Consider the following 71,054-nt stretch of genomic DNA (forward strand, 5'->3'; position numbering starts at 1 on the left):
CAGGGGTACAGCAAAGTGATTTATACATATACATATATCTGTTCTTTTCGAGCCTATTTTCCCACTTAGGTCATTACAGAATATTGAGTAGAGGTCCCTGTACTATTCAGTAGGTCCTTGTTTTATCCATTTTACATATAGTAATGTGTGTATGTCAATCCCATGCTCCTAATTTATCCCCCACCACATTTCCCCCTTGGTAACCATAGGTTTATCTTCAAAATCTGTGAGTCTATTTCTGTTTTATAAATAAGTTCATTTGTATTCCTTTTTTTTTTAGAGTCCACATATAAGTGCTATCATATGGGTATTTTTCTTTCTCAGTCTGACTTTTTTCACTTAATAAGACCATCTCTAGGTCTACCCATGTTGCTGCAAATGACATTATTTCATTCTTTTTTATGGCCAATATCCCATTGTATATATGTACCAAGGAATCACGTTTCTATAGATGGAACTGCAGGCACCCTGACAGGGAAGGGGGCTGGGGTGGGGTGGGGGGAGCATCTCTCTGCTCTCCTGTTTAGTTGCATCCTGCCCCTTCCCCGCTCCCCGTAGGGTCTCTGCCTAGGCTTTCAGAGCCCGTACCCAGACTTCGGTCTCTATGTGATTGTTCATCTGCTACAGGAGCCCAGATTAAAGTCCTGTTACTATCACCCCTACCCCTGCTGAACCAAAATGCCAAAAAATCCCCAAACCCTCCAAGCCTCATTCTGGCAAAGTAGACATCTCGAGGCACTCCCCCCGGCCTGCTGTAGCTTGTCTGATGCTGGTCTGCAGCTTGCCTGGCTCTGATACACCAGGATATGCCTGACTTGGTCCCCCACTGCCTTTCCTGTAACGGCCGTTGGCAGGGCTCTGGTTTGATTAAAATGTAGAAAACTGGTTCGACCTTGGCCACGCTAGCATTATTTTCCAAATCCCGAATCAGCTCTCATCGCTTGATAAACACGAGCGTGTTTAGGATCAGAATACAGGACACCTGGCCGCTCGTCCCTCCCACTCTCCTCCACCAGCCCCCAGCATCCTCTCCAGCACCCTTTCTCGTCCTCCTCTCTCACCCTCATGGTGCCTGGTCTCCGCTAGACATCAACATAACAGATGCCACCGACTGCGCCCTGTGACGTGCCAGGGATCTCGCGTGCTTTGTCTCTCTCTAATCCATATGTGACCTCAGACGTGAAAGCTCAGCATCATTGAAAAACTTGACTGAGGTCACATCCCTCATGCCCGGTACAGCTGATTCAAGCGTCTGCCTTTCCCTACATGGCTCAGCCCTGGGCCCTGACTTATGAGTCCTCTGCGGGGGGTTACCAAATCCTACGGAGCATTTACGATTAAGAGCAAACTCCAGAACACTAAAACACTTCCCAGTGTCGGGGTGGGCGGGGAGGCATGGAGTTTCTAGCACAGGCAGCCCCGTGGAGTCAGAGCATCAACTCAGCAACCCCACCTGTATCCCCCAGCCCAACCAGAGATCTCTGGAACTGAACAGACCTTAGTAATCAAGGATTCACTTTATGAAGAAGTGAAATGATTTCCCCCTGGGGCGATGGAGCTAGGAGTGGCTCACTCCAGGCTGGGGCACTGCAGGTGTGCAGGTGGGGCCTGCCTACCTCTGCTAACCTGTCCTCACCCCAGCCCCAGGTGATCAAGCCCGCAGGGCGGCTGGCCCTGCCAGGCCCGCTGTTTCAATCTCCTGTGTCCAGAGGGGCAGAGTGACTGCTGGAGATTCCGGAAGAACCCTATCCACTCCGTGTGTCTTTGTTTAGAATTGTAAAAGCCTCTCTCCCCCACTGGGGCTTAGAGCTAACGGATCCTCAGGGTCCCTTTAAGGAGGTTGAGACTAGGGTTTGAAAGGAAGATAGTTCTTTGGGTTCCCCTCCAACATCCAACTCCCAAATTCCTGTGATTCGTTGATGACATCAGGACCATGAATAATTGGCCTGGCCCCGAGCCAGGATGGGCTGGGCTGCTTCCATGGGGGAAATTCCTCCCCCCCTTTATGAAAAGAGGCCCGCCCCAGCTTGGCTCCTGCGGGGGCCTGGTGTCCACTGGGCATCCTCCTGCCGCAGCGAAGCCCGCCCACCCGGGGCCAGCGACCCCACCCCCTGCCTTGAAATTTAAAGGAGGCCGGAGCCCTGCAGGGAGAGCCAGCCACGGTCCTGCAGAGCCTAGCGCCGAAGACAACGCCTCTGGAGGAGGGAGAAGGCTCGGGCGCACGGTAGGTTGGACTCTGTGCCTCTCTGTCTCTGGCTCCTCTTCTCTCTCTTAAAAGTCTTTCTGAGCCACTGAAGGAACGTCGGCACCGAGGGGGCTGACTCCGTCACTCAGGCCAAAAGTGGGGTTCGCTAGAATCCATGTCTGGAGGGAGGTTTCTTTTTGAATGTGCATCCTACAGGGATGGGCTGAAGCGTTCGAGGGGGCAGCAGCGGTCAGGGCAAGAGAGAGGGCACTAGGGTTGTGTCTCCTGAAGCAGAAATCTCTGCTCGCACAGGGGAAAGTGAAAAGGGTGATCCATACCCGCTCTGAGTAGACGGTGGGCCCGGCTCATCACTCACGGGCAAGAGACGGGAGACAGGCTGATGGGGTCAGAGCCCAGAGGGTCCCGGGGGCATGAGCCCACAGGGAAACTGAGGCGGGGCTGGGCAGAGAGCGACTTGCCCACGGAGGATTCACCGGGTGGGAAGTGCTGGGTGAGAGGAAGGGGGAAACCGTCAGAGCGAAGCCTCCGGTCTCCCTCCAAGGCCGGGTTTTGTCCTCTGGCTTTTTGCCCAGGATGCGAGGGGAGGGCTCTTTGAGGACTTTTCCAATTACAGAGGGAAATAGCTCAGAGTCTTCTCTTCCCCAAGCTCTCTACAGGAACTGTATTGGGCATTCTAGGCTTTCACTGTTATTATGTTGATTTTCTTAACCTCCCAGAGAGGGAGGGAGGGAGGGAAGTAAGGCACTCTCAGGTAACTGATGACACGCTCAAGCCCAAAGCCGTGTGGTGGCGGTGACTGATGTGGACAGCAGTGGTGGCCTCCCGCAGCTGGTGCATGACAGAGAAAACATTATGTGTGTGTGCGTGTGCATGTGTATGCAAGCCCATGAAGAAATTCTGAAATACAGCTGCTAAGTGGAGTTTCCTCAGAAGGGCTTCCTAGCAAGTCTTGCCTGGGGGGCAGAAGACGTCCCAGGATCTGGGCACTGACTGCTCCAGAATCAATAGATGACAGTCAGAGGAGCTGCCGGCTAAGTGCGTCCTGTGAGAGCAAAGCCAGACCTGGCGCCAGCAGAGACGGCGCAAATAACTGAAATAGGAAGAGCTCCATCCTACCCATCAACTGATTGCACCTAAAACGTTCTCAGAGACACCAGCCTGCAATCGCCGGCTCTTGTCATGGGCAAGCGAGAGCTTGCTCTCCGCCCGAATGGCCCAGGCTCTTTGCGGACGCTCAGTTTATTTTATAAACCATTAGATCAGATTCTCCCAGTGAGGCTGCTCTCTGTGGCTTCTGCACTGGCCTGGGACAGTTCCTGCTTCTGGAGGAACAGAAATGGTCCCATGATGAGTTTTCGCTTGCGGGGGCAGGACTCGGGGACCTGGGGACCAAGCGTGTTGGTGAGCAGAGCTGGTGATCAGTAGATTTCAAACGATTGTAAAGAGCGACCCAGCCAGATCCCTGGCGGTGTGATGTGAAGCTGTCATCACCACGAAAGGCTTTTTGTGAGTGAGTGGCCAGGACCACAGGCCATCTGGGAAGTCCCTGCCCAGGGGGGCCTGTCTCTATTTCACCTCCAGGTCTTCTGGTCCCGCCTGGGGTTTTGCAGCAGCGTGAGGGGCCTTGGGCTAGACCGTCGTTTGAGAGGAGCACAGTTGGCTTTAAACTTCCAAAGCTTCCAGAGGGAGGGTAGGCTGTCTTGGATCAGAGGCCGAGGGGACAGCATGGCTCATGGAATGAATAGCAGGCTTGCTGTGTGTGCTAAGTCACTTCAGTCGTGTCTGGCTCTTTGGAACCCCACTGACTGTAGCCTGCCAGGCTCCTCTGTCCATGGGAGTCTCTAGGCAAGAATACTGGCATGGTTTGCCATGCCCTCCTCCAGGGGATCTTCCCCACCCAGGGATCGAACCAGCATCTCTTATGTCTCCTGTGTTGGCAGGTAGGTTCTTTACCGTTAGCGCCACCTGGGAAGCCCAATAGTAGGCTTAGTTCCAGTCAAAACTCAAAATCCATATGCTTCTCTGAATATTGAATATATGGGTGAGGGAGGAGGGAACATTTGTGTCTTGAGTTGAAGTGTTCAGTTTCAAAGACTCCTGGGCATGTGCAGTCTCAGAATAAAATCTGTATTCCCTATGAGTGACTTTCTGCCTTGTTCTGATAAGATGGTCAGAGTGGATGGTGAATGACCGGAATACTCTGTTCATTCCTTCTTTGGCCTGTTCTCTGTGCACAGAGAAAAACTGTGTCCCTAGTTTCAGGCGGTAAAACTCATCCTAGCCAACCAGCTCACAAAACCAAGGGCTGGGTCTCCAGTGGAGCCAGATTAAAAGGTGAGGAGGATCCAGACTCACAGAAAGCTCAAGCTAGGAAGAATCTTCTGAACCATCTGCCCTAGTCCAGCCCTCAAGTCCAGGCACATGGTCTCCTGCTATTCGCCTAAGCGTCTACTTACATATTAAGGAGAGCACACTTTCTCAGTCATACTTGTGCATTTTACATTCCACTTTCCCACCTGAGAAAAAGACTTCTATAGAAGGGCATAGAGGGATAGATGAACAGACCTCTTGATCGCCTGAAAGTTGAAACTTAGGACAAAGGGAAAAGGAACTGGGTGCTGGGCCCACAGCAGGCATTTTATAAACAGTTTTGAAGGTACAAGCCAGGCAAGTTCTGGTTTTGATCATGATTCTCCAGAAAATGATAGCAGCAGTTCTTCCTGGGGAACTGGTACAACTGGGGGGTCTTTAGCAGCTGCCCACACCATCCATGCCAACAGCCATGATCTGGAGGGTGAGTCTTGGCCACAAGTCCAGCTGAGCTGCACAGGACACTACACGGTACTCCACAGTGGCTTGGAGAGGTTTGTTTGGGACTTGACCTCTAAGACCTGATTCCACTTGGAGACACTGAAAGCCTACTTCAGTATCAGACTAAACCCAGATACTGGGAAGCCCTGGCATTGAGATCCTTTTTTGCTTATTGAAAGTAAAAATGAAGTCGCTCTTTTGAAGTCACAACACAAAAGAATTGTGTCCAACTCTTTTCAACCCCATGGACTGTAGCCTGCTAGGCTCCTCCATCCATGGGATTTTCCAGGCAAGAATACTGGATGGGTTGCCATTTCCTTCTCCAGGGGATCTTCTGGACCCAGGGATCAAACCCGGGTCTCCCTCATTGTAGGCAGACGCCTTACTGTCTGAGCCACCAGGGAAGTCTTATTCTGCTTATTACATGGCCATAAATATTGCTTTAACTGCAGTTCAGTTCAGTTCAGTTGCTTAGTCTTGTCCAACTCTTTGCGACCCCAGGAACCATAGCACGCCAGGCCTCCCTGTCTATCACCAACTCCTGGAGTCCACCCAAACCCATGTCCATCGAGTCGGTATGCCATCCAGCCATCTCATCTTCTGTCATCCCCTTCTCCTCCTGCCCTCAATCTTTCCCAGCATCAGGGTCTTTTCAAATGAGTCAGCTGTTTGCATCAGGTGGCCAAAGTATTGGAGTTTCAGCTAGACATTAGGGAATCCAAGGTGACCTTCTCCTCCGAGGCGCCTACATCCTTAGAACTCTTGGGCTTTTCAAGCCACACTTCCTTCTAGGGACGGCCTCCTAGGGGCGCCCTCCTCGAAGGGAGAGCCTGGGGTGTGTGATTCGCACTCCTTTGCACAAGGAAAGCGTTTGTGCTGAAAGTTAAGCGGCTCTGGCTGCTAGCTGCTGTGGGACCCCAAACAATGGTCCCATTTTAGGGTTTTGTCAGTGACACCCCTCCAGAGCTTGGCTCGCTCCCCCTTTGGTTTGATAAACAGACTGCATAGCATCCATTCCAGAAAGCTGACCAACCCCTACCTTGTCAGGAGTGAGCTCCATCCCCTCCTTCACATCCCGGTAGGACCCCTTCTTCCTCTGCCCACACACCTCCACCTCCGCACAGCACAGAGCTGGTGGCACCGAGCTAGGGTTGGCTAGCTATTTGTCTGTTCCCTCCCGAGGCTACGAGGTTTTTATAATTGTATTTATTTATTTTATTTTTGGTTGCGCTGGGTCTTGGTTGCCTCACGTGGGCTTTCTCTAGTTGCAGTGAGCAAGAGCTCCTCCTGGTTGCAGGGCATGGGTTTCTCACTGTGGTGGCTTCTCTTGTTGTGGAGCACGGACTCCAGGGCACGCAGGCACCAGCGGTTGCAGCTCACGGGCTCCAGAGCACGGGCTCCAGAGCACGGGCTCAGTAGTCGTGCCGCAGGGGCTTAGTTGCTCTGGGGCTTGTGGGATCTTAGTTTCTGGACCAGGGATCAAACTTCACGTCCCCTGCGTTGGCAGGTGGATTCTTATCCACTGGGCCGCCAGGGAAGTCCTAGGCTCCGAGATGTTGAGGATGGAGCTTCTGTGTCTTTATACCGCAGATTCGTGCCTGGGGCATTGTTGGCACTCTTGCTTGGTGGTGCTACAGAGTAAGTCATCGCCTATGAATTCAGGAAGGAGTAGACCAGAGAGCCGGAGCTTCCAGTGGCGGCGGATGGGTTGAGAGATCTGATGGATACCAGGAGGACTGCCCCCAAGCCCTCTGGTTAGAGATCTTTGCAGGGGCAGTTCCTTAAAGGTGTGGGGAGAGGGCTTGGTAGGAAGCGAAACCCAGCAACCGACTAGGAATAATCTGAAACAGAAAGCCCACCAGCCTCTGGCCTTTGCTGGCTACTCACAGGTCGTCCTATTGACAGGAAAGAGGAACTTGCTTTATTTGGCAGCAAGAGCCTAGGCCTGCCACACGAGCTGGGGGGAAAGAGGGGGCTTTGGCTTTATTTTCTGAGAAGCTCTGGTTTCCTCCTTTTTCTTGCCTCATGTCTCTGGATCTTAAACAAACACGTGGTCCGCATCAAACAGCCCTTATCAGCATGGAGGGCCTGACCTTCCAGCTGCCTTGGCCGCGAAGCCCAGCTTCCTCTGAGAGTTCTGAATAGCCCTGGAGTGTGTGGCGTAAATAGGCCTGGGAAAGGCAAACAAAAAAAAAGATTGAAAATAAGATAAAAGACACTACCCTGTGATCCAGGAAGTACAGGCTCCTGTTAATACTGATCCGTGCGTACAGATGAAGGGCAGGAAACTTGGTTTCAGTCATCTAGAATCTGGGTATAGGTCATTGCAAGATGTTCAGATGATCTAGGCAGCGGGATTTGGTATTAACACTTGAACTCTATGGTGACCCCATAGAACTTGGCTTCCTTTCGAGTCCATGTTCTGGGGAGAGGCTTTAAACTTTGGCTCTCCTTCTAAGGGCACTCCTAGCAGTAAGTACAGTTAACTGCGCTGTGCACCAGCTGTTCAAAGGGGCTTTACCTGCTTCTTTCCTAATTGCCAGCACTGTCCAGCTGGTGGAAAGGACTGGACCGCTGGAAAACCGGGAACACACACAGCCGGTAAGGGGAGGTTGGAGGGACTACGCTCCTTGCGTTCCCATTGCCACCCTTCTCCATCAACAACTCTGAGCACATTCAGAACCGTCATCCAGCATCAGGACCCAGTAAGAGTCGTGGAAAGAGCGACTGGGAGGTTTTCTATAGAGCTGGTTGTCCTGAGGCCCAACGCCTCCCTTTAGACGTGTCGCGTGAGAGCGGGTTCATTACACTTTTTTTGAAGTCCGATTCTCTCATCCATAAACAAAAGATAATATTGACTTAAATGATTTAGCGGATGCCTGACAAGCGTTAGCACTCCAGGACCTGATGAGTAAATGGCATTCATCCAGATGCATTTCTCAAAACTGAGCTATCACGTCACTTTCACGTGAGTCTCATAAAAGGTGGACAGATTCCGAGTAGGGTGATACGATGAACGTCTCCGATCGTCTTTTCCTGATTCAAGTGTGTTGAAATCTGGAGGGAAGACTGCAGAATTACTGAGTGATGGCGTATTTCATTACTTGTGGTGATGTTTGCTTTAGGGCGTGGAGGGAACACCAGAAACCGCCTCACGGTAGAACAAGACTGTCTCTTAGATTAACGTGCGGTTGCAGGTTTGCTGAGATTCAGACTCAGGGATCGTATCTCCTTGCCCTGACTCACAGGGTGAGCTTTGCCAGCTGCACTTTGCATTTTCGTCACAAGGATCTAAGTTTCTCTTGCTTTTACCAGAGGAGGAGGCAGGATGGGCTTTTTCCCCCCCAGATCCACAACTGCACTCCCTGAGTCCCTCCAGATAAGCAGGGTTACCTGGCAGAGGGTGGAGAAGTTCGGTGACGACAATGCTCAGGATAGATTGTTTTGAGTAGGTCAATGTCGTATAAAACTTAGACACAGGTCATGTGCCAATGGGGGCTTCCCAGCTGGCGCTAGTGGTAAAGAATCCACCTGCCAAGGCAAGAAACATGAAACATGGGTTAGATCCCTGAGTCATGAAGATCCCCTGGAGGAGAGCATGGCAACCCACTCCAGCAATCTTGCCTGAAGAAATCCATGGACAGAGGAGCCTGGTGGGCTACAGTCCATGGGGTCGCAGAGTCAGACACCACTGAAATGGCTTAGCACATATGTAGACATGTACCTGTATTTTAAAGATGCTTTGCAGAGAATTCCATCCTGAGTAATGAAGTGGAGATGTGGGAGTGGGTGGGAGGTGCCAGGAGAGGGCTTTATTCTACTTACCTCATTGGAACTGATCCAGTTAGATAAGAAAGACTCCTCTCTTGTTCCTTAGGTATAAAGAATTCTGTTCAGAAAGAGGGAAAATAAGCTTTAGCACACAGGAAATTATCTTTAAAATTGGTTTTTAATTGGCGTATAGTGGATTTGCAGTGTTGTGTTTGATATAGTTAGAACTATAACATGGTTATAGTGGTTCAGCTATACACACCTTCGCTCTTTTTCGGATTCTTTTCGCATGTAGGTCATTATAGAATATCGAGTAGAGTTCCCTATGCTTTACCGTAGGTCCTTATTAGTCACCTATTTCATGTATAGTAGTGGGTATATGCTAATCCCTTAGTTACCTATTTCATGTATAGTAGTGGGTATATGCTAATCCCAAGCTCCCAATTTACACCCCTCTACCTCCCACGTCCCTTTTGGTAAAGAAGTTGGCTTTCAACATCTGCGAGTGCATTTCTATATTATAAATAAGTTCATTTATATAATTAAAACAATTAGATTCCACATATGAGTGATATCATATGATACCAGTCTTTGACTTCACTTAGTATTACAATCTCTGGGGAAGAGCTAAGGATTGCTTCTGCGATGGCAGTTTTGGAAAATGGTCTCTATCCTGAGAACATAAACTCTAAAAAAATGTGTTAGTCTCTCAGTCGTGTCTGACTCTTTGGGAGAAGGAAAGAGCTACAGCCCACCAGGCTCCTCTGTCCGTGGGATTCTCCAGGCAAGAATACTGGAGTAGGTTGCCATTTCCTTCTCTACGGATCTTCCCAACTCAGGGATTGAACCTGGGTCTCCCACATTGCAGGTGGATTCTTTAGCATCTGAGCCAGCAGGGAGGCCCTATGAAAAGGAGGACCCATGTAGGAGGGAGATGGGAATACAGCCGTTACCCATAGAGCTGACGGCTCCGGCCCTGGGCTCTGACGCTGGCGCAGACAAGTGCACTTTTCTGCGGGAGTTCAGCCCCAATTTCCAAAGCCTGCCTCCTCCTCCCATCTCACCACATCTCTTGTCCTGACTCAGTGATGGGTCTTTGCTGCTTCAGGGAGTTCGACCATCTCTTTTCTAATCTGCTGGCATCTGTCCGGGGCAGAGTGGTTGGGTGGGGGGAGGGAAGGCAATGTTTGTCTTAAAGCTGTGAGTCATTTCGGAGTATTGGTGTTCTTGGAGACTGACTTTCTCTTACTCAGATTTCCAGAGAGAGAGGCTTTGCGAAGTAATAACAAACCAAGGCTCCTCTTTGCCAAAGATTAAGTGAGCAAGCCTTGCACGCTTGCAAAAATTCAATAGCCGTATCAACTGAACTTTATCTTTCCGTTGTAATTTCCATGGTCCTCCAGCTGGCTCAGTGTTTCTGCTTTGTTTTTGCTGCCAAGAGTAGAAGCAGCTTTAACATCCCAGCAAACGTACTGTTTGTGCCTAGAAGCATAGAACTTGATTGGTTGGTCCCAGATCTTTACCGTAGGTCACGTTATGGGATGTGGTTGAGTGTTTACATGAAAGCTCTCATCCCCATGCATTAAGTGTTTCACAGATCACACAGCACATGCACACTCAGAACAGCAGAAATCACAAGACATCAGCCCTGGAGGAAGCCTTGAGAGTCTAGCCCACTTGGTTTTGCATCCCTGGGGGCAGATTTGATGTCTCAAAACAAAGATGATTTTTGGAAAGGTAGCACATTACATTTTTTTTTTTTTTTTGGCCATGGCAAACAGCATGTGAATCTTAGTTCCCCTACCAGGGATCAAACCCATGCCCCCTGCAGGGGAAGCCCAGAATCCTAAACATTGGACCCCCAGGGAAGTGCTAGCAACATTCCTTTTGATACAGTCAAACCATATGCGAAGGAGAGTGTCTACGCTTTTCCCGAGGGCAGGCCTTTCGGGAGCAGGTGGTGGGAATGGGTCATGTGGCGGGCAGTGAGAGACCCTGCAGACAGCCCTCCACTGCACCACCCCTCCAGGCCCTTCCCCCGACTGTCCTGCTGCGGTTCCCATGGCCTCGCCCCAGCCAGACTCCAGGGCCAATCAATCAGCACTCCCCCTGCCACCACTGCAGAAAGGAGTCCTGCGCTTCTGGCTGGCGAGATCGCTTTCCCAGCCACAAAGGCACCTTTGGCTCCTGGAGACCAGCCCTCCTCCCTGGTGACCAGACAATTGTTCTCCTCCGGAGCAGTCATCACTCACGGCTGTTCAGAGGCCAGAGAACAGAGTCACTTTGTCTCTGCAGCCAAGCAGGGCCCTGCATGGCTTCTATGCAGATGGGGGAGCGGGAGGAGGGGGCACCCTGGAGGCAGTGATTGCAGGCTGGTCCTCCACAAGGATGCCCGTGGGCATAGCCTGCGAATCGAGGCCACGCTTTGCTCCCCACATGTCCTGATGTTTCTAACCTGCACAGATTCTTTGTCAACTTGCCGAGCTGTATGTCTCCAGAGGTCTGTCTGCGGAGCCATTTGCAAATCTGCAAAAATTGACTTTATGAGCCAAGGTGGGCCTGCCAGGGCTGGGGCCTTGGGACCTTGGGGACCAGCGGTCTTAGAATCATTCCATACATGCCCGACCCTCCCAGTGATGCTGCTGGTGACTCAGGGATTCTAGTCCCACAAAAGCCAGCCATCCCCATCCTTGTGGTTTTCTTTTTCTTGTCTTTCCTCCCTCCCTCCTTTCCTTCCTTGCTCTTTTTTTTTTTTTTTTTTTTGATGTGGACCATTTTTAAGGTCTTTACTGAATTGGTCACAATATGTTTTGGCTTTTCGGCTATGAGGCATGTGGGATCTTAGTTCCCCGACCAGGGATCGAACTTGTACCTCTGGCATTGAAAGGCAAAATCTTAACCACTGGATCCCCAGGGAAGTCCTTTCTTTTCTCTTTTAGTTCTTTGATTCTGGGAAGCTATTAAATACAGTGAAAGAAAAAGAACACACCAAAAAGATGACAAGTTTTGGATTTACAAAGTGAGCCGACAAGAGGTTTCTTGTGCTTTATTTCTCAAATCTCCCCTCCTACCAGTCTCACATGGGCACTGGGCGCTTCTCCCTTTGGTGGGAACTTGTGGTCTAGGGTTGAGGTCCACAACTCCCCAGGGTCCCGAGTGCTTCCTGAATTTCTGGGGTCACTCGCTCTTTGTCCAGACACTGCGCCCAGACCTCTGCATCTCCCTCCCCACAAAGGCAACACCAGGACTTGCTTTGCTGCCTTGTCTCGCTCCCTTGTCTCGGGAAGGCGCTGACTGTAGGCAGGATGACTCATTTCTTTGTCATCCTCTCGCCCTACTCGGCCCGTCCAGCTGTTCCCATCGCTTCTGTGCAGCAAGGATGGAACGTCACATGGTTTGCGTGAGGCTCTTTGGCACTGGGTCAGTTCCAGGCCTCGCAAGGCCAGAAGAAGCAGAGGAAGATAAGGACTGACAGAAGAGAGACAGGCTCCGACTGTCCCAGAGCAGAAGACAAAAATACGCCCCTTCTGCTGAGTCTTCAGTTGCAACAGGGTCTGAGGTGCTGCAGCTGTTGGATCATTTTACCCTCAGCCCTAAGTGCATCCCTCCTCCTATCGGCCCCCTGCCCTGCCCCAGGGGGGGCCCCTCACCCCATCTGTCCAATGAATGCAAAGGTCTTAATGCTCCCCTTGTCACTTTGCAACTTTCCAGCATCCAGACTTCTGCTCCATGTAGGGCCCATTCATATGCCCCTTGAATGTGCTCCATTCAAGGAGGACCTTGAATTCTTGAAATGGCACAGTCACTTGATGACGGGCATCCAGAGAAAAGACAAGCCCCCCGTCTGAGGGGAACGAACTTGCTGGAAGGCCTGGTTGATTGTCAGACAAGAGGAAGAGAAGCCAGGTTCCCCAGTCACGGGCTGGTTTATTGCTTCGTTCAGAATTTCTGCCAAGAGCCCTGGGCAGGCAGACCTCTCCCCATCCCAAGGCTTGGCTGAGATAATAAAGCTGGGACACCTACAAATATGTGAAACATGATTAACAGCAGGAAGAGAGAGGGGGAATGTGTTTATGAAGAGCTATTTTTAAAGATTCAAAGTACTGGGATAATTGGGGAAATTTTGAGAAAGGGGAAATTGGAGGACTGCTGAGCACCAAATTCAGGGGTGATGTCCTGTGATCTGAAGACTCCCAACTCCGGGTCCTGTTCAGATGCCCTTGACCCCTAGATCTTCCTTCTGAAGCTGCCTGGAACCAGCACATGCCAGCAGGCTTCATGCTCTGGGTGAGAAAAAGTCCCACCCCACCCCCCAGCCCCTGCAGAACACCCTGCCCTGCCCGGGAAGGGCCTCCCCTGGGGGCAGGCCAAACTGGAACAAAGACCCAGATCCTGGCTTCTTTCTATTTCTTGCGTGGAGCAGGAGGGGTGTGCTGGTTGGCAAGATGCCCTCTGAGCCCGAGGAATCTTCCTGGATGGTCCCATCCCCCTCCTCCTCCCACAGCTCCGTGCGCGCCTTGCCTGTCACCAGGGGCCCCAGAAGGTCACTGGGGCACAGATCGGCTCCTTGTTTTCTCATCCTTCCTCTGAAGGGGGCTTGTGGCCATGTGAGAGGAAGCCTCTCTAACAGCAAAGGAGCCCGAGCCAGCGCCACGGTCAAAGTCCTGGGCGCCCCGAACCAAGCGGGCCCTTCGGATGCTTGGGATGAAGGGGGTGGGAGGGATGGGAGCAGAGTTGTTGTGACTGAGGGGAAATGAGTCAAGGGAAGAAGAAGAGCCCTGGTTTAATCCTTGCCGACAAGGGAGTGAGTGAGGCTGCCAGACCACAAAATAATACCCCAACCGACTAACCCACGGTGAGCAGCTGAGGGCCGGAGCCCTAGCTAGGACCAGGCACACGGAACCAGGGACGTGGGGCCAGGAGGATTTGAGTCCGAACACCCAAACCAGATCCTGTCCCTCCGCTCTGCAAAACTGCACTTCACACGGCCTGAATATTAAAGAAGGCCAGCTTCCCGACGGAGCACAGAGGTGGTGGAGGAGGAGACTTCCCTTGGTTGGACAAGGAGATGTGAAGTCCTCCGGGACTGGGCTCAGGCCATCTGAGGAGAGCTGGCCCTGAGATGTGCCAGCCCCAGATCTCCTATGATTTCCTCTAAAACAGTCAGAGAGCGGGCATTGCTGTGGGCCCATCTAGTCAACCCCAGGGCAAGCGCTTCCTTCAAGGGAAACTGGGCTGCAGCCAGTGCTAGAGGTGGTGTCAGCCTTCAGCCCACAGAGATGTCTGAACAAAGCCATCTTCCGGCAGCCTGTGTCCATCACTGCATGCATGGATAAGCAAGATGGTCCGTTTACTCAGGGGAATATTCTCCAGCCTTAAAAACGAAGGAAAGTCTGACCCACGTTACAGCACGGATGGACCTGCGCTCATCATGCCCAGTGAAATGTCAGACACAAAAGGACAAATACAGTATAAGTCCACTTACATGAGGCGCCTGGAGTAGTCGGACTCATGGGAAGAGTGGCTAGGATGGCAGTTGCCAGGGGAGCAGGGATTGAGGGTTTTCGGGGTACAGAGCTTCAGTCTGGGAAGATGAACGTTTGGAGTTGAATGGCGGTGATGGTTGCCATCACAACAATGTGAGTGAACTTCATGCCACTGAACTTACACTCAGAAGCGGTTCAAATGGAAAATATCTGTGTTCTGTGTATTTAACCACAGATATATATATGAGAACAAAAACACCATCTCTCAGACGCTGGCCGCAGCCTCTCCTGCCCTGGGAGCCAATGCTGGGAGGACCGACTGGCTTCTGAACTCTGCTGCCCGCTTGGACCTCTCACGTCTCATGCTTATTTCCCCCTCCTCTTCCAGAATTGGAGGGCCTCTCGGAGGAAATGATGAACGCGGTGAAGACACAGTTCCTGTGCCTGCTGCTCTGTGGAGCCGTCTTCACGTGGCCCAGCCAGGTAGGTGTGCACTCGTGTCTGTGCTGGGACACACGGGGACACACTCCCCTCGGTGGATGAGGCTTGAGATCCAGGCTTCCGGCGGGCACCCCCATCATTCTGACTTGAGTGAGCTCTGCTGTTCAGTGGCTATTTTGGAGCTGTTTTTAAAGGATTTGTTTGAATGAATCCATGAAGTGTTTTTTTTTACGAGTTTTTCCGGCTATGCTGGGTCTTTGTTGCTGCACTGAGGCTTTCTCTAGTTTTGGAGAGCGGAGGCTGCTCTTGTTGCGGTGCACAGGCTTCTCACGGCGATGGTGTCTCTTGTTGTGGAGCGTGGGCTCTAGGCGCACTGGCTTCAGTAGGTGCAACACAGACGCTCGTAAGTTGTGGGTCTTGGGCCCTAGGGCACGCAGCCTTCAGTACCTGTGGCTCCCGGGCTCCGCAGCACGAGGGATCTTCCCAGACCAGGGATCGAACCTGCATTGGCAGGTGGATTCTCATCCACTGCGCCACCGGGGAAGTCAGAATCTGTGAAGTTTTTATAAAAGTGCAGGCGCTGTGAGCAAGCTGCCCGTCTATTGCTTACCATCTAGTTAGGATGTGCTCTCCGAAGATCCCCAGCAGCTAAGAGCATCATTCAGGCCAAGCCCGTGATTCAGGCCAAGTGAGCAATGGATTTTAGAGCAGGATTTTAGATTTTAGAGCAGGATTTTAGAGACGGGAGAGTGTGGATGGTTACACGGAGGAGATGGGGTAAAGGCACACACCTCCACTAATCCACAGGTGGCTATTTTCATCTACAATTAATTAAAATGAAATGAAACCTAAATTCACTTCAATTACACGACATATGAGTGCTCAGTTGTCACGTGTGACCAGCGGCTGCCGTGTCACACGGCACGGGTATTAAACCTTTCACCACTGAGAAAGTCCTGGGCAGGACTAGGCTAGGAAGGGAAGAAGGATCAGAGGGGAAGAGAGGTGTGCACATTGCACCTGGGCCAGGTACCTGAGAGGGATGCTCTGGACAGGTGGGTTGCTGGCCGTCTTCTGGTTTGACCACCTTTATTCTTCAGACACGTGCATGTGCTGACCCTCTGCCCCTGCTTTCTTTGCAGGAAACCTACAGACGACTCAGGAGAGGCGCCAGATCGAACAGAGGTGAGATGTCGCTGGGATGGAGGGCGGTCCACAGAGGCAGGGTCAGAGTCAGGGTGCCTGAGGCTCCAGCGGGGATTTTCTTCCACGTGACCTGCTTACTCAAGCTCCATGAAAGTCAGAGTCTGCAGAGATGCCTGTGTCCTCTCTTAACACTCACACAGGAACAGGTGTGCTGGCAAGGTGTCAGGATGTCAGAGAGTCACACAATGCTGGGAGCCCAGTGGCCCAAAGACCAGTTACACAGACGAGAATGGAGCCCAGAAAGCCTGAGTGACCTGCCCAGGGTCACACAGCCACCAGGCCGCAGGGTCCTCCAGGACCTTTCCTAGGGCTGTGATCCCCTTCCCCCTGGACTCCAAGCAGCATCTCTGTGCCTCCGTTGCTTCGGTTGGTAATCAGAGACGACCAACCTGGGTTTCTTTATTTCATGGCAGTGCTCTGGGAAGACCTTCTCTGTAAGGCCGTGTCTAGATTTGAGACTAAAAACGCACGCACCATTTCCACTAGGATCCCAAGAATAAAAGATGCTTAGGCCCGAGGGTCTTGAACCTGATACAAAGAACTGCAGGTCCCAAATCCCCCCTCCCCACTCAGGACCTACTTCCTTTGGGTCTGGAAGGCTCTGCAACACCCGTTTATGGTGGAAGCTTCCCCAGAGTGAGTCAAGGCTTAACTCTCACAGACAGACAGCTCGGCCTTTCCTGCCTGCGTATCTTGGCGCCAACGGGCCCGCTGAAAGAGCAGCAGTACCACTGACCCATGAGTCCATGTCACTTCTTCAATCCACTAAAAGTTATAGATTTTTTGAGCTGGCATTCTGATTTGCAAACAGAGAGAGAAAAAGGGAACACCTATTAATGGGACTCTTTCAACTATTTTCATTATACCAGAAATACTAACGGAAGTAACACATTTTCTGCACAGACTAAAATGTCACTTTTCTTTGTTTGGGGCCAGAGTTGAGTTATCATTATCTCAGTAATGATAATACTCGTGTGAATCAAACGTTCTTATAGGCAATTGCATACACGTGCCTCTTTTTTGATGAATTAAAATGAAAAATTAGAGTATTACTTAATACATGTATCTTGATAAATAAATTCTTTCAAAATAAGGTCCCATCAGAGGAAAATCAAGAGGTCTTTCTGAATGGTTTTCCCCAAGTGGGTTTCACGTTTCAGTGAAACTAACATAAGGAGACAGTAGAAATACACCATTATATTTTATTATTTCAAGAAAATAACTGATTTCATGGGAAATTAAATGTAAAGGTCACATAGTCATATGGAAAATAATATTGGCACATCCCCCTAATAAGCTGGATTTGAAAGGTTTTTTTTTTTTTAATTTTAAATGAAAGGGGTCTTTGGTGACAAAATATGGGATGTTTGTTGTCTTCTGCTGAGAGCAAGGAAGGAATAAAGGATGGATTTTCCTGAGAGTGAGGTGGACAGAAGAGGTGAGGAGTCAGTGTGGGGTGAGTGGGGCCCTAAAGAGGCCGGCCTGTCTGTTGTTACAGTGACCTGCAGAGATGAAAAAACGCAGATGACATACCTCCAACACGAGTCCTGGCTGCGACCCCTGCTCAGGGGCAACCAAGTGGAGCACTGTAGGTGCAACGGTGGCAGGGCCCAGTGCCATTCGGTGCCCGTCAGAAGTGAGTGTCCACGGTCCCCAGCCTGCCCAACCCTCTAACAGGGCCTCAGTTTGCTCATCTGTAATATGGGAGAACAGTCATATAGACTGTGGGGTCAGCTGTGAGGAGTCAATGAGTTTGATTTTTGGAAAGTGTTCAGAATTGGGCCTACGGAGAGGGTGCCCTCTTCAACTTTGACCCACGTATTCTTGGGGTGCCTGGAAAGTAATTTGGGGTCCCCTTGCTTTTACTTGGCAGGTTGCAGTGAACCTTGGTGTTTTAATGGGGGGACGTGTCAGCAGGCCCTCTATTCTTCAGAATTCGTCTGCCAGTGCCCGGAAGGGTTCATGGGGAAGCTCTGTGAAATAGGTGAGTGGCGGGCGGGTGTCTATGAGATGAGGACCTACCAGGGGAAATCCCACCTGCAAAACGATCGAGAAAGGAGAGCAAAGTGTGGTGTGATGAGGGATGGGATCACCTGAGGGTGGTCAGAGCCCTGGAATCGAGTCTGGAGCCTGGCGCTGCCTCTGCGGGGATGACAGAGGCATCACTGAGCCCCCCCACCGCCCCCCGCGGAAACTAAATGAAAAAGGAGGGTCTCACATGGGGTGTGTCACGTGTCCCGCTTCCCATCAGACGCTACCGCCACGTGCTATAAGGACCAGGGTGTCGCCTACAGAGGCACGTGGAGCACGGCAGAGAGCGGGGCTGAGTGCGCCAGCTGGAACAGCAGCGGCCTGGCCATGAAGCCGTACAGCGGGCGCAGGCCCGGCGCCATCAGGCTCGGCCTTGGGAACCACAACTACTGCAGGTGAGACAGCCGCCTCCCCCCCAGGAGGGTTTCCTCTGGTGAGAAGCTGGGGCAGTCACGCAAAGACCTGTGCCAGGGTTTCCAGAGGAGCAGAACCCACAGGAGGCATACAGACACAGAAACACAGTTGCTAAGTCGTGTCCGACTCTTGTGACCCCTTGGACTGTAGCCCACCAGGCTCCTCTGTCCATGGGATTCTCCAGGGAAGAATATTGGAGTGGGCTGCCGTTTCCTCTCCAGAAAGATATATCTATATATATAAATGATACATATATACATAGAGATAAAAATATTTCTATCTACATAAAGAGATTCATTTTAAGGAATTGGCCCTCATGACCATGGGGCTGGCAGGTCTGGAATCCATAGGCAGCCCCCTCCCCAAGCTGGAAACTCAGACCCAACTTGACACTGCAATGTGAGACAGAATTTCTCAGCTTTTGCTATTAATATGCCTTCAGCTGATTGGATGAAGTCAGCTGACCATATACATGAACTGCGTCGACAAATCCCTTCCCAGCACCACCAAGGCTGGCGTTTGATCGAATGACTGGGTGCAATAGCCTAGCCAAGTTAGCACATAAAGCTCATCATCACGGTCCACCCCTTGTCAACGTGGCAGCCACATGCTTCTCTGTAAACCATGTTTAGTCTCCCCATAAAGGCGATTATAAGGTCATACCTCCACCCAACACGATCCGACTCTCCTATCTACAACAAACAGAAATAACTCTCTCCCCAGAAGAAGGTGAAAAGTCCTTGGCCTGGGAAGCAGGCTTAACTGTTCCCTTCCCCTGGCCTTCCCGGCTGATTTTTCAGAAACCCGGACCAAGACTCAAAGCCCTGGTGCTACGTCTTCAAGGCAGGGAAATACGTCTCTGAGTTCTGCAGCACTCCAGCCTGCACTAAGGGTAAGTGCAGCTTCCCCAGGGCCCCCGTGGCCTCATGGAGTCCCAGGGGGGCGGGGTGGGGAAGGGAGATCTAGGGAGACCTGGAGGACAAGGCTGATGGTTCTTCTGCAGATGAGGAGACAAAGGAGTGAACTGGTCAGTCACTTTGGCATCAAAGGAAGGAAGTCAAGAGGCTTAGGTCCTCATCAGGCTTGGCCTCTAACTAGCTGTTTGACCTGGAGCCACTCTCTGCACCCTGCTGACCCTCAGTTTCCTCGTGGACAGAGAAGATGGGGCTCTACCAGTGGTTTCCAGTCCTTTTGAGAATGTGTGCAAGTTCTCTCTTTTTTGATTAATTGGCCTGTTTCTCAAGATCTCTCTCTGTCTCCGAAGACTTTTAATGTGAGAAAATTTCCCAGATTTAAAAAGTACTCAGCTACGAAAAGGCACCATGAGTTCAGTGGTGCTTTCCCAAATAATGATGCTATTTAATCACAATAGTGTAAAAATATGTTTCAAAGTTCTAAATATATATGTATAAAAATGCACATTCAGGCTACAAGTGACGCTGATAGACTTATGAATTTGAGAGCTCTTGAGAGTAACTCCAATCCTGGAGAAGGGAAGAGCTACCCACTCCAGTATTCTTGCCTGGAGAATCCCTGTGGACAGAGGAGCCTGGTGGGCTACAGTCTATGGGGTCGCACAGAGTCGGACACGACTGAGTGACTAAGCAGAGCACAGCACAGTGTAACTCTAAAGCATCCTGCCCACCCCCTGGATCTGGTGTAAGCTGGGATTCACCGGTACTGATGATCTCAAAGGCCCCTTCGCATTAGGTTACCGGTGCATGCTAGCGTACTGTGTCAGTTTCAAATGGGGAGAAAAGAGGGCAAAGTGGGGGCAAATATGCAGCATTGGAAGGTTCATACTCTTGCTTCCCTCCCAAGTCCAATAAATCCTTCAAGGCCCTGGCAGACAAAATCCGAGAAAACTGGGCCTGCACACGTGTCCCCCCACAGAAGACCCCAAGTTGACAGCAGCCTGTCAAGTAGAAACAAGGAAACCCCTAACAGCCTTCCAAGCAGCTCTAATCAATCCCCACTAGCTGAACTGGGCAGCCTTTCCTGAACCTGAAGATTCCTCAGGGTCTCCCTTAACACAGCCCAGTGATGGGGGGGCTGGCACCAGATGGAACCTCTGACCACCCTGAGCGAAAGCATTTGAAGGAGAGTAAAGGGCGAGGTGGGCGGGCTGCCTGCAGCCCCAGGCTTCAGGCCCTGCTGCAAACCCCACTTGCTGCTCGGGCACTTCAGCGGCTGTGTTTCAGTTTGGATTTCCTGCGTTCCAGCTGCAGAAGAAGATGGGGACTGCTACACTGGAAACGGGCTGGCATACCGCGGCACCCGCAGCCGCACCAAGTCTGGGGCCTCCTGCCTCCCGTGGAATTCCGTGTTCCTAACGAGCAAGATTTACACCGCCTGGAAGAGCAACGCGCGGGCCCTGGGCCTGGGGAAGCACAACCACTGCAGGTGCGCCGCCCGGACCCCGGGGGCGTGTCCGCGTGGAGGGCGGGGCGGGGCCACGAGAAAGTCACGTGGGTGGGAGGGACCCATATCCCAAGTTAAGAGGGGCTGCCCTCACCTGCTCCATCCTCCCGAGGCACATCTGGGAGCACATCCCAGCACAACTGGGAGATGAGAACAAAATGCAGAAGATAGGAATGATTTCCTAGGTGGTGGTGAGGGATCTATGGCAGAGCCCAGCCCAGGACTCAGGGTCGTCCCCCTCGCTCCCTGCCCCTAAGTCGGGCCGCCTTCCCCTCTTCTCTGGCTTGTGATGTGATTAAAAACTGTCCCTGCTCACGCCCAGGAATCCCGATGGAGACGCCCAGCCTTGGTGCCACGTGTGGAAGGACCGTCAGCCTACCTGGGAGTACTGTGATGTGCCCCAGTGTGGTAAGGCCAGCTCCCCTCACCCAGCATTATTCTTGCCCGTGTCCTCCGCCACCTCCCACATCTGGGAAGCTGTCTGGTTCAGGCTACGCAGCGGCCAGCTTTTCAGGAAGGCCGGACCTGGGTGGGGAGGGGCTTGCCCGGCTGGAGCCGTGGTGGATGGCGATGCTGTAGGACAGGTGATGGGAGGGGCAAGAGAGAAGGAAAGGATGCAGCCACTTCTCACGAATGGCATCAGGCTCCAGGCTGCACTCTGGAGATGCCTTGTTAGTAGTGATGGCGGCCAGGATGCGAGGAGGAGGGAAGCAGAGGCTCCGTCCCTCTGTACAGACGCTGCAGAAGCACAGCCGTGGGTGGAAACCCGGGTTCCCAGACGAGACACTGGGCTGGGGCTCGGGGACCTCGCCCAGGCCCGCAGGTCTGAGACCGCGCTCTGTCCTCCCCTCTGCAGTCACCTGTGGCCTGAGACAGTACAAGCGGCCCCAGTTCCGCATCAAAGGAGGCCTCTTCGCCGACATCACCTCCCACCCCTGGCAGGCCGCCATCTTCGTCAAGAACAGGCGGTCCCCCGGACAGCGGTTTCTGTGTGGGGGGATCCTGATCAGCTCCTGCTGGGTGCTGTCAGCCGCCCACTGCTTCCAGGAGAGGTAGGGATGTGCACCCAGCTGGCTTGCCTTCCCGCTAAGGCCTCGGACCAGGCCCGATACAGAAGAGCATCCTCACACCCGTTTCTCCGTCAGGTACCCGCCTCACCATCTCAAGGTGGTCCTGGGCAGGACGTACCGGCTGGTCCCTGGAGAGGAGGAGCAGATGTTTGAAGTAGAAAAATACATCGTCCACAAGGAATTTGATGATGACACTTACGACAATGACATCGGTAAGATGTCCCCCTCTCCCTGGCTCCAGTTAGACCCCCCAGCCCCACCCTGCCCTCCTCGTCCTCCCAGGCCCCAGGCCCCTCCTTCCTCTCCCTGGAAATCCCCACTCTTTTCCTCAACCCCCCTCTTCTAGCGCTGCTGCACCTGAAATCGGACTCGCTGACCTGCGCCCAGGAGAGCGGGTCGGTCCGCACCATCTGCCTCCCAGATGCCAGCCTGCAGCTGCCCGACTGGACGGAGTGCGAGCTGTCCGGCTATGGGAAACACGAGGCCTGTGAGTGGGAGGAAGTCGCCGTCCCATCCTGTCTGTCTGGGGGCAGCGTGGGGGGCGGGTGCTGACCAGAGAGAGGAAAGAGCGGTCCTGAGAGTGTCCAGTCCAGCCCCAGGGCAGGCTCGGCCGCTATGATAGTCTGGGCAAGTTCCTGCTAAGTGAGGCCCCACCATCCACCTTCCCAGCTGATGGCCCGGTCGGTCAAGAGAGAGGTCTGAGTGGCAGGAGAGCTTTAAGGGCTGAAGATTTCAAGGAGGTTTTGATAAGATTAGGAGTGAGCTTAGTTAAGGGTGCGTTCCTGGACTCTGCCTGCCACCCAGTAGCCCTCACCCTGCACCTGGTGAGCCCTGTGATCCAGGCATGCATTTTTCATTTCATGTTGCTCCAAGCCTCAGTTTCCTCATTGGTAAGAAATGAATAGATTGTATGAGGCTTAAATGAGATATTAGATTAAACCAGTGGTTCTCAGCTAGGGTGCTCTTGCCCACTAGGCAACATGTGGCAATGTCAGTTATTGTGACGACTCAGGATGGAGGTTTATACCCACATTTAGTGAGTAGAAGCCAGTGGAGCTTCCTAGTGGCTCAGGTCGTAAAGAATCCGCCTGCATTGCAGAAGACCCTGGTTTGATCCCTGGGTCGGGAAGATCCCCTGGAGAAGGGCATGGCAGCCCACTCCAGTATTCTTGCCTGGAGAATCCCATGGACAGAGGAGCATGGTGGCTATAGTCCATAGGGTCACAAAGAGTCAGACATGACTGAGGGGTTAAGCACGCACGCACACAAAAGCCAGGGATGCTGGCAGACATCTTCAATACACAGTGCAGCCCCCTGCAAAAACAGTTATCTGGCCCCAAATGTCATTCGTGCTGCTCTTGAGAAACCCTGGGTGAAACCCTATGAAAATTCCCATTTCTGTAGGTCAAAAGGGTTAATATATTGGCAATTTCGTAGGATTCAACTTAATACACGTAAAAGATTAATCGGTGTTAGCTATCATCACAAAGTTCAACTTTCTCCTTCCAAAAGGTTTCTAAATAACTTTCCCTAAAGCCACAAGCTGTCTTCCCTGCTCTCTTTCAGCTTCTCCTTTCTTTTCCGAGCGGCTGAAGGAGGCTCACGTCAGGTTGTACCCATCTAGCCGCTGCACTTCCCGGCACTTGTTTAACAGGACCGTCACCAACAACATGCTGTGTGCCGGAGACACACGGAGCGGCGGGGACCACACAAACCTGCACGATGCCTGCCAGGTGAGCGCGGGCAGCTCTCCTCCCTGAGCCTCCCCCATCCAAGGGCAAAAGTGTTCCTCAGCCAACTGGTTCTTAACCAAGAAAAAAAAGTTATAGCCAGAAAGCAGTGATTCATCTGGGGCAGGGGATGGGATCTAGATGAGAGCCTCAGAGAATAAAGCAACTGGAGCCAAGGTCAAAGTCACCCAAACTGAAGAGATCTAAACGGCAGTAAATTTCCCCAGTGTCTGCACCGGAACCCCTGCCTGGTACAGGATTTCCTGTAAGCCCAGGCAATTAAACAACTATCAAAGTGATGGATAAAGCCACACAAGTTAAGACAGCTTTGGTTTCTGTGGGTGCTGGGGAATCGGGGTCTCTTGGGTAGCGTGGGAGGAACGGCAGCTTCCTGGAAATAGGAGAGAGATGATCTGTGAGAAAGAAATCTTAGGAACTCGCATTCAGCCCTCTGATGAGGCTTCCCCCTGGTAACCATTACAGGGTCTCTGGGTTGGCATCCCCATCAGAGCTGGTACGTACTTATATTTCATGATAACTCTGAGTGTAAGACATAGACTAGTGTAAGGTAGGACCTAATGGAGCAAAGGAACCCTCAATTCGGGGCTGTTTTCACGTCCACTGTGCTCCGGGCTCTCACTGAGGCTGGGGGACGCGGGCGTGGCTCGAGGCAGTGGGGCTGGGCACTCCCACTGAGGACCATGTTCTGATGCTGGGATCACACCCACATCTCCCCCTCTTGCCTCCGTGACAGCCTTTGGTCTCTTTTTGAAAGGTTTTCTCAGACACCTCCACCACCTAGCTCGACAGTCATAAAAGGTTGTGTGCAAAGTGAAACCATGATCTATCAGCTAGCGCCAAGTTAAAAACAAGTCGTTTCAATTCAATAAGACAATAACAGCTAACAATTGCCAAGAGTTCTACTAAATGCCCTACATTGTTCTCAGGAGCTTTTCAAGCTTTTCCAGTTAATTCCCATAACCTCATAAGGGAAGTACTATGATTTCTGTTTTAGATATTATTATTTAGTATCATTCAGGTAAGAATACTGAAGCCCAGTTGCCTAGGGCCGCACAGCTAGTGGCGGCTTTACCCCCTCGGTGGGGACCAGGTATGGCTAATGGTTAAAGAATTTGCCTGCCAGTGCAACAGACACACGAGACCTGGGCTCGATCCCTGGGTTGGGAAGGTCCCCTGGAGAAAGAAATGGTAACCCACTCCAGTATTCTTGCCTGGAAAAAGCCCATGGACAGAGGAGCCCGCAGTCCATGGAATTGCAGAGAGTCGGACTCGACTGAGCACTTGTCAGCAATGTTGTCCACTTTACGACAAAACTACAGCCTAATCCTCTAATGGTCCAAGACTGGGGAGGAAAAATTTCCCTCCCTGAAACTGAGCACGTTGAAGGATACAGATCAGTGCCGCAGATTAGCGGTATGTAGAATACATATCAGCACTACAAACATTCACCCTAACATCCCCCCAAAGAGTCTGCATTTTTGCACACAGCTGACCTCTTCTCCCTTCTGCAGGGTGACTCGGGTGGCCCCCTGGTGTGTATGAAGGACAACCACATGACCTTGGTCGGCATCATCAGCTGGGGCCTGGGCTGCGGGCAGAAGGACATCCCGGGCGTGTACACCAAGGTGACTAACTACCTGGACTGGATTCGAGACAACATGCAACCGTGATCAGGGACACCCTGTTTCCCTACATCACAGAGACCCCGCTTCTCCCACCTCTGAAGACTTACTGCGGCAGGGGCTTCTTCACATAGCGGAAGGTGGGGGGAGGATGTAGTTTCACAGGTACTTTTCCATTCTGGAAGTTTTCAGGGCTTAAGGGCTGAACTGTACTGTCAGACAAGAAGATGGACAAACGCCAGTCCCTCGTGGAAAACCACTCCCCAGGGCGGAAGCCCACTTCCTCCTCTATGCACACGAGCATCTTTGGAAAGGGGACCACAAAGATGAAAGCATGTCTCAGTAGGCAAAGATAACTCGAGCCTTCAGGAAAGGAGGGTTAGATGTATTCTACTAGAAATAGAATGTCTATTTATAGTCCCAAGGAAGCCCAGCAGGAACCTCCTACCAAGGGATGGGCTGGCTGGCCAGATCACGTTCCTCGACTCCAGCTCTTAAGTGTTGGGCTTTCCTTTTTGCAGCTCTTGGAGGGAATCCTGTTGTGTACAGAGTAATTCTTTTTCTTTATAGGTTTCATGATAGAACCAGGAGACACGTATCATTTTAATAACTGATAAACTAGGCTCTCGCATATTTATATCAGTTCATTTTTGTTTGTACTCTGTTGCCACTACCTGTATGATACCGTACTGGAATAATAAATTCTGATATATTTTTCACATATTTTCCCCAGAGTGGACTCTTTCTGTTACACACAGTACCTTCACAGCTTTTATTCCTTAGTCGCGTCCACATTCTTTCAATCATTGGGAATATTTCCTTTCATTGGCTTCCTAGGTGGTGCTAGTGGTAAAGAACCCACCTGCCAATGCAGGAGTCACAAGAGGAGAGTTTGATCTCTGGGTCGGGAAGATCCCTTGGAGTAGGAAAGGGCAATCCACTCCAGTCTTCTTGCCTAGAAAATCCCATGGACAGAGGAGCCTGGCGGGCTACAGTCAGTAAGGTCACAAAGAGTCGGACACGACTGAAGCGACTTAGCACGCACACACACACACATTCAAATAGATGCTGTAAAAGGTAAAAGGAAAGAAAGAAACTCTTGGTTTGACAGGGGAATGGGGATTCAGAGAAATAACAAGGCAGGGTGGAGATGAACCACAAATGGTGGACAGAAAGTTTTGCTGAAATTCAGCTCAGGAAGGATTGAAGAAACTTAAGAACTTCCCCGGTGGTGCAGTGGTTTAAGACTCTGTGCTCCAAATACAGGGGGCCTGGGTTCAATCCCTGGCCAGGGAACTAGATCCCACATGCCAATGAAGATATGTGCTGCGTGCAGCCATGAAGATCTCATGTGCTGTACCTAAGACCGAAAACCAGAAAAACTTAAGGAAAAAATGGAATTGGGTAGGCTTTTCAAAAATTGAGCAAGATTTGGGCTGGTGGAGAGGAATGAGAAAGGCATTCTTTTTTAAATTTTTCTTAAAATTTTATTGAAGAATAGTTAAGTCATGTTAATTTCTACTGCACAGCAAAGTGATTCGGTTATACACATATATACATTCTTTTTCGTTTTCTTTTCCATGATAGTTTATTACAGGATATTGACTCTAGTTCCTGAGGCAAGGAGCTACCACTGCATGGAAATCTAAAGATCTGGAGGGCAAGAAAGGCAGGCGAGTGTGGGGAGGAATTGAGTTATATTTTGTCCAAAGTGAAGTTCATGAAGAAGGACGTAGGTTAGAATTAATGATGGCACTTTGAATGCTAAACTGAACTTTGGACTTAATTCTCTTGGCAGCAGGGAGCCGCAGACACTTGGGGTTAGGGGAGCTGATGGCCCAAGCGAGGCTCAGGGTAGATATTCACGGGGAGGGGAGTAGGTGGGAAGATACCCCGGACAGGACTCCAAGGTGAAAGAAGAATTGAGTGTCAAGAAGATGCTGACACAGATTGGGACTGACATATACACACCGCTCTATGCAAAACAGATGACGAATAAGAACCTGCTGTGTAGTACAGGGAACTCTACTCCAAACTCTGACCTCCATGGGAAAAGAATCCAAACAAATGAGTGAATATATGTTAAATATAAAACTGATTTACTTTGCTGTATACCTGGAACTAACACAACATTGTAAATCAACTATATTCCAATAAAGAAAATTTTTTTTAAAGAATTCACTCCCAGACCAGTCCACACAAGTATGTTACTTAAGCAATGCTGCTTTCCGCTTCTCTTACACTTTCTTACTGCTCCTGAGATGTAACTCATACCCCTGGTTGCTGCCTGACAGTTTCTTATCACTGACACCCCGGATCTAAGAATAAACCTGATGCAAGGCTTGGTGTTGGGTTACGTGCTGACAGTTCCTTGGAGCAAACGTGGTCGTAGGTCTCTCTCCTCTCTCTCTCTAGAGAGGTGGTCAGAACTGCTCAACGTAGTTCTTAAAAGAATAGTTTCAACTCACAAAAGAAAGAGAATCTAAAGCCCAGAAGCTTGATTCCAGTGGTGGGCAGTGGGGGTAGTGGTGGGGAGGGGGCACGGATTTCTCTGACAATGCTAGGTCCCGGGACCAGTTCAATCAACTCAAACGTAAGTCACAGATTTCCTGACTTGAGCCTGTGAAAGGGGCAGATTTTGTGCACCTTAGCCCTCTGGAGGGAAGACGGCTGGAAGACAGTGGCAAGGAAGACCCCTGTAACTGCAGCTCTGGTGAGAGTTCTGCTCATTTCATTCCCTCCCCCGTTGCAGAACGAGCTTTTCTCCGGACAGTTGTGTTATTGAAATGAAGTGAAGCAGCGGAGGGCTCCTTTGATGGAAATGCAAAGTTAAAAGGCCCCCATCACATTCCTCAGAGTGAAGCCCTGGAAACCACAGGCTGCTTGAAGACAGGTGCTCAGCAGAGGCCACTGACAGAGCTCCAGGCAGGGCCCCAGCCCCGCACTTGCATTCGGAGGCTAAAACACACTCAGAGCACAGCACATCACTACCCGATGTGGGTGAGGAGGGTCGGGATAAAATGTCTGGGCCGTGTCGGGGGAAGGAGAGGGCGCTAAGGGGAACTGGGTAGCACTGCTTTACTATCTCTGGCTGGCTAATAAAACAGACAGCAATAGAAACCCAAAGAGCAAAAAAGATCCTCATATAATTGTGCAAACAGCTTTAATGGGTAAAGACCTAGAGAAACTCAAACGATTGAAACGAGCATTCCCCCGGAGCTCCCATCTTAGGTCAGGTTGTGGAAAGAGGATAATAAACTTTGGTTCCACATCTAAAACCTCGAAAGTCAAAGACTCACAAGCTTGGGATCTTAAGGCAAAATTTAAGAGTTTCAATTTCCTTCAAAAAAATTATTTTTCTAACAATTAAAAAAAAAATTAATGTCATTGCTGGCACTGAGTCTCCACCTACTGGCCACAGAGGAAAGTACAAGTGTCATAAACTCTGCCTGGTCACACCATGAGGCTAAGGAAACAGCCAGACCCAAGGCAGAGAGATGAGTCGCTGAAACAGACAGGATGGGGTGGCAGTACACACTTGACAACACTTGGGGCTGGAAGGCAGGAAGAAGTCCTTGTCTTAGTCTCCCCCGGCCAGGAGACAGGACAGATATGGGAGCAGGACCCTCGTCTCCACATCCCAGGAGACTCCGGGAAGTCTTCACTGCGATTAGGATAACCAGGACCCCTGCACCTGGCTTCACGTCCGAATTAATCAACCTAAGAAGCACGAGAGGCCAGGACAGGGAAAGCGCTAGAACAGACACCAGCAGCTTCAGTGGTTTTGTCTTTTGTACCCTGGGAAATGTAATTTGATTGATCTGGACCTTTGTTCTCATGACCTGCAAGATGACATACCCAAACCATATATACAGCTTCGGGTCTGCTGGTAGGAAAGTGCGGATGCAGTGAGATCCCCTGAATTCCTGTCTTTCTTTCTGCTTCCGCTGGGCATGTGTGCAGAGCATCGCCCATGGTCCTAGTAACAAGACACTCAGGACGTGAAGGACTGGCAACACTCAACTTTATTAAGATTTAAACAGAGAAGATGCTTCTGCACGTTAAACACGTGTGGAACCGAGAGGCTTGCTGGGGGCACCCGGTACCACCTATGCTAACACACCACTAGGGTGAGGGGGAGTCCAAGGGTCTGCAGCTCGGGGCGGCCTCTCCTGCTATCGTCTGTGGGCCCCACAGCCCCAGTACTTTACTTCTCCTTAAATTCTTCCCTTGAAATTAGGATGAGCTGCCCTGGAGGGAATAAGACAGCTAGACTTATAAACCTAAGGGTATTCAGGGACCAAGATGGGTTGTCTCCTGTGACCCAGGAAACCCTGAAATCCTCCAGAGCCCTCAGCAGTAGTAGTTCCGTTATTCTAGGAATGGGATCTTGGATCCAGGACAAATTTTGGAGTGATTGGCTATGAGACACAGCACAACGGACCCCAGAGCAAAACCACAAAGCAGCATTATTCTGTAGAAAAAAAAACAAATCCAGGAAGTAGGAAGAGAAAACTATAGAAAAAAAAACAAAAACACACTACCTAAGTACTTGGAAACAGGGCATTAGAGAAAAATTATAGGGTTTGGAGAGCACAAGGTCTTCATTTCTCTCCATGCACAGAACAGAGCACAATATCGCATCATAAACTATAATTTAAAAATACCTGTCTGATCTATAAATATTGGAATGGGTGATGGGCACACTGAGCTGAATGGAAAGCCTCCCGCTGTAGAGGCCTGCAGACCACCTTCAGCTGCCACGTTTCCTGAACCGGGCCGCACATGCTCAACAGGACCCACCTTCCCACAACATCGGTTTTATTCAACGACTGAAGGGATCTGGGGGCGGGGTCTTAAAAACAAACATGGACTAGTCAATATATGTTGCTAATAAATAGATTATACAGTGGGGGTACAGAAGAGACTCTGAGGAAATGTCGTTACTGGAAGGCCCCCAGGACTGGCCGCTCCTGTCAGCGTCTGGCTGAGAGTGATCGCGGGAAAGCATGCCGAAGGGAGGTTCAGGCTCCAGCCCCCAGGGAGCCCCCGACGGACATGGACGAGGAACTGCTGGGCCTCGGGGGTGGCTCACACAGCCTGCCGCCCTGGGGCTGACGGGGCTGGCTTCTCTGAAACTCTCCTCAGGGAGCGGCAATTCTGTGAAGGAGTGGAGCTGTTTGGGGGGGGGGGGGCTCAAGGAAAGAGGTATTTGGGACCACCGCCCCCCAGGGAGCGGGCAGGGCACCCTCTCCCCGGAGAGGGTGGCCTGGTGCTGCGGGCAGGCAGCCCTCAGCCTCTGCAAGCTGGTGGGAGCGGCGTCCTAGCCTCTGAGGGAAAAGTCTCATCCCGCTGGGGCTTCCGTGTCAGCAGGGGGATCCAACTAAAGAAGCTTCCACTTCGCTTCTAGAAGTACAGATCTTTATGCTTGTATACAGAGGGCTCAGAAGGAAACTCACTCCACTCGGTACCTCCCAGCCCCTCCTAGAGGTGGAGATGGGTGCCCCTCTCTCTCAACTTTAATGGGGGTGCATACACTCCATGCCTTCCAAGAAACCTTCCTCCACTAACATTCGTTTCCTTCCAAGTGCGTGCTCTAATTCTTTTTTCCCTGGGGTTAAAAAAAAACAAAGTCTTCCCTTGGCTGAAGAAAATTACAGCCGAACGAGTAACAAACGCTGGTCTTTTTCACACGCGGTCAGGTACCTCCCGCTGCGACCCGCACCTCTGCTCTGAGAACTGGGTTGGAGATGCTGGTGGGTGGGTCCTGCCCCGGCCCCCGGCAACCCTGTCTCCCTGGATTCACTCCACGGTGCTGACGGCTAAGGAAAACGGGAGCCTGTGGGTCCAGAGGGGGCACAGACCTACGAGACAGGCTGATAGGTTTTACTTCTAGACAGGTTAAGAAATGAAAAAGTGTTCGTGACCGTCTGCTTTGCGAAATTCTCGCTTCAGGTTCGAACTTGGAACTTCCCAGCTTTGGTCATGTACTTTATGCCCTTGAAGGGTTTGTACTTCTCTCCATACATATCCAGACGATTCACTTTGAGGCCTGCAAGGAAGGAAGGTAAGCATTATTCCAAAGAAGCAGGTAGCATAACTGGTTAATTCACGTCAACTCAAAGAGCTCCGAGGGCTGGAGAAAGCTGTAACCGTGAACCGGAAAATGTGTGTGTGTTCAGTCGCTCAGTTGTGTCCTACTCTTTGGGATGCTATGGGTCCTTTGGACCGTGGCCCGCCAGGCTCCTCTCTCCATGGGATTCTCCAGGCAAGAACACTGGAGTGGGTTTCCGTTTCCTTCTCCAAGGGATCTTTCTAACCCAGGGATCGAACCCGGGTCTCCCGCATCTCGGTTACTGCAGGCCGATTCTTTACCATTCCGCTACCTGGGAACCTGCACGTAGTCATGTCACTCAGACACAGCTGACAGGTTCTTCACCCCTGGAACATAGGCTGAAAAGAAAAACCTGCTCCAATAAAAAGCCAGCCAATGAGATCTGCCCCTGTGGTAGAAAGGGCAGAAAGTTATATGCAGGCTGAAATGACGGTAAGGAAAAATAAGACCACTCCAGATTTTTCTCAGAGTTATGGGGTTGAACACATGAATTCATAATAACAGAATTAAGGAATCCATAATCAAATAAAGGTATAACTGAGTGAATAAACTAATGATGACAAGTGATGAATTAATTCTTCAGTGCTTCTTAAATATTCTCACTGGACTAAGAAAAGAACACTTTATACTATCCAGAGCTTTAAAGTTTATTAAGCATTTTAAGATGAAAAGAGCTTATCGTTTAAATGAATTCTAATCACTTAAACTAGATGTGGTCCGTTGGCAAAGAAAACAAGAACCTCATATAAAGGTGAAGTCATCTCCTGTCCATCCAAAAGGGTCATTCTAAGAATTACATAAGGAAATACATGAAAAGAGCTTAAATTAGTGCCTGGCACATAGTAGACACCTGCAGAGAGGTAACAAGTCTTGATATCCCCCTGGGTGGTGGGGTGTAAACTACAGTCGGTAACTCAGGTCATCTGAGTGCTCCACGTGATCACAGCACACATGAAATCTTCTGAAATTGGGGAAAGGAGGGAATTCTTTTCACTCACCAGCTGAGAATGCAGATACATCCCTGTACTGAAGACCCTGGGATGCCCCAACCAGTGCCCCCAGGGTGACTCAACAACGGCTCATGAGCACTTTCATCTCCGATACTGATGGAGGGTCACAGAGTTCCTCCAGAAATGGGCTGGGAAAGATCTGACTGAAGATCCCATATCAGCTAACGAAACCCAACTCTGTGGACAGGGAGTGGCCAGGGGGGCTTTGTGACATCGCCACCTTGGGCCCCTGCCTTCCCCCCACCCTGAGCTGGGCGTCACTCACCAGAAATGGCCAGCTGCTGGATCTTAAACTGCAGGTTGATCGTGGGGTTCTCATCCGGTTTGGAAGCTCCGGCCTGGAGACTCATGGTTCCCTTCAAACTTGGGAGCTTCTGGGGATTTATTTTTCCTACATCCCAAGAGAGCATCTCCAAAGAGAGAGAAAAGAAGGAAGTTATGGTGGAAACTGCACCTGGGACGCCTGAGCTCACTGTGTTCTTATGACCTCCTGGGGGTTTCCCAGAAGAGAATGCTACTTGTTCCTGTGAATTATCTCGGTGTCCTCAACCACATCCCTCTGGTCGAGCTCGCCTTTCCACAAGACAGAAAGGAGCGTTGCAGAGCTCCTGCTATTTCGAACATGGGCTACTCGAACCTCCTGTGTATTCTCCTACCTTGGTGACTGGGTCAAACGTGTGCGTCCCCTGAGACGGCGTGAGGCTCATGTTCAGGACGCCTCTGGGCATCTGGCTGGTGACGGTCACCCCCTCTATGGTCTTCCCCATGGTCTGCTTAGGCCCCACCGTTATTTCAAAGCGGCCGAGTGAGCTACTGTCCCGGAAGCTGATGTTATGTTTAACGTACACTGGAATCGCCACCAGGCTGGAAAAGAGAGGAGACAAAAAGCCCACATAGTCAATATATCGGGAAAATGGCCACTTCTCACTTTTCTGTTCTGCTGGCAGCTTTTCCTCCCTCACCTCCGTCTTTGTCTTACAGAGTAGGCAGAGAAAAACCCTCTAGATGTCTTTGATCGTTTCCTTTCTGTAAATCTAAGATGTTGATTAGTAAGTCAACTAACTCTTCTAACGATTCAGAATGAAATCAACAAAACCAAAGAGCGGACTCGGTGGACTCTAAGGAACAGGCGCAGCAAACAGAAATCACATTTCTGTGCTTTACCGTTTTGCATGTGACCAATAATTATCTGCACTTGGGAAAGTAACATTCATACCTCATGGGGCTTTTACAAATTTGTGAGAGTGCTTTTAACTTGACTTTGATCCTTACAAAAACCCCTAAGGGATGGGGTCGGCATGATCTGACAGAGAAACTGCAGGGTGATACCAAAGTTGCAACCATCCTTGGCATCTGTGGAGTACTACTTCCTGGGGCCACCATGACCCTACAGGTTTTCCCTTGATTACTCATTTAATCCCCCCCATAAGTATGAGGCAGGCATTGCTTCTGTCCTGATGTCATTAATACTGATGTCCTTACACTTAACCGAGGTTAACTATTCAATAACTTGCCAAGGTCATGTATCATCAGTACTGCAGGTGGGGCTTAAGTACCGGCAGTCTGATTCCAGAGCCTCTGCTCTCAAGCACTCAGATATTTCCCCAAATTATGTATTCCAAATCCCACAGGAAGGCCTCAGTGGCTGAGCGGTCCAAGGCTCTCTTCAATCTACACATATTCTCTACGCCTCCCCCCAAAAGAACCGAGTCCATAGTAAAGAGCATGTTCAAGACCCCAAATCACTGAATCGTATGGCTCTTCAGAGCACCATTCACTGCCTTTCTGGGGTGAAAGGGACTGAAATACAGGTGTTCTCAGATGACAATCTGAGGAAAAAGCATTCCTGTTTAGGCACACAACAATAACAAAACTAACAGCAGCAAACGTAATGAGCACTTATTTTGTGCGGAAGCCACTATTTAGAGTTTCTTATTTAACCCTCATAACAAGGCACCTTTATTATTTTCAAGTTACTTATTACTTTACTGTTGATGTTTAGTCGCTCAGTCGTGTCCGACTCTTTTGTGACCCCGTGGGCTGTAGCCTGCCAGGCTCCTCTGTCCATGGGATTTCCCAGGCAAGAATGCTGGAGTGGGTGGCCATTTCCTTCTCCAGGGGGTCTTCCGGACCCAGGGATTGAACCCGCGTCTCCTGCATTAGCAGGTAGATTCTTTCCCACTGAGCCACCAGGGAAGCCCCTTACTTCATCACGTGTTACTTTCACTACTTCAGCTTTCCTAGACAAAGAAAACAGACACGGGGAAGGATAAGCAACTCACCCGAGGTTACCTGATTAGTTACCTGGAGCCCAGGTAACTCCAGCGCCTGAGTTCTTCATCGCTGCGGATACTGTTTCCAAACACACACACACGCACGCGCACGCACGCATGCACGCACGCACTCCGCCCTCAGGTACGCCAGCCGCTTACTTCTGCGCGCTGACGTGGTAGGACAGCAGGCGAAAGTTGCCGTCGGGGGGGATGAAGGAGAGGATGCGCTCGGACTCCCAGCGCTTGAAGCGGACGCAGGGGTGGAAGCTGACATCGTCCAGCAGCCTGGGGTTCTGGGCGACATCAAGCAACAGCCACAGGTGGGAATTAGAACCACGCATCTTTCAGGAAAGTAACTTAGGTGCTGCTTTCACGAACACACATGCACACATTCTGTTGTTACTCCGGACATGCGAGGCCGCCCGTGAGCGTTGTGGCTGGCCCTGACCATCCCTTCCGGTTCCGTCCCCTCCCGCCGCTCTGTCTTTCCAGAAGCATCTAACTTCCCAAGGACTAGATCTCTGGCCCAGGATTTTACCATGAAGGAAAGTGTCAGGTCAGGCATTCCTGTCAGCTTGACGCAGGCGTCAATCACCCCCTGGATCTCGGCAGTGATGGTGGACCCTGAGACAGGATGAGACAGGAAGAAGGTGAGACCTGCTCTGTCCTTCCCAACGAACTTAACTCCTTCCTCCCTCCTTAGCGCTCTTCCCCTCCCATCCCATTTCCTTCCTTCCTTCCTCCTCCCCTCCTATTCTTCCTTCTGTCCATCCATCCATCTGAATCATCTACCCAGTCCACCTGTCCTCGCAAACCTTTATCAACTGCACAGCGAACACAAGACACTCTGATGAAGCAACGGGGATAAAGACTGGTGAGACTGTTAGCCTGGAGGAGCTTTCAATCTAGTGCCGGGATCAAACACAACATCGCTATCTTGACCAAGGGTTCAGAACACTGGATTCACATCAGGAACTGCTCTCCCTGCAGGCACCAAGGGCCTCCCGTGTGGCTCGGCTGGTAAGGAATCCGCCTGCAACGTGGGAGGTCTGGGTCCGATCCCTGGGTTGAGAAGATCCCCTGGAGAAGGGAAAGGCAACCAACTCCGGTATTCTGGCCTGGAGAATTCCATGGACAGTATATTCACTTCACAGGCCCCTCAAGGAGCTCTGATGCCAAATAGAACTGACACTTTTGTCTTCAGTTCACAGGCTCTCTCTCCTGCAGCCCCTGCAACCACTTCTTTCTTTCAAGTGTTCCTTTCTCCTAACCCCTCCTATTTTCTGGTTTTCCTGCTCTTCTCCTTCTGGTATGATCACACTGAAACTTGTTAATCTTTTCTGTTGCTGATAGACATTTGGGACCTTTCCAGTTTGGGGATAATATGAAAAGCTGCTGTGCTTATTACTTGCTTTTAAAGCCTCATCAGTTACTTTTCTTTCTTTATGCGTCTCAGTCCAGTCATCCTGAGCTACGTAATTTTCCAACAATATTTCACTCTTCTTAAGAGTGTTTGCACCTGCTTTGCTACCAGATCCGTGCAGCCTGTACTAACTCCTACTCATTCTATTGATGAAGCATGTGTGAGCTTTATACTTAGGTCTGGGTGGGAGGAGACCTCTCTTTTCCCCTTTCTCGCCCCCTCACTAGACTTTCAGGACGCTTCCTGCAGCCACAGGCCCCGTCTTCGTCACCATCACATGCCCACTGCCTGGTGCTCAGCTGCAGCACCGTGGATTCTCCGTAAGCACTTGCTGGATAAATGAGTTTGCTCATGTGAAGAGAACTTTCTATAAATTCCCACACTCTAAGCACTTGCAGTTGTGTTAACCTCTCTGAATGGATAGAAAAGACGACGACTCGGAATTTTAGTGATTAAACTTCAGTTCTGCCCTGACAACTGAGAGTCAAATACTTCCAAAAGGAGATCTCATCAACAAGAGATCAGTTTGTTACTTTTTCACTTGAGAGGATAAAAACCACTGAAAATGTGAGCCCAGCATGGGTCTATATCATGTTTTTCCAAGGCTTTTCTTCAGCGTTGTTGAGGTATAGTCAACAAATAAAAACTGTGAATTAATACACATACACCCTGGGAAGTGATCACCATGATGAAGCTGACTAACACGTCCATCACCGCACACAGTTAGTTAGGTTTTTGTGGTGAGAGCCCTTAAAACTTTCCCTTTTAGTAAATTTCAAGTAGATGATATACTTGTGAGGTGGCAGATGTGATAATTTAACTAGCTGGGGTGGGGGGGAATCCTTTCACAAGGTACATGTAGATCAAATCACCATCATCAACATTCCAAATACCTTACAAGTTTGTCAGTTACACTCAGTAACATGGAAAAGGAAGTACCCTGCGGCAGTCACCGTGCTGCGTGGTCAATCTCCAGAACTTCTTCATCATGCAGAACTGAAGCTTGGCACTCTCACCAACCTCTCCCCACTCCCGTCCTCCCCACTCCTGGTAACCACCTTCTACTCTCTGCTCCTGCAGACCTGACTGTTGCAGATTCCACATATAAGGTGAACCCGGCACTGGTCCACACCAGGTTTTTCTACATGCGATCACGCCACGTTTATCTTCCTGCATCCGGCTTCCTTCACCCAGCACCATGTCCCCCAGGTTCACCCGTGTGTTCACACACGGCAGGATTTACTTCTTCACACGGCCGAGTGACGTTCCTGTGTGTGAGGGTGTCTGCCGCACGTCTTCCTTAGCCATCAGCCATCAGCAGACACTTGGTTTGTTCCCACGCCTTGGCGGCTACCAACAATGCCGCTGTGAACACGAGGGTGCGGACGCCTCTTGGAGATACTAACTCCGTTTCCACTGGGTCTAGACCCAGGAGTGGGACTGCTGGGTCTCTAGGGAGTTTTGGTTTCTTGAGGCGCCTCCATACTGCTTCCACGGGGGCTGCACCAGTTTACATTTCCCCCAGCAAGTGCATAGGGCTCCCCTTTCTCCACACCACTGCCAGCACCTGCTATGTCTTTTGTCTTTTTGATATGAGGTGCGAGTGATACCTCACTGTGGTTCTGACTTGCTTTTCCCCGATGACACTGAGCACATTTTCGTTTACCTGCTGGCCGTTCGTACGGCTTTCCTGAAGTACGTCTCTCTGGATCCTTTGTGTGCTAAGTCGCTTCAGTCGTGTCCGACTCTGCAACCCCGAGGACTGCAGCCCGCCGGGCTCCCTTGTCCATGGGGCTTCTCCAGGCAAGAACACGAGTGGGTTGCCATGTCCTTCTCCAGGGGATCTTCCCGATCCAGGGATTGAACCCACGTCTCTTAAGTCTCTCCTGCACTGGCAGGCAGGTTCTTTACCACAAGTGCCGCTTTCAGATCCTATGCCTACTTTTTTAGTCAGATTATCTGGTGGGTTTTTTTTTTTTTGCTATTGAACTATATAAGTTTCTCATGTATTTTGGATATTAACCTCTTATCAGATATATAGTTTGCATACATTTCCTCTCATTTGCACGCTGTCTTCTTCCTCTGACTGGTTCCTTTCTTGTATGGAGGCTTTTATTTTGATACAATGCTATTGGTCTATTTTTCCTTTTGAAGCCTTTGCTTTGGTATCATATCTTGAAAAAAAAAAAAAAAACACCACTGCCCAGATCAGTGTCAAGAAGCTCTGTTCCTGTTTTCTACTAGTAGGTTTTATGGTTCCAGGTCTTACATTTAGGTCCTTAATACGTTGTGAGTTGGATTTTGTGGGTGGTGTGAGATTAAGGGTGATTTTATTCTTCTATATGTGAAAATCCAGTTTTCCCAACACCACCCCCTGCAGAGACTAGCCTTTCCCCACCGCATGTGCTTGGCACGCTTGTTGAAGACCAGTTGGCAGATTTATTGCTGAGCCTTCTACTCCGCCTCGCTGGTGTACATGTCTACTTTTATGACCTTACCTACGGTTGTTTTTTAAATGTTTGCTTGTTAGCTTTGGCTGCGCTGGGTCCTCACTGCTGCACGCAGGCTTCCTCTAGTTGTGGCGAGCGGGGGCTCCTCTCCAGTTACACTGCCTGGGCCTCTCCTCACAGCGGCTTCCCTTGCACAGGCTCCCGGCGTGCAGGCTTCAGTACTTGTGGCACGCGGGCTCAGCAGTTGTGGCTTGAGGGCTTAGTTGCCCCTCAGCAAGTGGGACCTTCCGGGACTAAGGATTGAACCCACGTCCCCCACATTGGCAGGTGGATTCTTAACTGCTGGACCACTAGGGAAGTCCACCTTACAGTTCTGATTGCCATAATTTTGTAATATATTTTGAAATCTAGAATTGTGAAGTCTCCAGCTTTGTTCTTGCTCAAGACTGCTTTGGTGATTTGAGGTTTTTGTGGTTCCATACGAGTTTTGTTTTTTCTATTTCTATAAAGAATGCCATTGAGATACTAATGTGGCTAGCATTTGGGAGTCTGACGCGGACGTCTTTGGATATTTCAAACATTTTAACAACACTGATTCTCCCAATCCATGAAAATGTAGCATCTTCCCATTTATTTGCTATTTCCTCCATCAACACTTTGCAGTTTTCAGGGTATAAGTTTCTTTGGTTAAGTTTATTCCTACGTATTTTATTCTTTTTGTTGCTGTTGTAGATGGGGTTGTTTTCTCAGCTCCCTTTTTGGATAGTTTGTTGTTTGTGTACAGAAACATCACTGTACAAGGTCAGTGTACAAAACACTGTATGTTTGTGTACAAAACCATATTGATTTCGTATCCTGCAACTGTATTACGTTTATTAGCTCTCACAGTGTTAGGCTGGAGTCTTTAGAGTTTCTACATGTATGATCTCATCATCTACATCATGATATTTCAGTCCAGTCCTAATACACAATGCTTAACACAAAGTGGACACTAAGTTAGATGAACGGCCTTAAATGGGGGACAATTCTGATAACTAGCGAGCACTGTCTGAAAGGGGCCTCTGTTTTCACAATCCTGTAAACAGGCTGAAAGCACCCACCTGATTTGTCAATGATGGCATCAATCTCTTCAATCACATCAAAATAGGCCTCATTGTTGGTGTATTTCACCCCCGTTCGTCGCCAAGGTACCACAGACAGCTGCCCAGTGGGAAGCTGGTCGCCCACGTTGGTGCTTCCTGAGACCATGAATATTGTAATTAGATGAAGCCAATTACCTAATAACCAGAGAACACGTCCCTAAAAGTTTCTGTGCATCCACTAATTACATGCTTACTTGAAGTTTTCCAAAGTAAAGATTATAGTTTTCCCAAATTCTATCTTGGTAACCTAGTCCATTTAAAACACTTGTCCCCAGTTGGTGTGCCTCCTCAGGCAGAATACAGGTAAGAAAGTTACCTGAGAAACAGCATATTATTTTGGTTTTGAAAGTAACCTGAACTCGGTCTCTCAAATTCCCTAATAGCTTGCAGCTTAAATAATGCATTGGGTTTCAGTAGGGATGGTAATCCACATATTGATATAAAAATTTCATGGGTAAAAACAATATCCTAACTCGTTTTAAAAAATTCCACCTGTCCATACATTATCCATCTCACCAAAGAAGATAAAAATATATATATACACTGTATGTTAAAAGTGATTATGAGCTTATTTCATGTTCTTTGTGCTTTTCTGTATTTCTGACCTTCTGCAATAATCATGTGCTGCTTCTGTAATCAGGAAGAAACCTGACGATTATTAACGATTGGGTTGTTTTAGTTTTTGGCTGTGCTGGGTCTTCCTCGCAGTGCATGGGCTTCTCGTTGCAGACCACAGGCTCTAGGGCACACAGGCGCAGCAGTTCTGGGGCACGGTCTTAGCTGTTCCAGGGCCTGTGGCATCTTCCCAGACCAGGGGTCTGACCGGTGTCCCTTGCATTGCAAGGCACATTTTAAACCACTGGACCATAAGGGAAGCCCAGGGAAAATTCCTTTTAAAAGGAGAACAGTTTATTCTGTCACTGAAATCAGAAATATTTTCTACACATAGAAAAGTTTTATTTTAGGTTATACTAAAGACTACAAAGAATAAAATGAAAGCACCTGGACATTTGAGATCCCCCAAAAACAAGCACTCAAAACAAGGCACAACAGAGGACTAAGCCACACTCAGGATGGTGGCCACCTCCCGCAGGGCCCCTCTCGTACCTGTGATGGTGTTGACAACGGTTCGAAGGATAGTGGGCGGCTTTATCAGCTCTTTGAGGATGTTCGACTCCGTAGCCAGTGGAAACCCATTGTCAAGCATCTCTTCCAACACCTCATAAACCACAACCACATTGTCTTTTATCACTGGCTCCGAACAGACTCCAAAATAATCCTGATGAAAACACAATACACGTATATATTTATCACTCAGAGACTGCGACGGGTGAAGGAACACGCCCAGAGATTATCGAGTAATGTCCACGTGTGTTTACTCAGCGTTTCTGGGACCTTCTTCTACAATAAGGGGATGAAGCATAACCATGGTTCTCTTAGGCAGCCCAGTTTGGTGGAAAGAAAACTAGACTGGATTATAACGCAAGTATCATTAATAACTTCTTTCATGAGTCATTTAATCCCTTTGCGTTAGTTTCTTCAACTAATATGAAGAATACAAAACTGAGTCTAGACTATTACGTGGTTTTGAACATGAATTTGAATGAACTATGTGAAATGATAATATCTGATACAATATTATCAGTTCAGTTCAGTTCAGTCACTCAGTCGTGTCCGACTCTTTGCAACCCCATGAATCGCAGCCTGCCAGGCCTCCCTGTCCATCACTAACTCCCAGAGTTCACTCAGACTCACATCCATCGAGTCAGTGATGCCATCCAGGCACCTCATCCTCTGTCGTCCCCTTCTCCTCAAGCCCCCAATCCCTCCCAGCATCAGTCTTTTCCAATGAGTCAACTCTTCACATGAGGTGGCCAAAGTACTGGAGTTTCAGCTTCAGCATCATTCCCTCCAAAGAAATCCCAGGGCTGATCGCCTTCAGAATGGACTGGTTGGATCTCCTTGCAGTCCAAGGGACTCTCAAGAGTCTTCTCCAACACCACAGTTCAAAAGCATCAATTCTTCGGTGCTCAGCTTTCTTCACAGTCCAACTCTCACATCCATACATGACCACTGGAAAAACCATAGCCTTGACTAGACAAGGCTTGACTGGGACCTTTGTTGGCAAAGTAATGTCTCTGCTTTTGAATATGCTATCTAGGTTGGTCATAACTTTTCTTCCAAGGAGTAAGCGTCTTTTAACTTCATGGCTGCAATCACCATCTGCAGTGGTTTTGGAGCCCCCAAAAGTAAAATTTCTAACTCTTACTGTTGTGCTATTCCTCAACATGCATGGAGCAAAAAAGAACTGAGAGAGAGATGAAATGAGGGGTGTGAGCTAGCACACCAGAAAATCTCTTTGGATCATCCTTTTTCTAAGATGCTAGGATTCTAATAACACTTGGTCCCTTTATTAAAAAAGGCTAAACTTGGTCACTAAATTATCTGGGTTGTGGGAAAAGCATTGAATTCCAAATCAGAATGCCTGGGCAATAATCTTAATTGTCACCTACTTGATTAATTCACGCTAATTAGGTCTCGATTTCTCTAGTAGTATAATCTGGATAATACCCTGCATGAACACACAGGGTTGTAAAAACTAAGCGTGATGGATTAAATGAGAACATGTATGAAAGTGCTTTGTAGACTATAAAGCACTATGTAAACTGTGATGCACCATGATGAAATGATGCAGAGAGAAAGGCCTGCAGGCACCTGGCGTGCCCTTCATGACAATATCCGTGCTTCTGCTTCTGGGCCGCTCAGATGGTCAGAGAGTCCTCTAAGAATTCATCCACTGATGGGAAATGCACCCCTTTTGACAAAGCCCATTCTATTCATGGGCAGTGCTGATCCTTAGAAAGTCCTTTCTTTGGCTAAACTGAAACCTGCTTCCTAGATATGCCTTACAGAACAAGGTTACGTAACAGCCCCACAGTGATCAGAGGGCCCAGACAACATTTGCCTTCAATTCTTCTTCTCAGGGCCAAACTCCCTGTTTGGTCCTGCTACTACTGTTCACGCTATGGTAAGGTTTCTAGATTGTTTCACTTTCTTGCCATTTCTTTGGATTTGTCCTAATTTTCTAATAGTCTCCTCAAATGATGACATCCAAAACTGAACACAGACTCCAGAGGTAACCTAAATTACATCAGAATGATGTCAACTCCCAGACACATTCCAATATCCAAGAGCACTTAGGAGTCAGGAACGTGTTTCTAAAACAAAAATATTTTTTCTTTAAAAAATGAAGATTGAAGAGAGGGAAAAAAAGCTACACATTTCCTTCTCATGAGTGATTTCATTTTGAAAAATAAAACTCTTCACTCGAGAAAAGGAAATCCTCCTACATTGTTAGTGAGAATGCAAAATTGGTATAGCCACTACAGAGAACAGGATGGAGGTTCCTTAAAAGGTAAAACCAGAACTACCATATGATCCAGCAATCCCATTCCTGGGCATATACCCACACAGAACTGGAATTCAAAAAGACACATGCACCCCTATGCTTATAGCGGCACTATTCACAATGCGCGACACACGGACGCAACCTAAGTATCCAGCACCGGATGGCCGGATAAAGATGGGGTACATCTGCACAGTGGAAGACCACCGAAGCGTAAAGAAGAACAGAATAAGGCCATTTGCAGCCACACGGATAGACCTAGACCTTGTCACGCTAAGTGAGATAAGTCGGACAGAGAAAGACAAATATCATATGGTAGCACTTCTACTGGAGAAGGAAATGGCAACCCGCTCCAGCATTCTTGCCTGGAGAATCCCATGGAGAGAGGAACCTGGTAGATTACCGTCCACAGGGTGGCAAGAATCGGACACAACTTAGTGACCAAACCATCACTTATACGTGGAATCTAAAATACAACACAGAGGAACTTATCTGTGAAACAGAAACAGATTCACAGATGTAGAGAACAGACTTGTGGTTGCCAAGGGGGAGGTGAGGTGTGGGAGAGATGGATTGGGAGGTTGGGATCAGCAGATACAAAACTACTATATGGAGAATGGATAAACAACACGGTCCTACTGTACAGCCCAGGGAACTATTAATATAGTCAATATGATAAACCATAGTGGAAAACTATGAAAAATGTGTGTGTATATATACATATATATATATATATATATATGAAGTGAAGTGAAGTCGCTCAGTCATGTCCGACTCTTTGCAACCCCATGGACTGTAGCCTGTCAGGCCCCTCTGGGTCCATGGGATTTTCCAGGCAAGATTATTGGAGTGGATTGCCATTTCCTTCTCCAGGGGATCTTCCCGACTCAGGAATCGAACCTGGGTCTCCCTCACTGCAGGCAGATGCTTTACCATCTGAGCCACCAGGGAAGCCCCATATATATATAAATAACTGAATCACTTTGTTATATAGCAGAAGCTAACATGATGCTGCAATCAACTATACATCAATAAAATAAGATTTTAGAAACACCTCCGTTGATTTTCTAAATCAGGGAGAATGTGATTTTATCAGTCAGCAGCTGGAAGGGGACAGTGCTACAGCAACGCGTGTGTGCTTCCACAGCGGGGTTCCCCCGTCACAGCCCAGCGCCAGAGAAAGAACAGAAGCCAGAGAATACACGTCACATAAGACATTCAAATCAGGATGCGTCCATTTAAAGACTTCTAACAAATTCTTCCACACTGGCAAGCTGTGAAGTCCCAGGCTTCTAAAGCAGCCACTTCACTGTTTACCCCAATTCCTCTATGGTTCCAAGTAGATTAAACAACTTTCTTCACTTCCTCTCTTGTAATAAGTTACATAACATCACTATGGAGATACAGAGCAACGGCTAATGGGGTGAAATATCCCGTGTGGAAATCCTAACAAGGCCCAGGCTTGAGCAGCTGAAGATCGTAACTGCTGGGTTCTGCTGCTTCTTCCACGTACTGGGGTTTATAATTCTCGGGTTCTCACTGTGTGAAGGAGCCGATATGCCACTGGAATCCCAGAAGAGTACTACCAGAAAGACTGTGGGGGAAAAACTTAAATATATGCTCATTCTTTGGAGATGAAAGCTGTTCCAAACACGTGACATATATTTATAAGAGCAAATGAAAGGACTCTTTTTGACTTGCTTTTTAATGTTTATCAGAAGGTCTGGGTCCTCCTTCTCCCCTCCAACCCCACAATGTCTGTATTCATGTGACTAATTCCAGACTTCACATGACACAGAAGTTAAACCAGAGGACCCTTGATTCTCATGGATCGTTGAGTTATGCAAATAACCACAACCGTGAGAGCTGGAGCAATTCTTTTAGGGAGAGGATGCCACTGTCTGGATCCAGAGTCTAGGCCGCCTGAAATCCTGTCCCATAACAGGTGCTGACATCCTGGCACAACCAGCCGCCCATGCCCCCAGGATCTCCAAATCTATTCCTGAAGGAAAAACTCCAAGTGAAAACTGCATCTTGGAGAATGTATCCCTTAAATTTTACAGAAGTGCTAAGCCTGCAACAAGGCCCATCTCTGGTACTCATATGCTGTGGATGAGCACAAACTCAAGCTAAAGGGTGGGTTCCCAAATCAGCCTGCCAGGGAGAATGAAACAAGCATTATTTAGGTTCTTCCAGTTTAAAAAAATATCTTTCCACACCCATCAGTTTTTGATGCAACTCAAAGCAATGCTGTTAACAATGGTTAACATCAAGTCTGCCATAAAAATAAAAAAATCAAGCCTCTCCTTTGGGGCTGGTCTGTTCCCACATCTCAGTATACTATCTCTGCTGTCGGTTTAATAAAAGTTCTGTCTTCTTGAGCTGCCACTGAGCTGAAGCTAGTCTGTTGTTTCGAATCCTTGCTATGACAAGACAAGAGCTGAGAAATCCTGCCTGCTTGAGCTATAATTAACCCGCCATTCCAAATCTTTGTTATGATGAGACAAGAACCAAGGGAGAGAGAGAAACCAACCTGACAAAAGCCATAAAAAAAATGGAAACTCCTTAGCTTTGTGAACAAAACGTAGGACAATTCCAGTCTCTAGAACTGAAATGACTTCATACAGTCATACTAAGTAGAGTGGCTGTCTCAGGCCACAGGTTCAAAACTGTGCAGTCTGTCATTCAAGATACAACCCATTCAATAAACAGAAACAAGAATCTTATCAGATGGGAGAGGAAGTGAGCAATGTCAGAGTTGTGATTTCTTTTTTAGTTCCTTAAAGTGAAAGTTGCTCAGTCATGTGCGACTCTTTGCGACCCCATGGACTATACAGTTCATGGCATTCTCCAGGCCAAAATACCGGAGTGGGGAGCCTCTCCCTTCTCCAGGGGATCTTCCCAACCCAGGGATCGAACCCAGGTCTCCTGCATTGCAGGCAGATTCTTTACTAGCTGAGCCACAAGGGAAGCCCAAGAATACTGGAGTGGGTAGACTATCCCTTCTCCAGGGGATGTTCCCGACCCAGGAATCGAACTGGGGTCTTCTGTGTTGCAGGCAGAATCGTTACCAACTGAGCTAACAAGGAAGCCCTTTTAGTTCTTTAACTGAGGCTGAAAACCATGGAAACAAAGCTACAAAGACACTTCATAATGTCCACGGATGAACCTCCTCACATTCACGCACCTGAAACGTGTCCACAACCCGGTGGAGGAACTCGATGACAAACAGAGGCGGCACCTCCGTCTGGATCACAGCCACAAAAAAGATCTTGTGACGGTAAACACTTAAGAGATAGTGGTGCGGGGTGGGGATAACCGGAGGGACGTTTTCAGCCTCCGTCGCTCGCTCTTGTGCCTCAAAAAAGTAATCACAAACGGAACGGCTAACCACACTCTTCCAGTGTTTCTCCAGGAAAATATCCCCAGAGGAGTTGATCAAGAAAAGACTGTGAATCATGGTGGAGACTGTCAGTGAGTGAAGAGAGTCTTTTTCAGTCTGAAAGCCTCTGCAAATGCTCAGCCCTAAAAAAATAAGAGAAGCTATGGTCAATTGCAGTCAACCAAAGCCCCCTCCGTATCCGTCCAGTAGCCCAAGCTTTCCTACCCATCTTTTAAGACTAGACTCAATCTTCCACCACTGCAGGAGCCAGAAGTGTCCCTCCCTAGGATCCCCAAGGGTAATTAACAGCCATCTCATTTGTCAGTTAATTATATACTGTACAGTTATCTTTAATACTGCCTGAATCATATTAATTTAAAATTCGACTTAATTTTTGAGTGTCTACTTTCTCAAGTGGACTGGGAGCTCCTGGAGAAAAAGAGACCTTGCCTCATGTTTCTGCTGCCTCCTTGCACAGCACCATCTCCTTGCATACAAGAAGGCTTCAAAGAACATGGAGGTGTTCCCTGTATGTGGCAACAACTCACATATAAGAAATGGTTATGTTTGCGTCATCTCATTTGGTAGCCATTGGCCAAACGGGGCCATTGAGCATCTGAAATGTGAAATCTGGTCCAAACTGAGATGTGAATAGAAGACACACACCAGATTTTGAAGGCTTTATATGGAAAAGCATTGTGTTTAAAGACTGACTCACCGACTTAGACAATAAACTTAGGGTTGTTGGCGGGAACAGGTTGGGGGAAGGACAGGGAGTCTGGGGTGGACACTGTACACACTGCTATATTTAAAAGGATAGCCAACAAGGACCTACTATACAGTACATGGAACTCTGCTCAATGTTATGTGGCAGCCGGGTTGGGAGGGGAATTTGGGGGAGAATGGAAACATGTATATGTATGACTGAGACCCTTCGCTGTTCACCTGAAACTGTCACAACATTGTTAATTAGTTATACCCAATACAAAAGAAATTTTTTAAAAATTTAAGACAGTTTACCAATAATTTAATATCAATTAATTAGATCAATTACTAATATTAACATAAATTTAATATTGATATTTTGGATATACTGGATAAATACAAGCTGTAACATTCTAATGTGGTTAATAGAACATGTAATATTACGTAGTATGTGGGTCGCTGCCTATTTCTACTGGACAGCGCTGATCCACGGAATGGAGCTGTCCTTGTGGTCTTTATTTACTCGGTCAGACCCCATTCTCTTAAGTCCTTGTTAAGTATAAGGCTCTATATTAGATGCCTTAAAAAAAAAAATCCCTCTGGGGAATCCCCCAGGTCCCTCAGGCGGCGGCATCTCTAATGCCAGTCCCCGGAACGAGGCGGCCGCGCTGGACCCCAGCTGTGGCCACTCGGCGAACTGGTCCAGGTGGTCAAACCGCAAAGGCCTGCTGTTTGTTAACCAAGAGCAGCAGGGCGAGCTTAATCCTTCTGCCCGCGACAGGCCGGCGGGAGGGAGGGGGCGGCGGGGAGCCAGGCTGTGGGGGCGCAGAGGCTGCTGGCTAAAGCGGGTTATTTTTGCTCTGGTCGCGGGGAGGATGGAGGACGCTTGGAGCCCGGGTGTCCACGGGCTGCACGATCCGAGGGTGAGAAGGGTCTCCCGTCTGCGCACCTGCGTCGCCATGGCAACAGGGTCTCCTCCTCCCCCGACCCCTCCGGCCTAAGTGGCCACCTCCCCAGCCCGGGACTCGGCCCCTCGCCTCTCCCCGCGACATCACGCAGCTCCGAGTGTCGCTCCGGACGCATCCCGTGACCCCGCGCCCCCGCCGCGCGCCCAGCCCCACCCCGGCCCGGGCGGTCCGCGCTCCTTACCCCGCTCGCTGTTCTCGGAGCCCACCTTGCGGCCGCGCGGACAGGCCCCGCCCCCGGGCGCCCCCGGCCCGCCCGCGACTCACGTCTGAAGGCTGCCGATTGGGCCTCGTCCTCCGCTCTGATTGACCGCGTCCCGCCGCTCGCCCTGTTCTCGGGCTCTAGCCCCCGATTGGCCCTGGCTCACTCCCCGTTAACCTCTGATTGGTGCAGCTCCGGGGCTCTGAGCCCTGATTGGCTGTCGCGAACCGCCTGCGGCCCGCCCGGCTCCGCCTGGTCACCCAGTCACAAAAGGCCCCGGCGCTCTGCGAAGCCACCTGCGTAACCGCGGGATACGCCGGGAAGAGGATGCGGAGAAAGTGTGACTTCCAGGGCACGACTTACGGAACAGCACATCATAGATGATAAGTCGTGAGCAGCAACAACTTCTCTCTACCTAGCAATAACTGGTCTCCGTTAAACAAGTGCGTTTAAAAAGAGACCTGATGCCTTTTCACTTACGTGCCTTGAGTAAAGGAGATGTGATTGGCTGTGTAGCGCCGCGTCCAGAGCTCTAGAGCTGAATCCAAAAGGCCTCTTCCAGCCCTAGCTGAACCGCCACCTGCTTGACCTTGGGCAAGGCCCTTCACCTTTCAGAGTCCCAGTTCCCAGATCTGAAAATGTGAGGATTGGACAGTTGTTTCTCCAAATTGCATTGGCTCTCTGATGATTTAAGTTTGGCTTCCCCAGAAAAGCATGCGATAGAAGTCAAAAGATTCAAGTTCAGTTCAACGAAAACTTACTTGTTACGGGATGGGATGTGGAAAGGGTTTGCCGTGGCGCCTGGACATTGGATATATTCAATAAGATGGTCAACTGTGGTGATGATGGTTGTAATCTGAACGAGGAGGGGGTTGCCCTGCCGGTGCTTTGGTTTTCACTTTGAGTGACAACTTCTGACGTGGGCCCGTGATAAATGTTTATTGAAGGTAACGTGGGTTGTTCTTTGCCATACTTGCTAAGGGCAGATATTTGGCTAATTTTGAACTAAACAGGAGAGACAATCCCAACTCAAAATGGCTGCGTGATGTGGAGTCCTGTTAGGTTATGGGCTCTGGTGCCAGAGTGCTTGGGTTTGAATCCTGCTCCAACACTTATCCGCTATGTCCTTGAGAAGGTAACTTAACTTCTCCAAACTTCAACTTCCTTACTTCTCAAATTAAGACAGTAATAGTACCTACTTCAGTAAATTGTGGGGATTAAATTAGAAAAGTGCTAGCAATGGTTACTAGTTAGGAAGCCACACAAGATACAGTTACACACAGTTATTAAGCAGTGTGTATCTTTAATGTGCAGAGATGCTGTTGCTGCTGCAGCCGTTTTCACTCTTTCACTGAACTAATATTTGCTAAGAGCCTCCCATGTATCAAGCCCCATGTCCGGGATGGTGCAGTGAGCAACATTACAGGCCGAGTCTCTTGTCAGAGAGCCTAGCTGGAAAAACAAATGAGAAGCAATTACAAAAGGCTGTGGGACTTCCCTGCTGGTCCAGTGGTTAAGAATCTGCTATGCAATGCAGGGGACGCAGGTTTGATCCCTGAGAACTAAGATCCCACATGTCATGGAGCAACTAAGCCCTCAAGAAGCAACTAATGGCACACGCTCCGGAGCCTGTATGCCACAACTAAAGAGCATGTGTGATGCCGTGAAGATCTCACGTGCTGCAACTAAGATCCAATAAAGCCAAGTAAATAAATATTGAAAAACAAATGAAAGATTTAAACAAATGGAAAAAAATGGTATGATGAGCAAGGAGTACGTGGGGAGCAGGCATTGCTGGTGGAGGGAATAGACTAGAGCCAGGGAAGTCCATCTAAATGAACACTTGAAAAATAAATACTGACGGCTCCATCGAGGTGGAAGAACAGAGAAGAGTACACGTGGGAAGCTCTGGAGACGAGAGAGTTAACTTTAGCTGAGTTGGAACGGGATAAAGAGTGCAGTTTGGTTTTTTTTTCTTAAATGAGATTAGTGGATAAGTAAGAGCCAAGTGGTTGTGAGTTTTGTAATAATTGTTGCTTTTATTTAGTTTATTGAAGTACAGTTGATTTACAGTGTTGTGTAAATTCCCTCTGTACAGCAAAATGATTCAGTTATACATATATAGCCTGGAGAAGGAGATGGCAGCCCACTCCAGTATTCTTGCCTAGACAATCACATGGATAGAGGAGCCTGGCGGCTGCAGTCCATGGACTCGCACAGAGTCAGATGCGATTGAGCAACTTAGCAGCATACATAATGTAGACATTCATTTTCATAGTCTTCTCCATTATGGTTCATCACAGGATATTGAGTATAGTTCCCTGTTCCATATAGTAGGACCTTGTTATCTACCTATTCTGTATAGAATAGTTTGCATGTTAAGTTATAAAACATTGCACCTTTAGTAGCCATCCAAGTGGCGATGTTGGAAAGAATCTATGAGTGTAAGGTCTGGGAGAGAGGTCTGAGCTGGACACATAAATTCACAGTTGTCAGGATGGGGAGAGTCAGCCATGGGACCATTGAGATGACTCAGAGAGTGAGCGCAGAGAGAGGAGAGGCCCAGAGTCGGGGGACTCCAAATTAAGGGTTCATGGAAGAGAGGCAGACCCAGATTCCTCTGGTCCTCCCAACTACCCTAAAACGAATCATGGCCCTGACCCCCTTTCTACAACTGAGAAAGCTTCAGGGAGTGTGTAAGTGACCTGCAGAAGGTCAGGTCAGGAGATGGGTGGCAGAGCTGGGATTGAAGCGCACAGGGAGGTCTAAGCCCACCTCAAGGTGCCCACCTCCTGTCCCTCTCGGGACCCCGAGAGCCCACTGTGGATGTTAAGCGGGAGAGTGAAAGGCCTTCAGACTTCCATTTCAGAGACACCGTGCGTATAGAGGAATTTAAGCAAGGCCAAGCTGGGGGGCAGGGAGGTCATTTAGGTACTGCAGTAATCCACATGAGAGCTATGTGACTGCAGCCAGGATGGGGATTTGGAGAGAAGTGAACAAATCCCAGTGACAGGTAGAAGGATAGAGATCCGGGGTGAAACTAACTGGGAGTGAGTAGTGTGGAGAGTAGACATCAAAGATGATTCATAGGTTTCTGATCTGGGCAGCTACGTTGATGAAAGTGTCACCAGTTGAGATGGGGATCCTTGGAAGAAAGGCCCCCCGAAGGCAGGAACAGATGGTGTGAATTCAGTCGTAGTGATGCCCAGGGTCACAAATAAGCCAACACTAAATATTTGTTGAGTCAAACAACACGGATTTTGAATGCTTCATAATACATTCCAGTGGTTTTAAGAGAGACCACAGGAAATCATAGGCAAGTATGATTTTTAAAAAAAATCTCCAGGAAAAGATTTTCTAAAGCTGCCACTGATTAACCATTCTAGTGTTTAACGGCTCTTACTGCTGAGAAATTTTCTATTAATACCAGAGAAACCAATGCCAACCCTCTTACACTGTTGGTGAGAATGTAAATTTATAACAACCATTATGGAGAACAGTACGGAGGTTCCTTAACAACACTAAATATAGAACTACCATATGATCCAGCAATCCCACTCCTGGGCATATACTCAGAGAAAAACCATAATTCAAAAATATACATGCACCCTAATGTTCATTGCAGCACTGTTTACAATGGCTAAGATATGGAAGCAACCTAAATGTCCATCAACAGATGAATAAAGATGTCATACATATATACAATGGAATATTACTTGGTCATTAAAAAGAATGAAATAATGCCATTTGCAGCGACAGGAATGGACCTAGAGATTACTGTACTAAATGGAGTAAGTCAAAGAAAAATATCAGGTGATATCACTATATGTGGAATCTAATTTTAAAAGATACAAATGAATTTATTTAGAAAACAGAAATAGACTCACAGATCTTGAAATCAAACTTATGATTTCCAAAGGGGGAATGTGAGGGGAAGCGACAAATTAAGTGACTAGGAATGACATACAGGTCAGTTCAGTTGTCTCAGTCATGTCTGAGTCTTTGCAACCGCATGGACTGCAGGATGCCTGGCTTCCCTGTCCATCACCAGCTCCTGTAGCTTGCTCAAATTAATATCCATCGAGTCAGTGATGCCATACAACCATTTTATCCTCTGGCATCCCCTTCTCCTCTTGCCTTCAGTCTTTCCCAGTATCAGGGGTTTTTCCAATGAGTCAGTTCTTTGCATCAGGTGGCCAAAGTATTGGAGTTTGGAGCTTCAGTATCAGTCCTTCCAAAGCATATTCAGGACTGATTTTCTTTAGGATGGACTGGTTTAATCTCCTTGCAGTCCAAGGGACTCTCAAGAGTCTTCTCCAACACCACAGTTCAAAAGCATCAACTCTGTAATGCTTAGCTTTCTTTATAGTCCACCTCTCACGTCCATACATGACTACTGGAAAAACCACAGCTTTGACTAGATGGACCTTTGTTGGCAAAGTATTGTCCCTGCTTTTTAATATGATGTCTAGGTTGGACATAGATTTTCTTCCAAGGAGCAAGAGTCTGAATTTCATGGCTGAAGTCACCATCTGCAGTGATTTTGGAGTCCAAGAAAATAAAGTCTGTCACTGTTTCCATTGTTTTCCCATCTATTTGCCATGAAGTGATGGGACTGGATGCCATGATCTTAGTTTTTTGAATGTTGAATTTTAGGCCAGCTTTTTCACTCTCCCCTTTGACTTGTATCAACGGGCTCTTCCTCTTTGCTTTATGCCATAAGGGTTTCCCTGATAGCTCCGTTGGTAAAGAATCCGCCTGCAATGCAGGAGACCCCAGTTCAATTCCTGGGTCAGGGAGATTCCACTCCAGTATTCCTGGACTTCCCTTGTGGGTCAGCTGGTAAAGAATCCACCTGCAGTGCAGGAGACCAGGGTCCGATCCCTGGGTTGGGAAGACCTCCTGGAGAAGGGAAAGGCTACCCACTCCAGTATTCTGGCCTAGAGAATTCCATGAACTCTATAGTCCATGGGGTCGCAAAGAGTCAGACACGATTGAGAGACTTTCACTTTTCTGCCATAAGGGTAGTGTCATCTGCCTATCTGAGGTTATTGATATTTCTCCTGGAAATCTTGATTCCAGCTTGTGCTTCATCCACCCCAGCATTTCTCATGATGTACTCTGCATAAAAGTTAGATAAGCAGAGTGACAGTATACAGCCTTGACGTTCTCCTTTCCCAATTTGGAACCAGTCCGTTGTTCCATGTTCAGTTCTAACTGTTGCTTCTTGACCTGCATACAGATTTCTCAGGAGGCAGGTAAGGTGGTCTGGTGTTCCTACCTCTTTAAGGATTTTCCACAGTTTGTTGTGATCCACACAGTCAAAGGCTTTGACGTAGTCAATAAGGCAGAAATAGATGTTTTTCTGGAACTCTCTTGCTTTTTTGATGATCCAACAGATGCTGGCAGTTTGAACTCTGGTTCCTCTGCCTTTTCTAAATCCAGCTTGAACATCTGGGATTTCTTGGTTCACATACTGCTGAAGCCTCACTTGGAGAATTTTGAGCATTATTTTGCTAGTGTGTGAGATGAGTGCAATCAGGCGGTAGTTTGAACATTCTTTGGCATTGCCTTTCTTTGGGACTGGAATGAAAACTGACCTTTTCCAGTCCTGTGGCCACTGATGAGTTTTCCAAATTTGCTGGCATATTGGTGTTGGCATGAGTGGACAGTAGGAGGAAGAGACAAATGTCAGGGCAAGTACCACTCTGCCATTTGTGAACCATATCCTGACATACACATGCTACTGTATATTAAATAGATAACTGATAGTGAAAGTCACTCAGTCATGTCCGACTCCACGACCCCATGGACTATACAGTTCATGGAAGTCTCCAGGCAGAATACTGGAGTGGGTAGCCTTTCCCTTCTCCAAGGGATCTTCCTGACCCAGGAATCGAACCAGGGTCTCTTGCATTGCAGGTGGGTTCTGAACCAACTGAGCTATCAGGGAAGCCCAGATGACAGGGAACTCTACTCAGCACTCTGTAATGACCTATATGAGGAAAAGACTCTGAAAAAGAATGGATTCAGGGACTTTCCTGGTGGTCCAGCAGTTAGGAGTCTGCCTTGCAATGCAGAGGACATGGGTTTGATCCCTGGTTGGGGAACTAAGCCTGCATGCTGCAACTAAGACCTGATGCAGCCAAATAGATAAATAATTTTTTGGAAAACAGAATGGATTCACTTTGCTGTATACCTGAAATGCACAGAACATTGTATATCAATTATACTCCAATACATTTTTTAGTAAAAATAAAGTGAAGTTTAAAAAAGTCAGTCCCAGCTGTCAGGGGTCTCTGGGAGTGACTAGTTACCTAATTTTTAAGATCTTAAAGGCCTTGTTTACAGAAAAAGAAGTTTGTGCCCTGGTGCCCTCCTCTTCCTCCTCCCGTCCACACATGCTGCCTCTGTGATCAAATAACGTTTCACAGCTCTATCCTGTAACCTACGATGCTCTTGACATTCAGCCGTGCGTCGGGTATGAATCTGCTCCCCATCACTGAACTGTAGACTCTTTGAGAACCGCAAGATATATAACTCAATGCTTTATGTACATGCTTCACCTAAGAACCCAAAAGCTATGGAGGGTCTACTATCGCCTGGACACTAAGGGTGCAAAGACAATTAAAGCATGGTTTCATGGACCTTACAGTCAAGTGTGGACAAATACTCCAAAGAAAAGACCACTCCCTTTAAAAAAAAAAAAATCAAAACCAGCTTCCTTAAGGCTGGCTGTGGAAGGAGCCTATCCTTGTGGAGAGGAGAGCTTGAGCTGGGCACTCCTGCTCTGGAACAAAAGACCCATTTCTGCCTTAAGCAGCTCCCACTGTTGGCTGTTGTCCCCACCACGCTATGCTTGGGAGGCTCCATGGCTCCAGATCTTCAGCGTGGACACACTAGTTTTTGTTTAATTTCCTACAGCAGAGCTGAGACCAGGTGGACACAGACAAAGCTCATCTAAAGACTTGGGGATAATAGGGACTTCCCTGGTGGTCCAGTGGCTAAGAATCTGTGCTCTCAGTGCAGGGGGCCCAGGTTTGATCCCTGGGCAGGGAACTAGATCCCACATGCCTCAACTAAGGGTTCGCATGCCACAGCTGAAGATCTCACGTGCTGCAACTAAAATAAAAAGATCCCAGTGCTACAACTAAGGCCTGGTGTGGCTAAATAAATAAAAATTAAGACTTGGGAAGAATAAGGGGAAATGATCAGAGAGAGTCGGAGAAGGCAATGGCAATCCACTCCAGTACTCTTGCCTGGAAAATCTCATGGACAGAGGAGCCTGGTAGGCTGCAGTCTGTGGGGTCGCGAAGAGTCTGACATGACTGAGTGACTTCACTTTCACTTTTCACTTTCTTGCATTAGAGAAGGAAATGGCAACCCACCCCAGCGTTCTTGCCTGGAGAATCCCAGGGATGGGGGAGCCTGGTGGGCTGCTGTCTATGGGGTCATACAGAGTCGGACATGACTGAAGCGACTTAGCAGCAACAGCAGAGAGAGTAACAGGCTACCTCACATCTTGTGATGTCATCAGGGTGTCCCGAGATGTGCACCTCTTCCAGGGGGCAGAGGTCCTCTGTCACTCCTCATATTCAGAAGCCCCAGCAAAGCCCTCTCCAGTTCCTGAAACCCAAACCCCGCATGGCAAGAAGACAGCAAGCAGCATCCCTCTCGCAGCAGCCCCAGGCAGGCCCACTCATTCCCCTCCCCAGGGGCAAGGAATCGCGGCACCAAAGTGCCTTCCCTACATAGCTACCTGCGGAACACCCAACCGTGGGGCCACACTCACATGTCTGGGGCCTGGGCATTCTACCGCTTGTTAGAGCCCTTCCTCCGCTCTCTGCCTACCCTCGGTCTAGATGATGTCCTAAGTGTAAGTCCGCTTTGAATGATGCACTCTTCTGTTTTTAACATTTTTTCCCCCTTTTACTGATGTGAACCATTTTTTTAAGTCATGATTGAAATTTATTACAATATTGTTCCTGCTTTATGTTTTGGGTTTTTGGCCATGTGTCATGTGGAATCTTATCTTCCTGACCAGGGGCTGAACCTGCACCCCCTGCGCTGGAAGACAAAATCTCAACCACTGGCCCACCAGGGAAGTCCCTGAATGATGTAGTCTTAAATTTTTTTTCTTTTTAATTTTTGACTGCCTTGGGTCTTTGCTGCTGCACAAGGGCTTTCTCTAGTTGCAGTGAGCGGGGTGGGGGTGGGTGGGGGTTGGGGGGTGGTACTCAGTAGTTGCAGTGCATGGGCACTCACACCAGCATTCTTGTCTGGAGAATCCCAAGGACAGAGGAGCCCAGCGGGCTACAGTCCATAGGGTCACAAAGAGTTGGACACAACTGCAGTGACCCAGCACGCACACACACGGGCGTCTCATTGGGGTGGCTTCTCCTGTTGAAGAGCGTGGGTTCTAGGGTTTGGGGTCAGTAGTTGTGGCTCATGGGCTTAGTTGGCCCTCGGCATGTAGAATCTTCCAAGGTGAGGGATCAAAGCCATGTCCCCTGCATTAGGAGGTAGATTCTTAACCACTGGCCCACCAGGGAAGTCCTGAATGATGTACACTTGACTGTAGGTACAGACAGACTTCCAGACACACACATCCCATTGCCCACTCGACTTCTCCACTGTGGGGCCTGCCTCACAGACATCTTACTAGGGCAGAAAGGAACTCTCGAGTTTCCCCCCCAAATCTGTTCCTTCCTCCAGCCCTACTTCACCTGTTTTCATCATCTTAGTAAATGACATCACTGTCCATTCAACTACTCAAACCAATATACACGAATTACCCTGAATTCTTCCATTACCTCCATCCTCATTGGATGCAGAGGCAAGCCACAAAGATTCTGTCTCTAAAGTATATCAGGAATCCGTTTTCTCTCCATCCTTGTCCAGGCCACCATGGACCAAATGACTCTAAACCCCCTCCAGACTGTTCCACACTCACCCCTTCAATCCATGTTTTTATGTAGAAGCAAAAATGAGATCTTCAAACTGTGAATAATTACTTGCATCTCAGATCCCTTCAGTGCCTCCCAGAAGCTTTCAATCCAAATGCCTTTACCACCTTGCTACAGGCTAAACATTTGCATCCCCTCAAAGCTCATGTGTAAAACCCTAATGCCCAGTGGAATGGCATGGCATGGCATTTGGTTGTGGGGCCTCCAGGAGGTTATAAGTCGTGAGCACGTGGCCTTCATGGACCAGTCTCTCCTGCTGGTGGCAGCATATCTGGCGAGGCCTTTGTGTCTGATGATGCTCCAAGATGTCAAGGCAGCACTTGAAAGTTTAGGTATTATAGTACATGGATGTAACATCTGTTCAAAAGACATGCACACACAGTACCTGTGGGTAGAGTGTGTGTTGGGGGTGGGGGGAAGAGATTGTTTCATTACATGAGTAAGTGAATGAATTATCGATATTATTATGCTGTGATGGTGTAGGTAAGTACTTTTAAAAAGTAAGTGTTTCAAAAAAGGATCATTCAATAAAACTGAATTTCTACTTTGTTCTCATTCTAAATGAGAGCCAGTGAGATTATGTTCAACTTCATATAACAGAAAACTCAAATAATACTAACTTAAACAAGATAGGGGTTTATTTTTCTCTTATTATGGGAAGACAAGAGGTTTGAGATCAAGGGCTAGGTTGGCAACGCCATATCAAGGACTCAGGCTTCTCTTAGCTTGCCACATTCCGTTATTAGTATTTCTAGGGCTGACCTTTCACCTTCATGTTCACAACATTGTTGCTGTGGCTCCAGCCATCAAACTATATTCCAGGTAGAAAGAAGGAAAGACAAAGAACAAATGGACATGAGCCACTGGAGTTAATTTCCTTTACTGAGCTTTTCCTGAAGTCCCACATGTGGGCTACTGCTCAGAATTAAGCTAAAAGAAGTCCTGGGAGGGACTTCCCTGATGGTCCAGTGGCTAAGACTCCATGTTCCCAATGCAGGGTTCAATCCCTGGTCAGGGAACTAGATCTCACACACCGCAACTAAGACCTGGTACAGCCAAATAAATTTTTTTTTTTTAAAAAGGGAGTCCTGGGAGTGCTCGGTTTTGCTTGTTTTTTTGTTTGTGTGTGTGTTTTAGTTTTTTGTGATTTTTAAAAAGTGAAGTACAGTTGATTTACAATGTTTCCTGAATAAAATGATTCAATTATATTTCCATGTATATATTCTTTTTCAGATTCTTTTTCATTATAGGTTATTATAAGATATTGGATATAGTTCCCTGTGCTATATTGTAGGTCTTGTTTTTTACCTATTTAATATATAGCAGTGTGAATCTGGCTTAAAAAAGCTTAAAAACCTGGCTTAAAACTCAACATTCAAAAAACTAAGATCATGCCATCCAGTCCCATCACTTCATGGCAAATAGAAGGGGAAAAAGTGGAAGCAGTGACAGATTGTATTTTCTTGGGCTCCAAAATCACTGTGGACGGTGACTGCGGCCATGAAATGATAAACACTTGCTCCCTGCAAGGTAAGCTATGACAAACCTCTACAGTGTTTTGGAAAGCAGAGACATCACTTTGCCGACAAGGATCCACATAGCTATGGTTTTTCCAGTAGTCATGTACAGATGTGAAAGTTGAGCCATAAAGAAGACTGAGCGTTGAAGAACTGATGCTTTTGAATTGTGGTGCTGGGGAAGATTCTTGAGAGTCCTTTGCTCTATAAGAAGATCCAAACAGTCAGTCTTAAAGGAACTCAACCTTGAATATTCATTGGAAGGACTGTTGCTGAAGCTCCAATACTTTGGTCACATGATGCAAAAGAGCTGATGCTGGGAAAGATTGAAGGCAAAAGGAGAAGGCGGCAGAGGTTGAGATGGTTAAATAGTAGCACTGATTCAGTGGACGTGAATTTGAGCAAACTCTGGAAGACAGTGAAGGACAGGGAAGCCTGGCATGCTGCAGTCCATGGGATCGCAAGGAGTTGGACATGACTGAGTGTCTAAACAACAAGTGAGTATCTGTTAATCCTGAACTCCTAACGTATCTTTCCCCTCGGCCCCTTAGTCCTGGGAATGTTTTCTTCTGGGCACACTACCTTCATCCCCAACAGGGGATTCTGTTTACAAGGAAGATAAGAGACTGGATAGTGGATAGGCAACTAACAGCCTGTCCACAGCCCCTGGGAATGAATAGAGCGGCTACAGTCAATGGATAGAGTGGATATTTTAAATCAAGCGTGGAATCAAAGGCCTTTGGGAAGGCCTAAAAAACAGGAAAGCTCTACGAGACAGCTTTGACCTAATCTCCAGAAGATAGAGTAAAATCAGAAGGAAAGACAAAAAACATGGCCATAGGAACAAGAAGGTTCGGTAAGCAGTGGGCAGGGAAGGGCAATGGGTCCAGCTCTGGCCTGAAAGGACTGGTCAGGAACAGCAAGTGGTCACGGGGTCATCAATAGGCACAAGCAGAGGGCCTGACCTTGGGCAAGTTACCTAGATAAACTCCTTGGCTCTCACTGTCCTGATCTGTAAAATGGGAGGACTGGACTAAATTATCTCAAAGATCTTTTCGGACTCTAAACTTCTTTTGTAACAGCGGTCTTTTTTCTTTTTCTTTTTCTTTTTTTTTAAGCAGTGAAATCTTTCAGACAAATGAAAGGTGACATAGCAAAGTGGTAAGTCGGAGCCGCTCTGAATGACCTAGGGATGGGGAACCCTGGAGTTCTCTCCGCTTGGCCTCAGTTTTAATCCCCGTGGCCCCTGAGCTCCGAAGAGCACATCTCTATATTGTTCCATGTGTAACTTTCATAATATGATGTTTACTGGTATAAATAAGACAGCAGATATAGGAAAATTGTTTTCATTTGTTAATAACAATCTTAAACACTTTCTAAAACCCATGAAGTTAACCAGAATTTCAAACTGTGACACTTTATTATGACTCTCATTTGAAATCATGGGGAAATAGGCATCAACTCTCACCGAAAATTTGATCAAATTTCTTCCAAAATTTATTCAGCAATGTTGGGGTGGGGGAAGGAGCTTGGAGGGTACAGAAAAGTTTTCAGAGCAACACACTTATTATTTTCTAGGTAGTTATTTAGATAAAAATGATTCTCCGAGGAAAAAAAACAAACCCTTGCTTTGCAAATACTTGTTTCCTGTGTGCCAGACGTGGCTGCTTCCTGTTTACCACAAGTAATTGCTGGTAACTGGAAGCAAAGACAAGAAAAATGTACCTCTCGTCAGTCACCTGCTGAACTTCCTTTCCGTTACACTTGTCATACTTTTAACATTCCCAAAGTTTTGTTTTGTTTTTAAATGTCTTTCCAAAACATTAATGTATTAAAAAGAAAAAAAAAAAAGAAAAACAGAAGGGACAGTGAGACCTGAAACCCGTTATCCTCACATGTCTCCCTCCACTGCGTCTACCCTTTGAGTATTAGATGACATTTTATGAACACTCTGATTATTTTTCCTACCCACACCGAATCTTTGCTGGAGCCTGTCTTTATCTCCATAATCGGTCCACACACGCCGGTTTTGCTGTGTTCCGCTCCACGCTGGCAATCACCACCCAGCTTCTGCATTCTTCTCCAGGCCAGTATCCGGCCTCCTTCTTGATCCTGCTTTTTCTCTCATCACTGTAACCTCTTTTTTTTTCTTTGCAGACAGGTCTGGAAAACACCATCTGTTCCAATTTTAAGGTCGCGGGGAGGGATCATAAGTCCGGGGACAATAATCTTCCAACTCCAAATCTCAAATACACCGTCAGCCAAAGAAGTGCCAAAGAATTTTTTTTTCCTCCTCATTCTTGAATTTAATTTTCACAAAGTTCCTCCGCAGTCAAAATAAAGGAAATCCTATTTAGGTATTCACGAACAGTCATACAAAACTTAAAAAAAAAAAAAAAAGCTTACTAATCCCTTTAAGTTAGAAGCCTGACCACAACAGCGGTCATATTGATACTGTGTGGTCTTTTCTCTGACCAGAAGGCGTCCAGCTGTTCCAAGGCCAGCCCTGGGTCAGTTAACCCACTAGTCCTCGTTGCCACAAACAGACGGAGCCGACTTCCAGCTCGGCGCCCAGAGCATCCGCGCAGCCCGGCCCGGCCCGGTAATGAGCTCTCGGCTACGGAAGGTGGTGCTGTTGGATCTGAGGGGCGATCGACGCGGGCCGCGGCTCCGGGAGCAGAGCTGGGAAAGGCTCCTGGGATGCCCAAAGCGAGCTCCCTTAGTTTGGACGCCACACTCGAGGGTGGGACTGCTGGGGACTCCGAGAGTTAGAGGTAAGGCAGAAGTGCTCCGGGAAGGGCGAAGGCGAGAGGAAACTCAGACCTCGGCTCCGGGCGGGGGCCGGGGGGCACCTTCTGGGGTCGGGGCGCGGGGCGCGGGGTCGGCGGAGAGAAAGGGGGCGATGAAAACCAAATGCCTTTCATCCCCTGGAGACAAAGAGGTGCCTTCTTTGGACAGCAGCTGCCAGCGCCACACGCACCATACGGCGGGGCACGGGGGAGGGGCGGGGGGCGCCGGGACCCGGCCGCTCAGACGGCCCACAATGCTGGTTGTCATGGCGACGGGCCATCCGTCTGCGGGGCGGCTGAAAGGACCCATTGTTCCGGAGGCGGGCGGCCCGGGCTGCGCCTGTTTCTGGGAGACACCTTGAAACACCTCCCGGCCTCGGGAGGGCTGGGGACCGCGGCTGCGGCCTCCGCGGGGGTCTCGGACCGCGCAGGGACCCCGCGGCCCCTCGGGCCCGCACCGTAGCCTCCCACACGGGCGTGCGGCTGTCAGCTGGGGACACGTGCGAGTGTGCGCGCGCACACACAGGCACAGACGCACAGACACACGGTAACAGCCGGCACGCGCGCGCACGCACACACACAGACACACGGTAACAGCCGGCACACGTGCACGCACACATACGGTAACACAGCTGGCACACACACACATAGACACACGGTAACAGCCGGCACACGCGCGCGCCCACACGCACACACGCGCACACGGGCGTGGGCCGGCAGGTGCACGGGAGGCTCATGGGCAAGGCCCAGGGACTCCACCAGTGTGAGCTGAAGGCTGGGGCCAGGGTCCTCGGGGAAAGCCCTGCAGAATCACTTCCCAGTCCTGCTGGAAGAGAAAAGACAACAAAATCACGGTGCAGAGCAGATGAAAAGTTCCAAGGCAGCCTGGCACGTTCCCTTGAAACAGCAAACAACTGGAGACAGCCTAGAAGTCTGTCCCCTGCAGGCTGGTAAGGTAATGTGGGCACATGCCTCTGATGAAGTGTTGGGCGGCCCCATCTGCAGAGATGCGGGAATGTCCCCCCTGCTCTAAGAAATGAAGCAAGTGCACAGCCACATGAGCGGCCTGTGTGCCTGCGTGTGCACATGCATCGCTGTGCACGTGCGTGTGTTCGCATCTCCCTCAGGAGAGCAACTAGATAAAGCATGTAGTGGGCACATGGTGAAAACTTCCTTTTCACAGGATAGTCTTTGGGGGCTCTCCCCTGGGTGGTCTAGTGGTTAAGACTTGATGCTTCCAGTGCTGGGGACTTGAGTTCCATCCTTGGTCAGGGAACTAACATCCCACATGCTTCCCAGCGTGGCCAAAATTTAAAAAAAATCTTTTCTCAAATTAAAAAACTATGTAATCTTTTGTACCTTTTGGATTTTGTCCTATGTACCTTGTAATACCCCCCAAAGAAATAAACTTCAAAAAATAACTTTAAAATTGCATTTGAACACTGTCTAATGAGATTTGGAGCTCTCTATAAGGTGCCTGAGCTCTTTAAAAAAAATGTTTTAATGAGTATTAATTTATAAAACTACACATGGACAACAAACACCATTAAGTCACAGATATGGAAAGGCAGAGTGATAAAACATTGAAACGCACACTTCCAGGAGCCCACTGTATAATCTATCTGTTATATCAAATTAATCCCAAGGCTTCCCAGTTAAATATCGAATTACATTAGGGTGATTTTTCCTAATTACAGAATGGTGTAAAATCAGTGAAATGAACTATTGAACCCCTATGACATGGATGCTTTTTTCATATGGATAAAAATAAAAATCATTATTAATGATAATGAGTTAACATCTATGAGCACTTACTGAACACCATGTTAAGAGTTTGATTTCCATTATTTCTTTCAATCTTCCAAACAAACCATTTGTCTGTTTTACAACTGAAGAAACATGGGAGAATGTTCTTTCATTTACCTGATATCACACAGCTAAGAAAGCTGCAGAGCCTGGATTTGAATTCACATCTGACTGACTCTAAAACCTATGTTCCTAACCTCTATACCTCACTTTTTCAATTGTGGTGGAAATATAGGCTCAGGGTGACTCTAATCCTGTGGCTTCACAGATTACTTTAAATTGAAATATAGTTGATTTATAATGTTGTGTTACTTTCAGTTTTATGTATATATATACTCAGTTATAAATATAGATATATTTCTTTTTCAAGTTCTTTTCCTTTATAGGTTATTACAGAATATAGAGTATAGTTCCCTATGCTATACAATAGGCCTTTGTTGGATAGGACTTCACAAATTGAATAAAAGGTTTCTAGCTATTAAGAATTAAGACTGTATTTGAGGAAACATAAGCTATAAATGAGCTTCCCAGGTGGCTCAATGAGTAAAGAACCTGCCTGCAATGCAGGAGATGCTGGAGATATGGGCTTGATCCCTGGGTTGGGAAGATCCCCCTGGAGGAGGACATGGCAACCCACTCCAGTATTCTTGCCTGGAGAATCCCATGGACAGAAGAGCCTGGCGGGCTATGGTCCATAGGTCGAAAAGAGTCGGACACGACTGAAGCCACTGAACACAGCACAGCGAGGTGTACACAGTGTTGTGGGCCTATGAAATCTTAACTCATGCTCCAGTTCGGTTGTGCAGAGTAAACATGAGGTCCGTGTTTTGTGAATAAATAATACTGCCTTTATTTAGGTGTTCATACATAAAGTTGAATTGGAATGCAAACATACTCATTCCCCTATATATTGTCTGGCTGCTTTTGTACTGCCGTGGCAGAGTTGCAAACTTGTAAGAGCAACTGTATGGCCCACAAAGACTGAAATATTCGCTGGCTGAGCCAAGACTTGGAAACAAGCTAAAAGTCCATCGACAAATGAATGGATAAAAAAAGACGTCATACATATATACAATGGAATACATGGTTCACTAAAGAAGGGAATGGCAAACCACGTCAGCATTCTTGCCTTGAGAACCCCATGAACAGTACGAAAAGTTATAAAGACAGTCATAAAGATAAACTTTCCAGGTTGGTAGGTGCCCAATATGCTACTGGAGATCAGTGGAGAAATAACTCCAGAAAGAATGAAGAGACGAAGCCAAAGCAAAAACAACACCCAGTTATGGATGTGACTGGTGATGGAAGTAAAGTCTGATGCTGTAAAGAGCAACATTGCATAGGAACCTGGAATGGTCCATGAATCAAGGCAAATTGGAAGTGGTAAACATTGACATTTTAGGAATCAGCAAACTAAAATGGACTGGAATGGGTGACTTTAACTCAGATGACCATTATATCTACTACTGTGGGCAAGAATCCCTTAGAAGAAAGGGAGTAGCCACCATTGTCAACAAAAGAGCCTGAAATGCAGTAGATTGGATGCAGTCTCAAAGACAGAATGATCTCTGTTTGTTTCCAAGGCAAACTGTTCAATATCACAGTAATCCAAGTCTATGCCCCAATCAATTATGCTGAAGAAGCCGAAGCTGAATGGTTCTATGAAGATATACAAGACCTTCTAGAACTAACACCAAAAAGATGTCCTTTTCATTATTAGGGACTGGAATGCAAAAGTAGGAAGTCAAGAAACACCTGGAGTAACGGGCAAATTTAGCCTTGGAGTACACAGGGAAGCAGGGCAAAGGCTAACAGTTTTACTAAGAAAAGACACTGGTCATAGCAAACACCCTCTTCCAACAACACAAGAGACTCTACACATGAGAAGTCTCTACACGTGGGAAGTCGCTACACATGGACATCACCAGATGGTCAATACTGAAATCAGACTGATTATATTCTTTGCAGCCAAAGACGGAGAAGCTCTATATAGTCAGAAAAAACAAGACCAGGAGGTGACTGTGGCTCAGATCATGAACTCCTTATTGCCAAATTCAGACTTAAATTGAAGAAAGTAGGGAAAACCACTAGACCATTCAGGTATGACCTAAATCAAATCCCTTACTACTATACAGTGGAAGAGACAAATAGATTCAAGGGAATAGACCTGATAGAGTACCTGAAGAACTATGAATGGAGGTTCGTGACATTGTACACGAGGCAGCGATCAAGACCATCACCAAGAGAAAGAATGCAACGAGGCAAAATGGTTGTGTGAGGAGACCTTACAAACAGCTATGAAAAAAGAGAAGTGAAAGGCAAAGGAGAAAAGGAAAGATATAAGCATCTGAATGCAGAGTTCCAAAGAATAGAAAGGAGAGATAAGAAAGCCTTTTTCAGTGATCAGTGCAAAGAAATAGAGGAAAACAATAGAATGGGAAAGACTAGAGATCTCTTGAAGAAAATTAGAGATACCAAGGGAACTTTTCATGCAAAGATGGGCACAATTTATGGTATGTGCCTATGGTATGACAGAAATGGTATGGACCTAACAAAGCAGAAGATATTAAGAAGAGGTGGGAAGAATACACAGAAGAACTATACAAATAGATCTTCATGACCCAGAAAGTCACGATGGTGTGATCACTCACCTAGAGTCAGACATCCTAGAACGCGAAGTTAAGTGGGCCTTAGGAAGCATCGCTGCGAACAAAGCTAGTGGAGGTGCTAGAATTGCAGTTGAGCTATTTCAAATCCTAAAAGATGATGCTGTGAAAATACTGCACTCAGTTCAGTTCAGTCGCTCAGTCGTGTCCGACTATTTGTGACCCCATGAATTGCAGCACACCAGGCCTCCCTGTCCATCACCAGCTCCCAGAGTTCACTCAAACTCACGTCCATCGAGTCAGTGATGCCATGCAGCCATCTCATCCTCTGTCGTTCCCTTCTCCTCCTGCCCCCAATCCCTCCCAGCATCACAGTCTTTTCCAGTGAGTCAACTCTTTGCATGAGGTGGCCAAAGTACTGGAGTTCAGCTTTAGCATCAGTCCTTCCAATGAACACCCAGGACTGATCTCCTTTAGAATGGACTGGTTGGATCTCCTTGCAGTCCAAGGGACTCTCAAGAATCTTCTCCAACACTACAGTTCAAACGCATCAATTCTTCGGTGCTCAGCTTTCTTCACAGTCCAACTCTCACATCCATATATGACCACTGGAAAAACCACAGCCTTGACTAGACGGACCTTTGTTGGCAAAGTAATGTCTCTGCTTTTGAATATGCTGTCTAGGTTGGTCATAACTTTCCTTCCAAGGAGTAAGCGTCTTTTAATTTCATGGCTGCAGTCACCATCTGCAGTGATTTTGGAGCCCCCCAAAATAAAATCTGACACTGTTTCTGCTGTTTCCCCATCTATTTCCCATGAAGTGATGGGACCAGATGCCATGATCTTCGTTTTCTGAATGTTGAACTTTAAGCCAACTCTTTCACTCTCCTCTTTCACTTTCAGCAAGAGGCTCTTTAGTTATTCTTCGCTTTCTGCCATGAGGGTGGTGTCATCTGCATATCTGAGGTTATTGATATTTCTCCTGGCAATCTTGATTCCAGCTTGTGCTTCTTCCAGTCCAGCATTTCTCATGATGTACTCTGCATATAAGTTAAATAAGCAGGGTGACAATATACAGCCTTGACATAACTATTTGGAACCAGTCTGTTGTTCCATGTCCAGTTCTAACTGTTGCTTCCTGACCTGCATATAGTTTTCTCAAGAGGCAGGTCAGGTGGTCTGGTATTCCCATTTCTTTCAGAATTTTCCACTCAATATGCCAGCAAATTTGGAAAAGTTAGGAGTGGCCACAGGACTGGAAAAGGTCAGTTTTCATTTCAATCCCAAAGAAAGGCAATACCAAAGAATGCTCAAACTACCACACAATTGCACCATCTCACATGCTAGCAAAGTAATGCTCAAAGTTCTCCACGCCAGGCTTCAACAGCAGGTGAAGCATAAACTTCCAGATGTTCAAGCTGGATTTAGAAAAGGCAGAGGAACCAGAGACCAAATTGCCAACATCCGTTGGATCATTGAAAAAGAAAGAGAGTTCCAGAAAAACATCTACTTCTGTTTTATCGACTACATCAAAGCCTTTGACTGTGTGGCTCACAAAAAGCTGTGGAGAATTCTTCAAGAGATGGAAATACCAGACCACCTTACCTGCCTCCTGAGAAATCTGTATGCGGGTCAAGAAGCAACAGTTAGAACTGGACATGGAACATCAGACCGGTTTCAGATCGGTAAAGGTGTGCATCAAGGCTGTATACTGTCACCATGCTTATTTAACTTATATGCAGAATACATCATGAGAAATGCTGGGCTGGATGAAGCACAAACTGGAATCAAGATTTCCGGGAGAAATATCAATATCCTCAGATATGCAGATGACACCACCCTTATGGCAGAAAGCGAAGAATAACTAAAGAGCCTCTTGCTGAAAGTGAAAGAGGAGAGTGAAAAAGTTGGCTTAAAGTCCAACATTCAGAAAATGAAGATCATGGCATCCAGTCCCATCACTTCATGGCAAATAGACGGGGAAACAGTGGAAACAGCGACAGACTTTGTGGGGTTTTTTTGTTCCAAAATCACTGCAGATGGTGACTGCAGCTATGAAATTAAAAGACGCTTACTCCTTGGAAGAAAAGTTATGACCAACCTAGACAGTTTATTAAAGAGGCAGAGACATTACTTTGCCAAGAAAGGTCCATCTAGTCAAAGCTATGGTTTTTCCAGTAGTCATGTGTGGATGTGAGAGTTGGACTATAAAGAAATCTGAGAGCTGAAGAATTGATGCTTTTGAACTGTGGTGTTGGAGAACACTCTTGAGAGTCCTTTGGACTGCAAGGAGATCCAACCAGTCCATCCTAAAGCAAATCTGTACTTAATATTCATTGGAAGGACTGATGATGAAGCTGAAACTCCAGTACTTTTGCCACCTGATTCGAAGAACTGACTCATAGGAAAAGACCCTGATGCTGGGAAAGACTGAAGGCAGGAGGAGAAGGGGATGACAGAGGATGAGATGGTTGGATGGCATCACTGACTCAATGGACATGAGTTTGAGTAAACTCTGGGAGTTGGTGATGGACAGGGAGGCCTGGCGTGCTGCAGTCCATGGGATCACAAAGAGTTGGACACCACTGAGTTACTGAAGTGAACTGATACATATACCACCAAAAAGCATGAAATAATACCATCTGCAGTAGCGTGGATGGACCTAGAGGTTATCCCACTAAGTGAAGTAAGTCAGAAGGAGAAAGCCAAATATCACATGATATCACTTATATGTGTAATCTAAAATATGACAGAAATGAACTTATCTATGAAACAGAAAGACTCACAGATAGAGAAAGGACTTGTGGTTGCCAGAGATTGGAGGAGTTTGGAAGGCAGATGGATTGGGAGTTTGAAATTCGCAGATGCCAACTATTACATATAGGACAGATAAACAAGGTCCTACAGTAGAGTACAGGGAGCTATTTTCAATATCCTGTTATAAACCATAATGAAAAAAATATGAAAAAGAATGTATGTATAACTGAATCACTTCACTATACAGTAGAAATTAAGACAACGTTGTAAATCAGCCATACTTCAATAAGATAAATTTTAAAAAAATATTTGCTATTTGGTCCCTGCAGAAAATATTCGCAGATCCTTGATCTTGCCTTAAGAAAGGCAAAAGAGGGAGGGACTTGCATCATTTAAAACTTCGAGCGCCACTCTCTTATTTTAATATTCACCCAGGACTTTCACTTCTGTTCAAAGCTGTGCATTCAGGGCTGTCCCCAGGGGCTTTAGCAATGAGAGCTATACTTCAGTTCTTACAGGATAAGAGTGGTGGCGGTGTTGACACAGGTTTTCCTTAGGCACAGAGCTATTTGTTTTTCCTGCGGGGAGCACCCATCTTTCTGCTTTGGAGGTTGTTCTTAACTGAAGAACTTCCGGAGGAAGACAGAAGCCAAAGATACATGCTGCTTCTGCGGCTGCTAAGTCGCTTCAGTCGTGTCCAACTCTGTGCGACCCCATAGACGGCAGCCCACCAGGCTCCACCATCCCTGGGATTCTCCAGGCAAGAACACTGGAGTAAAAGAAAGAAGAAGAAGAAGAACACTGGAGTGGGCATGTGAGGCTTTGCCAAAATGCAGCGACTGTGACGACTGAAATATGTAGTTTGTGATACTGCACACGGCAGCTGGAACCCGCTCAGAGAGGCCGTCGGCACCGTGTTCCTTCGATTTCAGACAACTGTGTTCCCTTTTCCCTTTAAAGGCTTCCGTGGCTCTGGAAACGCTGGAGAAGATTGTGTGAATGTGTGGGAAAGAACCTGTGGGGGAGAGCCCTGTGCCGTCCGCAGGGACAGTTGCCTCTGATCTTAGAGTAAAATGTTTAGGAAAATCCACGTTGGGGGATTGTCGCCCCGTTACCTTCCCTCTCCTCCTGTCACCTTCTAGGCCAGGGCAGTGGCTCTTTCTCCCTTGTTACCCAACCAGAAGCTCCTAGCTTATGCCCATGGACAACACCTTTTCATAACAGCCAACATCTGTAGGTGTCTTGGGCAGCAAGTCAGATGACTTTTGAGTCTGAAGTTTTGTTTCCTTAAGCTGGGAAGAACTCTCCAGAAGCTCCTCCACCCAGCTGACAGCTGACCTGTATTGGCTTGTTTAAGGCATTCACGAAATTGGCCGCAGTACAGAGCTCTTGTGAGGCACTGGCCTTACCAGTAGGGACAGAATATTTCCCATGTAATTATGGTAGAGCTGTTGCTCCATGCAACATCACTCAGAGGCTTAGACAAATATGAATTCAAGCCAATAAAAATTAAATTCTGACTGTAGAACCTAGGTTGTGGGAATCAGGGTGTTCATTGTTTAATTCCAATTTTCTGTATGTTTTGAAATTTTTGTCTGGTCAGATGTTGGGGCAAAATTAGATTCTTATCTGGAAGTTCCATTTTCTCTGAGTTTCTGAGGAACAAAATAAGACTGATATTTGAGAAAATATATTTGAACATTTCATTCAAATACATATCCCCCTCTGTAAAAAACAAAACAAGATCACCTCCATTAAGATCATAAGGATACTATGAATAATAAAAACACAGATAGGGATCGACAAACGAAAAGATAAAGAGGATGCGGTACACACATATATATAGAATGGACTATTTCTCATATTCTCAGCCATAAAAAAGAATGAAATAATGCTATTTGCAGCAACATGGATGGACTTAAGGGTATCGTTTTAAGTGAATAACTCAGAAAAGGATGAATGCCATATTTATCACTTATATGTGGCATCTAAAATATGACAAATGAACCTGTCTGTGAAACAGAAACAGACGTACAGGCATAGAGAGCAGACGCGTGGTTACCAAGGAGGGGGGAGAGAAGGGGAGGGATGGGTTGGGAGGCTGGAATTCGCAGCTGCAAACTGTTAGAGAGAGAATGGATAAGCACGGCCCTACTGTACAGCGCAGGGAACTAGAGCCAATATCCTGTGATAAATTATACTGGAAAAGAATATGAAAAACAATACATATATTACATAGACACATATTACATGTATATATTACATAGCACATTGCTATGCTATGCTATGCTAAGTCACTTCAGTCGTGTC

The 71,054-nt window shown here is 47.9% G+C and overlaps 2 protein-coding genes across 3 annotated transcripts; one reads left to right on the top strand and one right to left on the bottom strand.

Moving 5' to 3' along the window:
* PLAT (plasminogen activator, tissue type) lies at positions 2,063-25,953 on the top strand. Of its 2 annotated transcripts, none has more exons than XM_005698890.3 (14): positions 2,063-2,224; positions 14,663-14,757; positions 15,858-15,900; positions 17,420-17,557; positions 17,795-17,905; positions 18,173-18,347; positions 19,167-19,258; positions 20,589-20,769; positions 21,110-21,195; positions 21,644-21,839; positions 21,933-22,069; positions 22,204-22,344; positions 23,424-23,590; positions 25,120-25,953. In XM_005698890.3, the coding sequence occupies exons 2-14, from the start codon at positions 14,686-14,688 to the stop codon at positions 25,276-25,278; spliced, it is 1,698 nt and encodes a 565-aa protein (XP_005698947.2). In that variant the 5' UTR covers positions 2,063-2,224; positions 14,663-14,685; the 3' UTR covers positions 25,279-25,953. The 2 variants fall into 2 exon arrangements, with proteins under 2 accessions (XP_005698947.2, XP_017897583.1); XM_018042094.1 differs by lacking the exon at positions 2,063-2,224 and adding an exon at positions 12,088-13,075.
* On the bottom strand, positions 29,238-48,384 carry AP3M2 (adaptor related protein complex 3 mu 2 subunit). Its single transcript, XM_018042132.1, has 9 exons — positions 48,286-48,384; positions 46,237-46,574; positions 40,751-40,922; positions 39,602-39,739; positions 35,167-35,252; positions 34,788-34,921; positions 33,012-33,219; positions 32,621-32,765; positions 29,238-31,282 (listed from the first exon to the last, which is right to left on the bottom strand). The coding sequence occupies exons 2-9, from the start codon at positions 46,507-46,509 to the stop codon at positions 31,182-31,184; spliced, it is 1,257 nt and encodes a 418-aa protein (XP_017897621.1). The 5' UTR covers positions 46,510-46,574; positions 48,286-48,384; the 3' UTR covers positions 29,238-31,181.

The sequence above is a fragment of the Capra hircus genome, chromosome 27 (assembly GCF_001704415.2).
Source record: "Capra hircus breed San Clemente chromosome 27, ASM170441v1, whole genome shotgun sequence".
Taxonomy (NCBI): domain Eukaryota; kingdom Metazoa; phylum Chordata; class Mammalia; order Artiodactyla; family Bovidae; genus Capra; species Capra hircus.

Bases quoted from the DNA above. Each gene is read 5' to 3' on its own strand.
- AP3M2 (XM_018042132.1), bottom strand. From the start codon at position 46,509: ATGATTCACAGTCTTTTCTTGATCAACTCCTCTGGGGATATTTTCCTG. The intron at 39,740-40,750 runs GTACGAGAGGGG...TCATGGTCTCAG, and splicing joins CGTTGTCAACACCATCACAG to GAAGCACCAACGTGGGCGAC. The intron at 33,220-34,787 runs GTAAGCGGCTGG...TCTCTTTTCCAG, and splicing joins TACCACGTCAGCGCGCAGAA to CCTGGTGGCGATTCCAGTGT.
- PLAT (XM_005698890.3), top strand. From the start codon at position 14,686: ATGATGAACGCGGTGAAGACACAGTTCCTGTGCCTGCTGCTCTGTGGA. The intron at 14,758-15,857 runs GTAGGTGTGCAC...CTTTCTTTGCAG, and splicing joins TCTTCACGTGGCCCAGCCAG to GAAACCTACAGACGACTCAG. The intron at 21,196-21,643 runs GTAAGGCCAGCT...TCCCCTCTGCAG, and splicing joins CTGTGATGTGCCCCAGTGTG to TCACCTGTGGCCTGAGACAG.